The following is a 65614-nucleotide window of genomic DNA, read 5'->3' on the forward strand; positions in this document are numbered from 1 at the left end:
GTGATGATGTTGGACCTGGCCAGTCCACATGATCCAAATCTCAGTAGACGTCTTTTGGGTTGAAAACCCATGTGTTTCAACTTTCGGTTGAAAAGCCAGATGGGTTCATACTCGAGGTCATCTTGTTCGACCTAGTAGTTAATTCATTTCATACCCTCTGGTCATTCTTTTGATTCTCTTGAACAATTTCTACAACACCTTATTTTGATGTTGTGTTGAGTTTGAGCCTTGCAACTCGTGAGTTGTCATAATAGATTCCCTTGTTTGATAAGACCAAGAAAGTGTTAGTCTACCGATGTAGTATACTACCCAAACTTATGGCTTCGTATAATTGTGTCTCATTGTAATTAGTTGAGATATTAGTCTTTGTCCTATAATGATATCGACCACTCATTATGATAGAAATTCAGAGTTCAAGCTAAGACCGTAATATAGTGTTCGAGTACGAGGACTTAAGTTAATTGGTCTATGATAGTTTTAAGATAAATTCATAGGAAAGTGTTATTACATGTGATAGGTAACAAGAAATGGGTTGATGACTATTTTAGTCTTTGGAAAATAGGATACTCCGTAAATGAGCCCTAGGAATGAGGTAGGAGTAATGAACCGCCGCAAAAGGACGAGGGAACTTATTCTCAAGTAAATCTCATGTATATAAATTGGAAATTAGGAATCCAATTGATATGAGGAGAGACCCGAATCTATTCTAGATCGGAAAGTTAAAGTACTAAGGAATAAGTCGATACCTTTAGTAATAGTTCTTTGGAAGCACCATGATCAAGAAGAGGCGACGTGAGAACTCGAGTTTAGCATGAAGGAGAAATACCCAGAATTATTTCCTGTGGTACAAATTTCGTGACGAAATTTCTTTTAAAGTGGATAGTATGTCATACCCCGACTTTTAATCCCTGATTAAGGGCTTAATTATTAATAATTAGGATTCGGCATCCATTTATGATAAAAACTGGTTTGATTTATCTGATGTGATTTGATCGTTATATATGTGTTTTAATGTGCTTAGTTAAAGAAAATTTTTATAAATGTGGTGCATAAGTTATAATTGGTGAGTTAAGTGTATTTATATGAGCCACATGAATTTTAAATTATGCATGAAGTCATGAATTTTATCTAAATTTGATAGTACATGTAACACCCCGTACTTTTCCCTATGTTGTGAGATAGTGTCTTAACACTATTGAGAATACTGAGATGTCAGAGAGATTGACTGTCCTATTAAGAAAATAGGAATAATGAGTTGGAAATAGAGTCGAGAAAGAAAGAGTGAAAAACCTTGATAAAAAAAAAAAAAAAAAAAGCCGGTCGGAGAGACGTCTAGTTTGTCTGTGTTTGTCGACTGCTTTGACGTGATATTATGTGAAATTACGTGACTGATTGATTATGTGAAGTTTTGTTACGTATGTCATTGTGAGCAAGTTATTATGATTTTTATTTGATGATATTAGCACTTGGAATTTTAATTAAGTTTTCAAAGCAAGTGCAGTTTATTTTTACCGAGAAATCAAAGAATGCCGGTGAATGAAAATATTTCCAAGCATATATTTTGTTTTAAAATTATTTTTTCCTATGAGAGGAATATTATAATTGAGTGAGTGCACTAATATTAGTGCTATAATTATTTTATGTGGTCACATGAATAATTATGTATTGGTATTTTATTAATTAGTACATTTCCATAGTTTTTGTGATTTATTTTTGATCACCCTTCTCACCCTATTACTTTAATTTCCCTACCATGTGTCTAAATACCACAATTTGCCAAGTGTAGAGATTATTGAAGAGAGTGTAGAGATTAGAGAGATAGTGTAGAGATTAGAGAGAGAGAGATCAAGGCATTAATTGCCAATATTTCCTTAAGATTACAAAATCCTCTTTAAAGATCACAAGATCATTTACAATCTTGCAAAATCCTCTCTCACTACTCACTCATCATTTTCGACCAACACCTCTCTCCCTCTTTCTCTCACTTTCCTCCATTTTCCTCCATGGAAGAGACCTTCGGAGCTTCCAAAAATTTTACAAAACACCTCAATCCACTCTAAAATCTTCCATAAACACATCCTAGCTACTTATATTCAAGAGAATCATTGAAGAAAGGCTTCCAAGCTAGAGTGAGAAAATGTGAGTTTTGGTGAGAAATTTGGGTAAGTGGTCATATATTCCATAAATCTTGCTTGAATGATGTTGTATGAAGAAAGAAAATCACCTCTCCCTTGTTCTTAAAATTTTCAAAAAATGGGTCTTTACCCTTCAAAAATTTTCTTTTTCTTTCCTTGATTTGGAAAAAAAAAAAAATGAGATCTATGTGGTGTTTGTTGATGATTGATGTGTGTTGTGAAAGTATATGCTTTGAGATGTGAAAGTCGATTGAGTTTAGTTTACAAAAAAAAAAAAATTGGGAAATTGTGAGTCGATGATTTATATGATGATTGATGATTATTGAGTTAATATATATATGAATATCTTGATGATTAGCCATGAGATATAGATTTTTCTATTAGGTTAGTTTACCTAAAATTGGGATGTTGAGATCCTATGAATCAATTGATGTATTGATGATGGATTTGAGTTTATGAGATGATCTAGATGATTAATGATGGATGAGATTGAAGCTTGAGGTTGAGAGGTGAAAAATGAAAAGTGTTGGTTTGAGGAAGAAGATGACATACATGTGTATCTATATGTGATCTTGTTTTATGATGTTGATTTGTGCTAATTGGTAACCTAGGATGTTAGATCTATGATTTGATCAATAGGTTATACATGATTAGTGATATTTTCAAAAGAGTTTAGTTTAATAAAAATTAGGACTTTTTGTCTATGTGTTATTAAAGTGATTTTGGCTTAAGATATATGTATTTGAGCATGATATTAGTGTATAATTATGTTTGAGTAAGTCTTTTGTTGGCTAAGAAAATTTTTGACTTAGTTTAGTTTATATGAGTTTTTGAGTTTTCATATTTTGAGAAGTCGATGATTGATAAAATGAGGTTTAATTGCTTTATGACCATTATGTGAAAGTTTGTCATGTTTTATTAAGAGTTTTATGATGATACATGAAGTTTCGTTAGAGTTTAGTACATGATAAAAGGGAATCTATATGTGTATAATGATTTATATGATGAATGAGATCATGTTTGAATAATTGAGTAATTTTGTGCATGAAAATGAAAAGAGAATTTTAATGATGCGTTCATTGAAACGTTTTACTAGAGAATTGAGGTTATGATGTAAGAAGAGAGTCAAGATTTGAGTATGATGAGCATTATAATGTGCCTAAATGTTTGTGAGTGTTATATGTGTTTAAAATGAGCTTTGATGAGTTTTCTTGAAGGAATGTTGAGTTGAGTATTTTAAGAGTTTGAGATGAGATTTTGGTAAATTTCGTAGGCCTACTGACCTACTGTGATCGACGGTTTTTCAATGTCAAAAAGCTTTGAAATTTTAATACCAAGTCTCTACATGAGTCTTGAGAACATCGGTAAAATTTCAAGTCATTTGGACTTCGTTTACTATTTTTATAAAATACAAAACCGAAACTGCACATTACTACCGAGAGTTTCAGAGAACAGGGGAAAGAGTCATTCATTTCAGTAGCTTCCTGTGTGATATAGCTTTCCAAAATTTTATGGTATTAACCTTATTGTGTTAGCTAGATATCCACAAAATTTGAGCTCAGTTTGACAACATTTACTATTTTTCAAAAATCCAAGTTTTCGATTGCTCAAAACTGCCGAATATGGTAAACTGTAGTAAAACAGTCATATCTCCTACAATACTTCGAGTTTTTGGACTCTACTTTTTTTTATATGAAAATAGACTCGATGACCTTTCTTTTGGTATGAGTCTCGAGTCCAGGAGGTGTCGGAGTAAGAACAGGTTGGATTTTGAAGTTGAGTCAGTGTAAAAACAGAGCATGTTTTGATAATGTTTGATTGTGTTTTCTTATGTGCCTTATGTGATTGTGTTGTCTATGTGTTGAATGAGATTAGACGAGCCTTATATGAGAGATAAATCGAGACTTAGTACCATGATTTTCTTGAAACCTATCCTTGAACTTAAGGATTTGAGATGAGTGGAGAGTTTATATAAAGATGAGTAAAGAGATAGAATATGAGATAGAGCATGAGTTAAGGCTTTATGAGTATGGATTTTTAAAAGGATTAAAATGTTTTAAATCAATTCCATTTTAATGGAGTTTAAAATGCTTATTTAAGTCATTTATAAATGAATAATGAGAAATGAGTAAAGGAGTTCGTAAATAAATTCGCGGCATGAGATTTTCAATTTCCCTAGTAAACTAAGGAGATATTATGAAGGAACAAGCAATGAACGAGATTCTCACCACCGAGTCACTACAACAATTGGAGAAGGAAAAAGTTCACGCACAAACAAGATATGTACACCACCTCAAGGTGGAGGTAAAGAAAAAGGAAATGGAAGGAAAGCACTAGAACTAAACTTAAGGTATAACCCAACCCCAAGGCTAGTAGGCTCAAGTTAACAGAGTGAATGCTTTGGCTAAAGTGCCAGAAGCTACAGCAGGAATAAAGTTGGAACGCCACCACAATAGAAACTTAGAAACCTCCATTAAATAATTATTTGAAAATGAGAAAATGAGTTTACATGGCAGAAGGAGTGCCATTAATCTTTAAGTGAAAGTTACCAAGATGATGAGAAAAGTTTGATATTAGAATTCCCTAGTCAAATCTGAGAAGGTGACTTAGGACGAAGGAAACAATTAAGGTAGTTCACCACTTTACTAAGATGAAGTGGGTGAAAGAATGTTGTTAGGTCCTGAACTGGTCCAACAGATGATTGAGAAAGTCGACCACATCAAACAAAGAATCAAAGAAACTCAAGATAGACAAAAGTCTTACGCCGATAAACGCCGATCGGAATTAGAATTTAATGTTGGAGATCGAGTTCTCCTCAAAGTCTCTCCCTCAAAGGGAGTTATACGTTTTGGAAAGAGGAGCAAGTTACGACCCCGTTATATAGGACCTTTTGAGATCCTAGATAAGTTAGGCCTTTGTAGCCTATAAGTTGGCTCTGCCACCAAGCATTGTGGATGTATACAATACGTATAGCACATCGCAATTAAGAAAGCATGTGATTAAGCAAGATAAAATAGTCCTAGCCAGGACCTAAGTTGTGATGAGAAATCAGTCCAGATACTTGATCGCAAGATTCAAGTTTTACGAGGCAATAATATTGTTCTCGTCATGTAGTGGAACCATCACAGGATGGAAAAGGCCACAAAAGAAATGAATGAAACGAATGACTAGTATTACAAGATAGAATACCAGATATGCAATTCCGAGGACGGAATTTTTATAAGGAGGGAGGAATGTAATACCCCGTTTCCCTGAGTTAAATTTAGAATTTATTTTGAACTTAAGATTTAAGATGATTCACGCCGGATAAAAGAAAATGAATTTATTTTTAATTCCAACAAAAATGATTTACAAAAATATTTGTAAATTTAGTAATTAAATTTATATGCATTGAATATTTATTTAATTTAGCATTCAAGCATTTTCATGAGCTATTTATTTAAGCAAACATTGAAAGATTATTACAGTTTTCATAGTACAACCCGGAAGATTTTTTATTTTATTTTATTTTATTTTATTCCACTACTCCCACCTACTCTCCACCTTTCCTCCCACTTTCCATTCCACTACTTCCACCACCAACTTCCACTGCACCTTTCCTTCCACTTATTCCATCAACCACCGACTCCCTCACAATTTTATATCACCTAGTTATGCTTCCTTTACACCACTATACCAACTAAAACATTTTATATCAGCTAAGGGAAGCTTTAACTCTGTTTCAAACAAATCACCACAATTTATTCTCACAAGAAAAACGCAGATGGAGGGCCTTATTCACCAAATTCCCTCTTTCAAGAACAGAACTTGAACTTACAAAGTTTTTGTTGCTGCATGCTTTCACACCACAAGAAGCTTGGTTTTAAAGGACTCTCCCTCAACAGATCAACAAATCAGTATCACAAGGTTTTCTCCACACTGAATAGATCCTAGACCTTGCCTTAAATATTTATTTTCGCAACAATTGTTTTAGAACTCAGGGCCTTTCCCCAAAATTTCAACTTCACCGAGCATCAGATAGAAATGCATACATATACATATATTTAGTGCATCTTTTCGATCATAAACATACTTTACTATGAAAATAGATATGTATACATAATCTGTGCATATACATCAATGAAAGCATGATTTGTTTTAAAAATGAAAAGAAGAGTAGAAAAAAAAAAGTCTTGAAGCTTTAACTTTCTCTGTTCGAACTTGTTGTGTTGAGTCGGGAGGTGGACGGAGGCACGGCACGGCAGCGGCGCTGCTGTCGCCCGGCCACGGTGAGAGAGAGGGAGCTAGGGCTCGGGCGCCGCTCTTCGCGGTGGGATGTCGGGCCTGTTTCAGCCGAGAGAAGAGTGAAGCCGAGGGTGCATGTCTTCTGTTGGACTGGGTCAGAACTTGGCGGCGGCGGTCTGGCAGCCGCTGTTCGTCGGAGGGAGATGAGGGAGGCTGGGTTTGGCGGCGGTGGTGCCGCTGCTGCCCAGCCAAGGACGGGCAGAGAGGGAGTTTCAGAGGGTGAGCGGCGACGGCGGGGCGAAGCTACTGCCGTCGGCTGCCGAGTCAAGTCGGGGAAGAGAGCGGCTTCCGCTACTCGTTGGCGGAAGTGAGAGAGAGAGGAGGCCGCTGCACGGCGGCTCTGCCCGCTGATGTCGGGCCGAGGACGGAGAGAGAGAGGGTGAGAAGGGGCGGCGACCAGCTACTGGTCGTGGCAGCCGGAGTTCAGCGGAGGAAGGCAGAGCTCGGCGGCCATGGCTGCTACTGCTCGGCCACGGACGTTTGAGGGAGAGAAGAAGAAACGGGCGGCTGTTACCAGCCGAATAGAGAGAGATCAGATGGAGATGGGGCGATTTCCGGCAGCTGTTGTCGCCGGAGAAGCCGCGCCGCTTGTTGTGTGAGTATGTGTCTGCGCGTGAACCGAGAGAGAGAGAGGGATGGAGCCTTGGGAGAGAGAGTGTGAGATATCAGATATGTGTTTGTGTGTGTGTGCGTCTGAAGGGGGTGAAGGGGGAGAAAAGGGTGAGAGTTGGGTTAGGTTTGGGCTTGGGGTTTTGGGCTTCTATTTTGGGCCGAATTAAATCATTTGGGCCGAGTCTTTTCCTTTAGGACTAGAGTGTTGGGCTTGGGTATTGGGCTCAGTTTATTTAAATAAGTTATGGGCCGATTTTCTTTTAATTGAATCTGGGCTAATTTTATTATTCAACATGGACTCAGTTTTAATTAATAGTTGGGCCTTTATTTATTTAAAAATTTTGGGCTGTCTTCTATTAATTAAATGGACTACACTTATATTAATTAATTGGACTATTAATTAGTTTAATTAATTTATTCAAAGATTTGTTTTCATAATAATATTAAATTATTATTATGTGCATATTTTAAGTAAATTACTTATTATATGCTAAGCATGACATGAAATTGCATTTTTACTTGCAATAAAAGTATTTAATTGGTTTTAATTATAATTCCAATTTTTAAGAAAATCGAGTAAGGATATTGTTGGTGTCCTTAACTCAAGAATTTAGTTTTCAATTATTTATTTACTAAATTTTGGAAACCCGGCGTGATGAATCAAGTATGTTTAGTGCATCCACTAAGACTTTAAGTTAGTTTCACGAGACCTATTAAGAATAGAATTTCTTGTAGGCTTCGAGCATCAGAAGGATTAGTACTGCTATTCCGATTCAGAGATAAGGTTAAACGACAGGCTTTGCCTATACAGGTGGGCATTACTTTTACTATACGTATATAGAGATCCCCTGCGTGTCGTAGGCCTCTTATACGAATATATGCATGAGATGATTTTAACTGTTAATTTCAGTTTATTATTATGCCCAAATGATAAATGACTCTTATGAAATGAAAATGAAAATGTTCATGAATGAAATGAAATGTTTATGAAATGATTGACTGCCAAAATGTTTATGTTTTTATATGTATCCTATCTGTGTTGGTTCGCCAACTTTAAAGGAAATCCAATTGGGATCCTATGCTAGACAAAGGTCGCTAGCTAGGGTTAACGTGTACACTTATGGAGACCGCGAGTCGCTTGCGACCGGTCTTGGCGTCCGTGGTAAGGAGGCCTCCTTCCCGGCGCGTGACAGAAAGGAACAGATATGGATCATATGAAGGAAAATGATCGGCCGATCGACTTTATGAAAATGAAAGAAATATTTTAGTAAGCACATGTCATTTAAGAAAACCCATGTGTGTTACTGTTATGGCAGTTCAATTTATATATGTATGCATGTTGTATTTTCGGCTATGCCCACTGAGTATTTTTATACTCAGCCCTGCATGTATTTCTAAATGTGCAGGTTGAGCAACTGATGGAATGGAATGATGTTGAGCGGGTGTTCCTTTGACATTTCAAGAAATGTAACCTTGAGTATACATCTTCATATGTATATCTCACACGTTTTCCGCTGCAAAACACTTGATTAGGATAGCTCTATGATATGAAGTTGTGATACGTGTTATTGGGTAACCACCTTAATCAGTTCTCATTTATGTGTATGTTTTATAAGTATCCAAATAATCATATATGATCCTAGCATTTTATCTATGAGTGACATTTCCATATACTTTAATGTTAAGTAATTGTCCATTTCCATTTCTTATTGTTCACCCCAAGTCATAACCCCTGTTAAACCGTCATTGGGATAGTTGGGCTGTGACAGATACATAACAATTTCTTTTCAAAAACACAATCATATCATAAGCCCAATAACAAACAAATCATCCTCACAAAATTTGTTACAATTATCCCAACAAAAATCAAAACATCAAAAAGTCTTTCAATTATCCAAAACATAACAAAAACACAACATGCAAAAACACAAGATAAACGAGACAACTAATCCATCTTCCCCCTCCCCCCAAACTTATTTCACACAAAGTGGAAATAAGGATGGAGGAAAAGAGAAGGATAAGTTGGCTCGGACTCACAATGGTACGGGCACGACTACGGTGGCGGGAAGGGGCCATGGAAGGTATGGAAGTGGCGCATGTGCTCTTCATAGCGGCGCCGCTCATCATCTTGGTATTGCAAAAAGGCTTCATATTGCCTTCTTTGCTCTTCTTGGATTGCATCAAAGCGGGCCATGTTTGCGGCTTGGAAGGAGTCAAAGCGGCCCATCATCCTATCCTCAAATCCGACACCCTCTCCTGGATACGCCGGGGGTGGTTGAGGTATCTCACCACCTTGTTCAAATGCTTGCTCTTCCTCCTCGCCCTCGGGGGCTTGTTGTTGTGCATTTGCGTCTTGGAGGTGAGCAATGGTGGCGGCAAAGTGGGCGGGCTGACGCATGCCTAGGTTAGCGGCCTCCCCGGGGCCCATGATGGTGGTAAGGGCCGGATTGGGCAATGGAAAGTACACATTGCCGTTGTCGCCCTTGAGGATCCACAAAAGCCGTCTCCCGGAGGCGAGAAAGTGTTGTTGCACTAGGCAACGTCGGTCGAGGAGGATGTCACGGGAGATGGGGTCTTCTTGAATAGCCACCCCAAGATGTGTCGCTATAGGGGTGATCATGCCTCCAATGCATATTTTGCCCCCTCTTGTGTGAGCTTGAGATTCGAATTGGTCGGCCAAAAGACACCCAAGAGATAAGGAGATGTTGGTGAGGGCGCCTTGAATGAGTAAGAGCTCATTCGACCGACAAAAGCCCACGTTCTCCCGACCAAGGAAAGTGAACCCGAAGGCCCGTTGGGTAAGGCGGATAACCGGGTTGCGCAATGACGCTGCCTTTGATCGCCGGGAGTCATAGCCTGCAATCTCCTCCACGCCTCGAAAGTGACATCGTTCCCACATACGGGTGGGATTGAACTCTAACCCACCGGCGTATGCTCCTCCTTGGGGGCAACCCAAAATCTCGTCCAACTCATCAATAGTTAGCTCTCGGGGCTCATTCCCGAGTTGGAAAGAGATTCTTGATGGAGCTCCGTTGGACTTGATGAGCTGGAATGTGGAGAGGAACTCAAGAGTGAGCCCTCGGTATGCTAACCATCCCCCAGTGATTACTCGCCGCCATCCGCCTCTATCCGCCAAAGACCAAATGTCTTCGGCTATTCCCATGGCCTCGATAGTTTCCGAGCAAATATACCGGCATTGCCGGTGAGGAATGGCACAAAGTTGCTCCCAACGTTCGCGGGAGTCCGGAGTAGGAAGTCGAATCCCATAGAATTGAGGAGTGTGCCGAGTGATAGTCACCTCATCGGCGCGGGAGGTACTGGCCTTCCCCTTTCCCTTGCCCTTTGTTACACGTGGTGCCATAGCAAAAGGTGCCTACAAAACCAAGTGTGAGTCTTTATTTGACACAACAATGACAACAATAAGATACTAGAAACAATTTAACTATCAACTTAACTAAGCAATTTAGCCCGGGAAACGGGCGAATTCTTATTCTAAAAGCACATAAATAAATCACACTATCACAATGCATCTCACAACAACACATAGCATCAATATTAAGCCCACAATCACCAAAATCTCCCCCCCAAACTTAGACATTTATCTACACCCAACACAAGCAAATTCTTAAGCAAGAATGTCAATTAAGCATAAATTCACCGATTAAATTGCGAATAAATGAAAGACCCATTATCCTAGACATGCATAGAAGCAATTAAAATCATCAATTCAACAATGTAGCACAATGTAGGAAAAATCCTAATTTTGAGCCCTAATTGCATATAAACATGTAGAATGCAAAATATCACAAAATAATCGGTAAAAATCTTCTAAATCATGCTTAGAATGTAAAAATGAAGGAATGAGAGCAAGTAAAACATACCTTGTAGTTGGATTTGGAAGTGAAAGTAGAGAGGAAGAGTGTGTAATTTCGTGGGTGGTGTGAAATGAGAGTGAAAAGTGAGGAAGAAGGGTGAAAAATGGGTTAAAAACCCGAGTCAACGCAAGTCAACGCGGGGCCAGGAGGCCCGCGGTCCCGCCCGCGGCCGCGGGTGGTGACCGCGGGACATCCCTGGATCAGCGCGTTTCGCCCGCGGTCCCACCCCGCGGCCGCGGGTGGTGACCGCGGGCTCCCTGGGAGTCCTCACCTCTGAAAAATTCAATTTTTATGCGTTTTTCTCTTTTTTTTTTTTTTTTTTTTTTTTTTTAAGATAAAGGGAATTAAACTCACAAACAAAAGAAATCACACACATATAAAAAAAATATACATAGATGAATATATAATACCTATGTATATGTGTGTTTATTGAACTTGCAAAAATTAAAGATACCTTGTTGGGGTGCCTCCCAACTAGCGCTTAGTTTAACGTCGTGAGCTCGACGTCTTCATGATGGTGTCATGTCTTTGGTTCGGCGAGAATGATGACGGACACTTCCTCTCGTGGCTCGGCTCGAAAGTATGCCTTAATGCGTTGGCCATTCACCACAAAAGTGCGTCCATCGTTGCCCTTCAATTCAATAGCTCCATTGGGGGAGACCTTGCTGATGAGGAATGGGCCCGACCATTTGGACTTGAGTTTTCCCGGAAAGAGTGAAAGGCGGGAATTGAAGAGAAGGACCTCATCCCCGGGTGCAAATTCCCGTTTGTGGATCATCCTATCATGAAACCTCTTGGTCCTCTCTTTGTAGAGGCTTGAGCTTGCAAATGCCTCACTTCGAAATTCATCCAACTCATTGAGTTGAAAGACTCTAGCTTGGCCGGCCTTCTTGAAATCAAAATTGAGCTTCTTGACCGCCCAATATGCCCTGTGCTCTAACTCTACGGGGAGATGACATGACTTCCCGTATACAAGTTGGTATGGTGACATGCCAAGCGGTGTCTTGTACGCCGTTCGATATGCCCAAAGTGCGTCATCAAGCAAGAGAGACCAATCCTTCCGGCTCCCATTCACCGTCTTCTCTAGCACTTGTTTGATCTCCCGGTTTGCCAACTCGGTTTGACCATTGGCTTGGGGATGATAAGCCGTTGTCACTCTATGCTTCACCCCGTACTTTTTGAGAAGTCCTTCCATCCACTTGTTGCAAAAGTGGGATCCTCCATCGCTTATCAAGGCCCTTGGAATTCCATGCCTTGTCAAAATATTCTTTTGAAGGAACTTGATCACCACTTTGGAGTCATTGGTTTGAGTAGGAATTGCTTCCACCCATCTTGAAACATACTCCACGGCCAACAAAATGTATTGGAAGCCGAAAGACATTGGGAATGGGCCCATAAAGTCTATGCCCCATACATCAAAGAGCTCAACTTCAATCACATTGTTAAGGGGCATCTCGTGCTTCTTTGATATTCCTCCCATTCTTTGGCATTGATCACAACTCAAAATAAATGAGTGGCAATCCTTGAAAATAGTTGGCCAATAGAAGCCACTTTGAAGCACCTTAAAAGCGGTTCGGTTGGTGCCAAAGTGCCCTCCACTAGGGGAAGAATGACACTCCCTCATAATAGCTCCCCATTCCTCTTCGGGTACACACCGCCGGATGATGGTGTCGGCACATCGTCGATACAAGAACGGCTCATCCCATAAGAAGAATTTCACATCATGAAAGAATTTTTTTCTTTGGTAACGATTCAACTCGGGTGGTGGATGAATGCCGGATGCAAGATAGTTGACGTAGTCCGCATACCATGGGGTGTGGGTCTTGACTTGCAAGATTTGCTCATCGGGAAAATTATCATTGATGGGCACATCGGCATTTTCCCCTTCCACGGGATTCTCAAGTCTTGAAAGGTGATCCGCCACAACATTTTCACATCCTCTCCTATCTCGGATTTCAATATTAAACTCTTGAAGGAGGAGGATCCACCTTATCAACCTCGGCTTGGCATCTTTCTTCTCAAATAAATACCGGATGGCCGCATGGTCGGTGTGAACAATAGATTTTGTGCCAATGAGGTAGGAGCGGAATTTGTCGAAGGCATACACAACCGCCAAAAGTTCCTTTTCAGTGACGGTGTAGTTTGATTGAGCCTTATCTAGAGTCCTACTAGCGTAGTAGATGACTCTAAATAGCTTGTCTTTCTTTTGCCCCAACACGGCCCCGACGGCGATGTCGCTTGCGTCACACATGAGCTCAAACGGTTGTGACCAATCCGGTGTGATCAAGATGGGAGCACTCACTAAAGCCTTTTTGAGTTTCTCAAAGGCCACCAAACAATCTTCATCAAAGTTGAACTTTGCATCTTTTTCAAGAAGGTGACATAAGGGTTTGGTGATCTTTGAGAAATCTTGGATGAATCTTCGATAAAACCCGGCATGTCCAAGGAAGCTTCTCACGGCTTTCTCATTGGATGGTGGTGGAAGCTTCTCAATGGCCACTATCTTTGCTCGATCCACCTCCAATCCGGCTTTGGAGACCTTGTGTCCAAGCACAATTCCATCCCTAACCATAAAATGACATTTTTCCCAATTCAATACAAGGTTAGTTTCCTCACACCTTTGCAACACAATAGATAGATTATGGAGACAATGATCAAAAGAATTGCCAAAGATAGAAAAGTCATCCATAAAAACTTCCATTACATTTTCAATTAAATCATGGAAAATGGCCATCATGCATCGTTGAAAAGTAGCGGGGGCATTGCAAAGACCAAATGGAATGCGTCTATAAGCAAAAATGCCATAAGGACAAGTGAAAGCGGTCTTTTCTTGGTCCTCCGGGGCAATCATGATTTGATTATACCCGGAGTACCCATCAAGAAAACAATAAAATTCATACCCCGCCAACCTATCAAGCATTTGGTCAATAAAAGGAAGAGGAAAGTGATCTTTTCGAGTAGCTGTGTTCAACATCCTATAGTCAATACACATCCTCCATCCATTTACTAACCTAGTTGCAATTAGCTCATTATGCTCATCTTTTATGACGGTTATCCCCCCCCTTTTTAGCAACAACTTGAGTGGGACTAACCCACTCACTATCCGAAATAGCAAAAATAATTCCCGCATCTAGCAATTTGAGAACTTCTTTTCTTACTACTTCTTGCATAATAGGGTTTAACCGTCTTTGGCCTTGCCTCCTAGGTTTAAAATCATCTTCCATCAAAATCCTATGCATGCAAATGGATGGGCTAATCCCTTTTAAATCGGAAATTGACCATCCTATAGCGGACCTATACTTCCTCAAAACATTTAGCAATTGATCAAGCTCATGAGGAGAAAGGTAGGATGATACAATTACCGGATACGCCTCATCCTCACCAAGGAAGGCGTATTTCAAGTGTTCGGGGAGAGGTTTTAACTCCAAGCTGGGAGTCTTCTTCTCCACTCCTTCATCTTTCGGCTCTCCATTTCTCAAGTCCAAGAAACATGCCTCTCCTTGTGAAATTTTCTGCACAAAGTTCATTTCATTAGCCTCAATAAATAAGTTAGAAGCATTAAACTCATCATTATCAACAAAAGAAAATAGAGGGTTTAGGAGGCAAGTGTCCATTGGATTGTTGTAGATGTGGTACTCCTCCATGTTGATGCAAGACTCTATCACTTGCATCATCTTGCATTCACCAACCCTCTTTTCTTCTTCCTCCTTGTACTTGAGAGCCTTGTGGATTGAAAATGTGAAACTCTCGTCATTCACTCTAAGGGTGAGTTCGCCCTTAGCAACATCAATGAGGGCTCTCCCCGTTGCCAAGAAAGGGCGCCCCAGAATCAAAGGCACATCTTTGTCTTCCACCATGTCCAAAACAACAAAGTCCACCGGGAAAATGAAATTGTTGACTTTCACTAGGACATCTTCTACTATCCCCTTTGGATAGGAAACGGAACGATCTGCCATTTGAAGGGCAATTGTGGTTGGCTTGATGGTGCCAATCTCTAGCTTGTTGAAGATTGAGAGCGGCATCAAATTTATACTTGCTCCCAAATCACACAAAGCTTTCCCAAAACGATCATTCCCAATATCACAAGGGATTGTGAAGCTCCCGGGGTCCTTGATCTTGGTGGGGATTTTTCTTTGGAGAACGGCACTACATTCTTCGGTTAGATTGACCGTCTCATTCTCTCCCATCTTCCTCTTGTTTGATATGACCTCCTTTAGGAACTTTGCATAGGAGGGCATTTGTTTCAAAGCTTCAATAAGTGGAATGTTGATGTGCACCTTTCGAAAAATCTCAAGAAACTTGGAGAATTCATTCTCCACATTCTTCTTTTGATGTCTTTGAGGAAAAGGGATTGGTGGGCAATAAGGTGGTGGAGCCACGTACACCTCCTTCTTCTTTCCTCTATCTCCTTGTTCCTTGGAAGGGTTGCCATCTCCAACTTCAACCACAACACCACTTCTATCTTCTTCGTCGGGCATCTTGGGCTCTTCATATGTTGTCCCACTCCTTAGAGCAATGGCCTTGCAATGCTCCTTGGGATTCACGATTGTGTTGCTTGGGAATTGCCCTTGTTGGTGTTGATTGTTTATAGACTCGGCAATTTGTCCCACTTGTATCTCAAGCATTTTCAATTGCTTGGCTTGAGCCTCTAACTTCTCATCCGTTCTTGTCATGTGAGCTTGAGTCGTGGTCATGAACTTCATCAATATTTCTTCAAGGTTGAGCTTCTTCTCTTCCTTGATCATGCCATGGCTCACCGCAAATCCGGGCGGTGGTTGCAAGAAATTGTTTGGATTGCTATAGGAGAGGTTAGGGTGGCGGTTAGGTTGGAATCCTTGAGTGTATTGCCCTTGCCCTTGGTAGCCACCTTGTTGTTGGGGCCGGAAGTTCGCATAGCCTCGGTTGTTGTTGTTGTTGATGTAGTTCACATCCTCGAAGCTAGTTTGTTCTTCAACCACGGGCTCTACCCTTGACATTGATATAGCATCAATCTTGCTATTCATGGCGGTCAATTGAGCCGTCAAAAGAGCTATCGGATCCGAGCTTGTTGTAGCCGCCACCTTCTTCAAGATGATCCTCTCCGTTGGGAATTGATGGCAATTGGTGGCCAAGTTCTCTATGATGTGAGCGGCCTCCGCGTGGCTTTTCTCCAACAATGCTCCATTGGCCGATGCATTCATGTCTCTTTGCATCTCACCACTACACCCGGTGTAGAATACACAAATGATTGTGTTTTGATCTAAACCATGGTTAGGGCACTTCCTTAGCATCTCTTTGAATCTCTCCCAAGCTTCGTAGAAGGATTCTCCATCAAATTGGTGAAATTGGACTATGTCCTTCTTCATCTTCATGGTTCTACCCGGAGGGTAGAACTTGTTGAGAAACTTTTGAGCCATGTTCTCCCATGTAGTGATAGAACCACCCTCTAAAGATTGGTACCATGTCTTGGCCATGCCCCTTAGCGAAAAGGGGAAGAGTCGAAGTCGAATGGCATCCTCCGGGACTCCATTCATCTTGATGGTGCCGCATATCTCCAAGAAGTTTCCAAGATGTCCATTCGGGTCATCTTGGGAAAGACCGGCGAATTGGTTTTGTTGTACCATATTTATGAGGGCCGGCTTGAGCTCAAAATTTGTGGCGTTGATTCTCGGGGCATTCACTCCTCCTTGTTGGACAATGGGTTGGAACATATTGCTAATAGGTGGTGGTGGAGGTGTATTTCTTAGAGCTTCTTGCTCATTGATTTTCCCTTGCATGGCTTCTAATTGCATTTGAAGTTGACGGATTAAGTCGTGATTTTCCGCCATAGCTTCCTCCAACTCTCTATCTCTTCTTGTTCTTGCTTTGTTGTGTCGACAAAAAGCTTCAACCTCAAGGTTTATAGGTATAAGAGGTGCACCCTTAGATCTTGTGTTCATACACTACCTATCAACCAACAAGAACAAGAAGTCAAAACACAATCTTAAAATAGAAAACAAAAATTAAAGCAAGTAAAATGTCTAAAGTAGTTAAGCACAATGAAGCAAAATATCACAAGCAAAGAAACTAAACTAATCCCCGGCAACGGCGCCAAAAACTTGTTCGCTAATATTTTCACCACGCCGCAAGTATACGGGTAATTGTAATATATGGAAGCAAGGTCGTATCCCACAAGGATTAGTAGTTCAATCTAGTGATTATCCTAATTCATTTTACTCGACTATTTAGACTAAACGATTGAGTGATTGGTTTGATTATCTAACTAAATACTTAACAAGTGCAAAGACAAATAAAAATCAAATAAGCAAAGTGGATAAATAAGATGATTAAGGCGATTTAGGGACTAGGCATCGATAATTAAGCAAAAGACTTCAATTATAGCTCAATATTAATCTTGACAATCCTAATTATCTAGAGTGATCTCCCAACTAGTTCTAGCCCCCTCCCGGACGACTAGAACGGTAGATTACGGGTCATAATTGCCGTCCCCGGTCAACTTCTAACCTATAACTCCCAAAAGCACACAAAGATCGACATACTCTCACCCAACTCTCAACCTCCCGGTTATCGAATTGATATGTTTCAAACACCTTATCTATTGCAATTATCCTCTCCCGATTCAAAGTACAAATTAGAAATGCATAGAATGTGGCCAACAATCCATACAAGAAATAAATCAAGGGTTTGAAAAGATAATGTGCAAATGAACAAACAAGATTTATATTGAGCATAAATAATCAATCCATTACAATAATCATCTAGCCTAATCCCCAAATCAAAGAGAAATTTAGCCTAACATGTTCAAACACAATAAATCAAAGTTAAAGGTGTACATAATGAAATAGAGAGTAAGAAATGACAAATCCTATTTATGAGCTTCTTCTTCCTTCTCTTCTCTTCAATGGTCTTCAATGGTAGATGGGTGTGTTAAAGGAGGCTAGGGTTTTGTGTGTGTAGTGTTGGGGAAGATGAGTGATGGGGAAGAAGAAGAATGAGAGAAAAAAGGGGGAAAATGGGGTTTAAGGGCTGGAAAACGCGACTCCGCTCTTTTCCCGCGGTCATGGCCCGCGCCCGTGGTGCTCAAACGTGGGCAAAACTCAGGGAACCCGCGGTCCCGCCCCGCGGCCGCGGGTGGTGACCGTGGGGGGACCCGCGGTCCCAGACCGCGGTCGCGGGTGGTGACCGCGGGACACCCCTGGACTCGAGCACTTAGCCCGCGGTCCCACCCCGCGGCCGCGGGTGGTGACCGCGGGCGATACCTTCCCCACGACGCGTGACCGCGGCCGCGGCCTCTGTGCGCGGCTGACTTTGTCGGCCCCGTTCTCCCTCGTCCGAGCTCCGATTCGGGCGCCGTTCACGCTCATGGATTCCTCTCGAGACGTACTTCAATCCTATGCTCTCACAATTCTCCAATCAACTCTTGATTTGCCCTGAAAATACTCAAAAACTATACTAAGCAATCAAAACTTCATAAATACTCAAAATTGGGATACAAACACATATATGCAATCAATTCATGGGGAAAAATGACAACAATTCGTGTGATATTGAGGTATGAAATCCATGTTTGTCAGAGAGGGAGATGAATTAGAAATTAGGTTTTCAAAGTTATTCTATTTTTTTTTAATTTTTAATATATCTAATATTATAAATAAAATAAATATAAAAAATAAATGATATATTTTGAATTAAATCGGATCCACGGGTCGGATCTGGGTCGGATCCGGATCTCAAATGTTAAGATCCAGATCCAGATCCGTTTTAGAAAATGAGATCCAGATCCGGATCCAGATCCGCGGATCCAAAAAATTGAGATCCAGATCCGTAAAATTGGATCTGGATCCACGGATCTGGACCGGGTCCAGGATCCATTGCCATCCCTACCTCTAAGGTTTTGATAGTCTACAAAAGCTTGGCTCCTGTTTGGGACAAGGTCTTGGCTTGTGAGATGAGGTGTATCTTAGTATGCTTGTTCAAGTGTCATTTCAATTGTTGAAGTCTCATTTGAACTATTGTAGTGTCATTTGAATTGTTGAAGTGTCGATTGAATTATTAAAGCATCATTTGAATTATTGTAGTATCATTTTGAAATGACACAAAAATATTTGAAATAACACTATAACATTACAAACGACACTTTAACATTTCACAAGAAACTATAAAATATAAAATGACACTACTATATTTCAAATAACACTATAACATTTCAAATGACATTACTCCAACATGAAAATGACACTACAAGATTTCAAAAGACACTTTAACATTTCAAAAGACATTATAACATTTGAAATGACACTTTAAGATTTAGAATCACACTTAAACATTTCCAATGACACTACAAGATTTCAAAAGACACTTTAACATTTCAAAAGACACTATAACATTTTGAAATCTTGTAGTGTCATTTGAATATCATAGTGTTATTTCGAAATCTTGTAGTGTAATTTGAAATATTATAATGTCATTTGAAATGTTGTAGTTTCATTTGAAATTACACTATATCATTTGAAATGTCTTGAAAACTTCTAGTGTCATTTCAAATGTCGCAGTGTCATTTGAAATGTCATAGTGTCATTTGTATGTCATAGTATCATTTTGAAATCTTGTAGTGTCATAGTGTCATTTGAAATTTTGTAGTGTCATTTGAAATATCATAATGTCACTTGAAAACTTGTAGTGTCATTTGAAATTTTGTAGTGTCATTTGAAATCTTGTAATATCATTTGTTTGTCGGAGTAGTGTCATTTAAAATGTCAATGCGGCATTCGAAATCTTGTAGTATCATTTGAAACGTTATAGTGTCATTTGGAGTAGTATCATTTGAAATGTCAATGTGGAATCGAAATCTTGTAGTGTCATTGGAAATATTATAGTGTCATTTGAAATCTTGTAGTGTCATTTAAAATATTAAAGTGACATTTGAAATCTTGTAGTGTCATTTTAGAATATATTAAAAGTGTTATTTAAATATAAATATAATATCATTTTTTAATGCATATAGTGTTATAGTTTCATTTGAATGAAAAGTGTCATTTCAAATGTCGGAGTAGTGTCATATCAAATCTTATTATGTTATTTGAAATTTTATAGTGTCATTTGAAATGTCAAAGCGTTTTTCTAAATCTTGTAGTGTCATTTAAAATATTATAGTGTCATTTGAAATCTTGTAGTGTCATTTTGATATGTTATAGTGTCCTTTGAAATCTTGTAGTGTCATTTCAATTGTTGAAGTTTTATTTGAAATGTCAGTGTCATTTGAAATCTTGTAGTGTCCTTTGAAATGTCATAGTGTCATTTGAAATGTCATAGTATTATTTGAAATCTCGTAGTGTCATTCAATTTTTGAAGTTTCATTTGAAATGTCATAGTGTCATTTGAAATCTTGTAGTGTCATTTGAATTGTTGAAGTGTCATTTGAAATGGAATAATGTCATTTGAAATGTCATAGTGTCATTTAAAATCTTGTAGTATCATTTGAAATCTTCTAGTGTCATTTAAATTGTTGAAGTGTCATTTGAAATGGCATAGTGTCATTTGAAATCTTGTAGTGTCTTTGAAATCTTGTAGTGTCATTCGAAATATCATAGTGTCATTTAAAATCTTGTAGTGTCATTTGAATGTCATAGTGCTATTTTTAAATCTTGTAGTGTCATTTGAAATGTTATAGTGTAATTTTGAATTGTTATAATGTCATTTGAAATGTCATAGTGTCATTTGAAATGTCATAGCGTCATTCGAAGTGTCTTTGAAATGTCATAGTAACATTTGAAATCTTATAGTGTCATTTTAATTGTTAAAGTTTCATTTGAAATCTCGTAGTGTCATTTAAAATCTTGTAGTGTCATTTGAACTGTCATAGTGTCATTTGATAGTGTCATAATGTTTAGGGTTTAGGGTTTAGGGTTTAGTATAGTGTCATTTACATGTAAGTGTCATTTGAAATATTGTAGAACAAATGATACTATTTTTCTTACTAAATGAAACCTTTAATATAGAACAAATGATACTATTTTTCTTACTAAATGAAACCTTTAATATAGAACAAATGATATTATTTTTCAAACTAAATGAAACCTTTAATATTGAACGAAGAAAAGAGCGAAACTTTTAATATCATTAAGCGAAACTTTTAATATCATTTATTAGTGATACTACTTTTCTTACTAAATGAAACCTTTAAATATAGAACAAATGATACTATTTTTCTTACTAAATGAAACCTTTAATATAGAACAAATGATACTATTTGTTCAAACTAAAATAAAAAAATAATTAAAAATTTGAAACGAAAAGAAAAAAGAAGAACAAGAAAAAAGAAACTACATACTTAAAAGAAACTAAAAGTATTAAAAGAAATAAACTATAGAAAAAAGAAAAAAAAACCTGCAAGTATAAAAGAAAGAAAGAAACTACATACTTAAAAGAAAGAAACTACAAGTATTAAAAGAAAGAAACTACAAGTATTAAAAGAAAGAAACTACAAGTATTATTTCAATAAAGAAATTGCATACTTAAAAGAAAGAAACTACATACTTAAAAGAAAGAAACTACAAAAAAAAACTACATACTTAAAAGAAAGAAACTACAAGTATTATTTTAATAAAGAAATTACATATTTAAAATAAAGAAACTACATACTTAAAAGAAAGAAACTACAAGTATTATTTTAATAAAAAAATTACATATTTAAAAGAAAAAAACTACAAAAAAAACTATATTTAAAAGAAAGAAACTACAAAAAAAGAAAGAAACTACAAAAAAAAAAAAAACAAAAACTACAAGTATTACTTTAATAAACTACAAAAAAAAAGCTACAAGTATTATTTTAATAAAGAAATTACATACTTAAAAGAAAGAAACTACATACTTAAAAGAAAGAAACTACAAGTATTATTTTGAAACTACAAAAAAAAAGAAACTATATACTTAAAAGAAATAACAAAATAAATGAAACTATATACTTAAAAGAAAGAAACTACAAGTATTAAAAGAAATAACAAAATAAATGAAACTATATACTTAAAAGAAAGAAACTACAAGTATTAAAAGAAATAACAAAATAAATGAAATGAAGCCCAAAATTTCGCTCCTAGTGGGTTTCGAACCCAGGTCTAGCTTGCATAAGCTGTGGAGCCTAAACCAACTAAGCTAAGGGCTCTCTTGATATTCAATGCTTTAATAGTTTTATATAATACTCCCTCCGTCCGCCAAGATTATGGCAATTTGTTTGGGCACGGGATTTAATAAAATTAGTGATGATTTTGATGTAGTGGAGAAAGGGTCCCACCACTTTATGAGATGAGTGGTTGAGATTGAATTTTGAGTGATTTTTTTGTAAATAAAGAGTGCTAGTAAGGATAAAATATTAAAGACGATGGTGAGACCATTGCCATAAAAGGAAAGTGACATAATCTTGGCGGACGCCCGATATAGTAATTGTGACATAATCTTGGCAGACAGAGGGAGTATATTAAAATCGGTTATAATTTTTTTTTTAATATTTAAGGTGGAGCCGGATCCGGGTCGGGTCGTGACCCAGACCCGCGCTCACACCATGCGCGCAAAAATAAAGCGCTCACGTAAGTCTCTCTCTATAAATTATTGCTGTTCATATTTTTCGATCATCTATTCAATCTTCTATACAGTTATGGATTAGAATTTCATTTTTTCTTTATTTTCACAATTTGATTTTTTTTTTATCTGTTCAAAGTAGAGTTTTCTAGCTTACACATCCATGATACATGTATTTCACACATTGAATAACAACAACAAAAATTACTAGCGGAAGCAAATGCCAAAATAAAAAAAAAGCACTTACAACTCATACATGATATGGACGAATTTAAATTTAGTATTAACAATGAGTTTGATTATATGTTTTCTTACTATCTATTTGTCAGGTTCATCTGAACATTATTACGTACCAAATAGTAGTTATGATATAACTCCATATGTTGGAAAGAAGTTTAGTTCGCTGGAGGATGGAATAGAGTTTTATGAGGACTATGCGTTGGCTACTGGGTTCAAAACCAGACTTGGGCCCAAAAAATATTCAGCTGATGGTGTACTTATATGGAGATATATTTATTGCAGTAGTGAGGGTGTTAAAAATGTGAAAGATGACAACAATCCTACCAACAGTGAAGCAACAACTAAAAGGCGTCGAGTGTCCAAGAGAGTGTCATGCATGGCTCGTTTGGTGTTTAAGTATAATCCAGGTGAAGGATATGTCGTAAACAAATTTATCGATCGCCATACTCATACTTTGGTTTCTGACCCCAATAAACATTTTATAAAGGCTAATAGGAAGTTGGATTTTACGCATAAGAATTTTATAATGAATTGTGCTAAAGCTAATATTGGCCCAATGAAGTCATATAAGCTCTTCAAAGAAACTGTTGGGGGTTACTCTAATGTAGGTTGCACTCGTGTTGACTTCAAGAATTATTCGCGTGATTTGCGAGCGTACGTCGAAGGCGTGGATGCCCAATTGATGTTGGATAAACTTTTCAAGAAGCGTGAGTTCTACTCAGCGTTTACATTTGACTATTGTGTTGATGAACATGATAAGTTGAGCCGTCTATTTTGGGCTGACCCTATTGCAAGGAAGAATTATTTTTTGTTCGGCGAGGCTGTATCTTTTGATGCAACATACTCAACTAATCGGTATGTTCAAATCATATACTACATTAATTCTTTAGCTATGTTGAATGCACATTATTTTTATTCACATTTCATTTCTTTTTGTTGATATTTCATGCGCACTATAAATATTAGCTTGGTTTTTTTTTTTTTATAGTTCACTTTCTTGGTTGTTATGGTTGTTAAGTTTGCTTCCAACGTACAAACTATATTTTGATAAAATCATAATTGTTTTATTCATCATTAGTATCTGCTTTATTGCATATATTTAGTTGCCTCTGTTTCGACAATGGCAAAAACACGTGACCATAAAATGGAATACACTTAAATAAGCACTCCATCATATTAAAATAAGCACATATCTAACCATAAAAAAGCATGTTAAATTTTTTTATTAAAATTCAATCTCGTCCAACATACATATTATGTTTTGATAAAATCATACTCCATCATTAGTATCTTCTTTATTGCATATTTTTAAGTTGCGAAGGTTCTAGTGTTCTCTCTTGTTAATATTTTTTGTTTTACTTTGGTCAAGGTACAATATGGTTTTTGCTCCGTTCACCGGTAAGAACAATCACGGCAAGATAGTAACATTTGGTGCGGGGTTGCTAACTCGAGAAGATTCACAATCTTATGCGTGGTTGTTTGAAAAGTTTAAGTTGTGTATGGGTACTGCTCCGAAGATGTTGATCACTGACCAAGATCCAGCTATAAAGATTGCAGTTGAACAGGTGCTTCCTGAAACACGACATCGTTTTTGTATGTGGCACATCATGAAGAAATTACCAGACAAGACTCCTCATCGTTTGAAAAAAGATAACACATTTCGCTCAAAGATCAACAATGTGGTTTGGTCAGAATCTATTGAGCCAATAGAATTCAAAAAGAAATGGGAGGATATAATGAATGAGTATGATCCCATAGGTCCAAATTGGTTCACGACCATGTTTGAGAATCGACAGTTTTGGATTCCAGCATATTTTAGGGATATTCCAATGAGTGGGTAATTTAGGACTACCTCAGTTTCTGAAAGTGTCAACAGTTTTTTTAGCAAGCATAGTAACCCGAGTTCTAATCTGGCACAATTCTTTATGCATTTTGAGAGTGCGTTGGACGAACAACGACATTCACATGACCAAATGAGCCACAATGATGATTCTTGGAACCCAAAGTTGGATACTCCATTGTTGATTGAGAAACATGCTGCTACTATTTACACAAATCGATTTTTCTTGAAGTGCAAAAGGAGATTTGTTCTGCCTGTTGAGTATTGACCCTCGTCGTCGTTGTTGAAGGCTTCCATCTCCGGGGCAGCAAAGCAGCGGCAACACAGCGGCGGAACAGCAGCAGGGACGGCGGCGGCAGGGGCAGCAGCAGCGGCGGCTGTCCTCCGGCAACAACGCAGCAGCAACAGCGGCGCAGCAACGAGGTAGCAGCAGCCTCGACAACCTGCAAGGAAAAACACACAAAGAGAGGAACAAGGGGCGTCGATCTTCTCGGCTCAGGTACAGCTCTCTTCCTCTCGATCACGCACACACTAAGCCACGAAGAATCACAAAGGGGACGTTGCTCTCGCCGGCACCACAATCGGCCAACAAGCCTTACACCTTCACCGGTAGCACCTCCACACAAAGGAAGAACACTAAGCAATTTTCGTCTACTCTACAGCCACAGACCAAGGGCTCTTTAAATAGCCTACCATAGAAGGATCTAGAGAAGGAAGGTGAAGAGGTTCATGGGGGAGAAGAAGCGCAGGGGTCACAGCCCCAAAAGGGCACTAATTTTCGACTGGAAGGGGGAAATGGGAGGGCTGCCAAAATAAGGAGGATAGGGCATGGGCTTGTTGGGCCAAAATTGGGCCAACTAACAACATCTCCACCTTTGGCCCAATCACGGTATTGTGTGCATCAAAGAGGAAGCTGTACCATAATCATCATCGCCGAGCCCCCTGTTAAATCACAAAGAAATAACAGGGAAACACAAGACCACAAAGGTCAACGGGTAAACTAACCAAGTCAATTCCTGCAAAACACAAACAAGAGAAAGACAGCCACCAAGCACGAAGCACACTAACACAAAGTTAGTCTAGCACAAAGGGCCACAAAGAGCTAGCACAGATCACAAAGTACACATGATCATGAAGATAACATGCGACACAAACGGTCATCACAAAGTAAAACTCACAAAGCCACATAGACACAAAGCTACTAATCAATCACAAAGACACTAAGCCACAAAGACTCACATAGTCATTAAGGCACTAACCACCGAAGTCTCACAAAGCCACAAAGCCTAAACAATCACAAAGAACAACACTAAGGCATTAAGAAAGAGCTCCACCTTAGAACACATCACTATTGGTTTCATTACCAATTACATTAGCATGCTCTACATCTTGTTTTTTCTTAGGGTGAGGACAATCCTTAATATAGTGACCAGTTTCACCACAGTTATAGCACTTCCTAGGCTTATATCTATGATTAGACTTATCATTAAATCTCTTTTCACCCCTAACATGCATGACTTTGTCCGGTTCTTGAACACAAATATTAGAATTTAAATCTAATTCCTTATTCTTTAAAGCACTCACAACAGTGTCAAGCGTCACATTATCTCTACCATACTTAATAGCAGATTTAACATCACTGTAAGAGTCAGGAATAGCATTTAAAAGAGCATACGGAGCATACTCATCAATATGTTTATCACCCGTCAGTTTTATATCTTGAACTAACTTAGTGAATTCATCAACATTTTCATCAATTTTCTTATTCAAATCAAGTTTGAAACGGAAAAACCTTTCAATCAAAAATATCTTAGACGACAACGAGGTTCCAGTGTACAACTCCTCTAACTTAGACCATAGTTCTTTAGCAGAAGTCATTCTCCCTACTTTTCTAAGAACACACTCAGACAAGTTGAGAACAATAGCAGACAAGGCAAGACGATTCAATTGAGTTTTCTTTTTCTCATCAACATCTTCATCATACGAATCATCAATTACTTGATAAACATTTTGTTGAATTAAAATACATTCCATTTTCTGCTGCCAAAAACCGAAGTCCGTTTTACCATTAAAAGGAGCTAAACCATAATTTGCCAAAGAAGACATCGCAACACGAAGCAAATAATCACAAAGACTCACAAAGATTGACAACCACAGAGTTTACAGCGGAAGTAAAAATAAGAGACCAAAAACACTATTCACGTGAATAGTAACAGCGAAAAAAAAAATTAAATCAGAAAACAGAATTCGACACACGAATCCTAGAAATCTACCAGCAGATAAGCACCAAGCCTAAACTGCACCAGATGGCAGCAACTAGAAATTGAAAAACAAGAGAGGTTTAAGCCGCTTTACCAGAGCGGGATCCTAAGGTCAGGACCCCGACTTACCAATGCGACGACGAGGTCAACCGTGGCTCTGATACCACTGTTGAGTATTGACCCTCGTCGTCGTTGTTGAAGGCTTCCTTCTCCGGGGCAGCAAAGCAGCGGCAACACAGCGGCGGAACAGCAGCAGGGACGGCGGCGGCAGGGGCAGCAGCAGCGGCGGCTGTCCTCCGGCAACAACGCAGCAGCAACAGCGGCGCAGCAACGAGGTAGCAGCAGCCTCGACAACCTGCAAGGAAAAACACACAAAGAGAGGAACAAGGGGCGTCGATCTTCTCGGCTCAGGTACAGCTCTCTTCCTCTCGATCACGCACACACTAAGCCACGAAGAATCACAAAGGGGACGTTGCTCTCGCCGGCACCACAATCGGCCAACAAGCCTTACACCTTCACCGGTAGCACCTCCACACAAAGGAAGAACACTAAGCAATTTTCGTCTACTCTACAGCCACAGACCAAGGGCTCTTTAAATAGCCTACCATAGAAGGATCTAGAGAAGGAAGGTGAAGAGGTTCATGGGGGAGAAGAAGCGCAGGGGTCACAGCCCCAAAAGGGCACTAATTTTCGACTGGAAGGGGGAAATGGGAGGGCTGCCAAAATAAGGAGGATAGGGCATGGGCTTGTTGGGCCAAAATTGGGCCAACTAACAACACTGCCCTTTATGACTATCGTATTGTCACCATTACGACTGGTGAAGTTGTCTCCTTATATGAGGTTTCCGATATTGATCAAGAGGTTTTCAACGTTAGCTACAATGGGGAAGATAAAATAGCTACGTGTGGTTGTAAAAATTTTGAAAAGATCGGCTTACTGTGTCGTCATATATTTGTCGTATACATTAACCTCAAGATTGAATGCATTCCTGAGAAAAATGTGGTGAGTCGATGGACTAAATATGCTCCCAAGATAATTCTTCAGGAAGTTGACAGTACAATAGATGCTCAATGTTCTCGTATGGAAGACAACAAGTATCTTATGAATCAACTGCACTCAGAGTTCTTTGAGACTGTAGGTTTGGTTGAAGGCGATACAGATCAAATGAACATATTTTTGCGTGGTTTGCGTGATTTGAAACAGATGCTTGCACAACAAAACCAGTCCGATGTTGCTAGCGATCAGCAGTTGTTTGATCGGTATTACGGCTATTCTTTGCCGAAGGAAGTTTCAGTGTTGCCTCCAGATCCAGTGAAAAATAAAGGAAGTGGAAGTAGATTAAAATCGAGAAAAGAGAAGGAGCAACAACTTAAGAACAAACCTCTCAGAAGGTGTAGCAAATGTCGTCAAATGCGCCACCATGATGCTAGGAATTGCGATGAGGTATCGACAACCTGGCTTAGAGCAAACTCATGACCCACCATATTTTAGGGATCATAGTTGTCCCTTCGTTTCCTATATGTTTGGTATAAATTATATGCTTGCTTCTGATGATGGGTATTATTTTTGAAGTTTTGTTTTTTTCCCTTTTTTCGAATGCTTCAGCAAAACCATTAATAAAGCACATTTCTTTTTTTTCTTTGCTGGTATGTCACCTATATAGGTTGAATGTTTGCAAATTTATTTGGTTATTATTGGTTAGTCTTAAAATGCTTTTTCTTTCATAAGGTTGATGCTCGACTAGAACGGGTTTTCCCGAGCCTCTTATACTGTCACATTTTTCCTTTGTGCTTTTCGTCGAACAGGTGGAGTGCGGTGTTGGGTTGCTTAGTGTTTCTTTTGGATAGCTTCGTTGAATACTTGGTCAATTTTCATATATGGAGATTGGTAGTTAAGGACAATAAGAAATTGAAATCTATGTAAAAAATACATCATATATCAACGTAATCTCTTTGTATTGGAGATATGAAAAAATACTACTCCTATTACACTAATGTGCACAATTGCTAATTACCTAATTCGTAATTGTTTATTTCATCACAATTTAATGTTAAATATTGTATAATCATCTAGATTTTAATTATTAATATTTGTAAATTCTATAATAAGATTCTACTTACGTATTTATGCAAATCCAATATGCTCTTCTATGGTTATGCAGCCATTTGAGCTCTCTATCTCTCAAGAACTTGTAGTTTTTTTTTAAAAAAAATTATAGTGCTATGGCAACCCGATTAATTTTTTCAATTGTGAATTCTTTTTAATCTTTTATTTTTCTTAAATTCAACTCAAATATATTCACTTAATTTTTTTTGTTATTATTATAAAAATAATAATTCAGTTGCTATCAATTTTATTAAAATAATAATTTATTAAGTTGCTCGTAATTTTCACAAGGTGCAAATGCTAATTTGGATACATAATGATTTATTAAGTTGCTATTTGGCGAATTTTAAAGTTGCTTATTGCTAGTAACTATATATATTTATATTCATCTAAATGCTAATTATCTGATTTTTTTTTTAAATTGCTAATTACCTGTTTTTTAATTGCTAATTGCATCACAATGAAGTGTTAAACCCACGGATGAAATTGTAGTGAACTAGTAGACATAAGAGTGCCAACTCTGTTGCTCCTCCGGTGAATTTAGATAGTCAAACCCACAGGTGAGATTGCCCTCCCTGTTTTCCTTCCTCGCTGTTATGTCTATCAGCCGACTTCACGATTAGCTACTAGTTTATACGTTTTGTTATTAGTTTCGGGTATTTATGCTGTTAGTAAATCAAATTTATTTCGGTTACTGACTTCAATCCTTGCTGCTTTTGATAATAATGTTGAATGTGGATATGCATGAGAATAATATCCAAATTATTGCCAATGGAGGAACGGTCAGAGGTTGTTTGTGTGCAGACTAAAGTTAGGGAAATGCTGCAGCAGCGGGTCTGGCAACTACCAGATAAAATTTTCATTTAAGTGTTTCATCGAACATGTTGGGGGCAACTACCCAACTAATTGAATTTGGAATCAACGAGTGAATAAAATTCACCACTTCAAAACATAAATATTCAATCCTCCAAATTCGGAGCTCATCAAAGTCTAAAGCAAATAAGCATAACAAATTTAAAAACAAATAAAGTTTCACTATAACATATTTCATGTTTTTAGACTCAATTTCCTAAGTAATATTTTCTCCATGTTGATCGGTCCAAGTTCATTGGTAAGTCTGCAATATTTCTCAGCCTCAGAAAGAATATTATCTTTCAAGAGATTGCTACTTGCACCAACAATTGCTGCACAATACTTCACTCTCATGTATCGCATTTGCTGCTTGCTATTTCTTTTCATGCCCGTTATCCATTTGCCTGAATACTCCCCCTTAAAAGTTTCCATGTGACGCATAACATATATTCCACAGTCAGTGTCGTTTTCGGGGTCCACCCATGGGAGGTCCAACATATCTATGCTGGCCTTTTTAAGCTTCTGAACTCTTTTTGAATGACCATTTTTCTCCATGAAATCAACAAACATGTTTCTCTACATATTATATTAGAAGAGTTTAAGTCATTAGCACATGACCACAATCAGAAAACACTAAAATAAGCACTTAATCATGATAAAATAAGCACCTAACTAACCATAAAAAACATGTCAACCAAATTTATTAAAATCCAATCTCCTCAAAAATATAAAACAAACAAGAAAATATTATATTTTAAATAGGCAATGAGTATTGAACAATACATTAAAAATCCTTAATTAATAATTCCATCCATGGAAACATTTTAAAACAAGTTAATTAATAGTTCTGATAGCTTACCAACATAGACGGGACGCTGCCATAAAGTGCTATAGTGATGTGTTCAGTCCATGCGACGACATTGTCTATTGTAGGAACCATATTTTGATATACGGTTCGTGTGCCCACGATCCATTTCGGATATCTAACAAGTACATACAAAAACCATAATCCTACAAGGTAGTAAAAGAAGTATACCTGCGAAACGAGAAGTGATCGACTCCAGAGTTGATCTTCCGAATTGTTCCCACGGCAAGATTCGACGTTGGATGGCAACGATCTTCGAATCCTATCTCAACTCCAATGAACAAACACTCTCAATCTCTTTCTTTCTCAATTTCTCTCTTTCTCAAAATTATGTCTAATTGCTACGTGATTGTTCATTCTTAAGAATGATATCACATATTATTCTTATCTTTTACTTTTGATTAAAAATAGCAAAAGATAAGAATAATAGCAATTATTATGTTTGCCATTTTACTTTTGATTAAAATAGCAAAAGATAAGAATAATAGCAATTATTATGTTTGCCATTTTACTTTTGATTAAAATAGCAAAAGATAATAATAATAACAATTATTATGTTTGCCATTTTACTTTTAATTAAAATAGCAAAAGATAATAATAATAGCAATTATTAATGAGAAAGAATCTAGAGATAATGAATTGTTTGTCCACTTGAGATTTAAGCCTTAATTTGGGCCAATCGGGGATCTACTAGCTCGAATAAAGTTTGGCCTCCCAGTGCTCGATTTTTCTTATTCAGCCCAGAATATAAATCGAGACACTAGTATTAATTTATTCCACTAGAAAATTAATACTGAATTACCTCTTTATTCTTTAGGTGAGTCGGGGCTAGTATTAGACTTAATTAATCTCCGTGTTTAAGATATCGAATATCCATTAATTAATTAATTCCTCTGACGATCAATTAATTAATTAATTAGTCGTTTAATTATAAACGACATCTCGAGTGCTACCACTTAAACTTATTATCGTATCGGAACTAATTCCACCTGCAGGGTTTAATACGATAAACTAATTAAGTTCCTCAAGAGGATATTATCATCCTGTTATCAGCAGGACACGGATCCTTATTGCAATATAATCGCATATCAAATAATAATTGTTATCACCCAAAGTATCGAGTATCTTGAACTTCAACAGAGTTCTCACCCTTGATAAATCAAAGTAATAATCAATTAATTATTTACACCGATTAATTCAATTAAGGTTAAATTATTTAAGTCACCGAGATCTTGATTCTTAATTAGTCAGAATATAAGAATTCATCTCACTGTGATCCTGTTCAATACACGAAGGTACTAGCATAAATAAATAGCCAAGACAAACTATTTATCCATTTATGCTACAATCTAAACCAGCAACTCGTCCATAGTTGCCTCGATTGTGAACTCAATTTATATCTCAACTTTTTTCAATTATATGATCTTCTGTGATCTACAACACACCATATAATCTATAGTATGAGATAAATTGGACTATAATAGGATTATGCAATAACAATAATTCAGATAGGAAAATAGTAGTGAATAAGGTATCAATATATACAAGCATAAAAGCGTTGCTTTAAGTATATAACCCTTCAATTCTCCCACTTATACTAAAGCAAACTTTTAGTATACAACGTGACTAATAAACTGATAATATCCTCTAGCTATCCACTCGCTTGTAAATCTCTATTACAAATTCTCCCACTTATACTAAAGTTTAGTTTAGTATCGGGAGGTCACGAACTCCAAGGTCTTCAACATGCTTGTTGAACACCGCACCAGGAACACTCTTCGTGAAGGGATCAGCAAGATTATCAACTCCCGCAATATGTAGTAATGCAACATCACCATGCTTGACCACTGACCGAATGTAATGATACTTGCCATCAATGTATTTCATGGATTGATGACATCTTGAATCCTTGCTATTCGCAATAGCAGCCTCGTTATCACAATAAATTGTGATGCACTTCGGCAAACTAGGAATCACATCAATCTCAGTTAGGAAGTTCCTGAGCCATACAGCCTCTTTAGCAGCTTCACAAGCAGCTACATACTCAGCTTCCATGGTGGATAGTGAATTGCATTTCTGCTTTACACTTCTCCACACAATGGCTCCACCTCCAAACATAAACACATAGCCGATAGTAGACCGCCTCTTGTCCTTATCACCTTGATAATCGGCGTCTACATACCCTACTGGTGTCAGATCATGAGACTGGTAAACTAGCGCATACTCCTTAGTCCGTTTAAGATACTTGAGCATGTGCTTTACAGCAGTCCAATGAGCTTGACCTGGATTCGCTTGATATCTAGCCACAATGCCAACGGCAAAACAGATATCAGGCCTGGTACACTGCATCGCATACATGAGACTTCCTACAGCCGAAGCATAAGGAACTGTCTTCATGCTCGCTATTTGCTCAGGTGTTGTGGGACACAAAGCTTTAGATAGCGGAACACCATGTCTGAAAGGTAGAAAACCTTTCTTAGCATTCTGCATGCTGAACCGTGCCAAAACAGTGTCAATGTAGGATGCTTGAGACAAACTCAACATTCTCTTAGATCGGTCACGACCAATCTTTATTCCGAGAATATATGCTGCCTCTCCCAGATCCTTCATTTCAAACTGTTGGGATAACCAATCCTTAATGTCAGACAATACATTCACATTATCACTAATGAGAAGTATGTCATCCACATAGAGTATAAGGAAAACCAAACTCCCATCGATACAGACCCTATAAACGCAGCTATCGTTGACACACTGCTCAAAACCATAAGTTTTGACCACGTCATCAAAACGTTTATTCCAAGATCGTGAAGCTTGCTTAAGTCCATAAATAGACTTCTTAAGCTTCCAAACTAGATGCTCTTCACCTTTCTTGATGAACCCTTCTGGTTGTAGCATATAGATATCTCTATCTTCTTCAAGATACCCATTCAAGAATGCGGTCTTGACATCCATTTGCCATACCTCAAGGTTCATATGGGCTGCCATGGACAAGAGAAATCGGATAGACTTAAGCATGGCTACTGGCGAAAAAGTTATCTCACAATCGATACCAGGTCGTTGAGTATAACCTTTCGCCACCAGTCTCGCTTTGAAGGCCGTAACCTTCCCATCCGGTCCTCTCTTGCGTTTGTATACCCATTTGCTACCAATGGCCTTTCGACCCTCAGGTAGCAAACATTTCTCGTATACATCCATGGCAGTTATGGATTCAAATTCTGAAACCATACATGCCTCCCACTCAAGAGCATCCGGATCTGCTAGTGCTTCGGAGTAAGTCCAGGGATCTTCTTCGATAAGCCCATCGTCAATTGAATCTTTAGATTTATTGACAAATGCATATCGACTGGGCAGTTTGCCCTTTGATTCCCTCTCACTTCGACGTGGCTCTATTTCAGATTCGGTATCGACATTCTGTGCTTTTTCTGATGAGACCTGCGGTACTACATCTTGCACAATTGGCTGAATTGGCTGACTTGTCGTGCCAATTTCTTTGACCTCTCCGAATATAATTTTACTCTTACTTTTATGGTTATTTATGTAGTCCTCTTCCAAGAATCTTGCGTTAGTGCTAATAACGACTTTTTGATCTTTAGGACAATAAAAATAACCCCCTTTCGTTCCTCTAGGATATCCTATAAACAACTTTACTTCAGTTCTAGAGCTCAACTTATCGGCATCCTTGTTCAGCACGTGTGCTGGACTGCCCCAAACCCGGATGTGGTTAAGAGAAGGCTTGCGCCCTGACCACAGCTCGGACGGGGTCTTAGCAACCGACTTAGAAGGCACTAAGTTTAGAATGTAACCAGCTGTTTCTAAGGCATATCCCCAAAACGAAATGGGTAAAGTAGCAAAACTCATCATCGATCTAACCATCTCAAGAAGAGTTCTATTTCTTCTCTCTGCCACACCATTCTGTTGGGGTGTACCCGGTGTAGTCAACTGAGATGTAATCCCAGATTCTAACAAGTATGCTCTAAACTCGTTACTGAGGTATTCGCCACCGCGGTCAGATCGCAATGACTTGATACTTTTACCTTGTCGCTTTTCTACTTCCGCCTTGAATATTTGAAACTTGTCAAAGCATTCAGACTTGTAGCGCAGCAAGTAAATGTACCCGTACCTTGAGTAATTGTCAATGAAAGTGACAAAATACTCGTACCCTCCATGAGCTTGAGTGGACATAGGTCCGCACAAGTCAGAATGAACCAGTTCCAACACTTCTTTGGCCCTATACCCCTTGGCCTTGAAAGGCCGAGTCGTCATCTTTCCTTCTAGACAGGATTCGCAGACTGGGATTGGTTCTACTTGAAGAGACTCCAAGATACCATCGGAAACCAGTCTTTGGATCCTCCTTAGATTGATGTGACCCAATCGTAGGTGCCAAAGAAGAGTTTGGTTCTCTAGAGAAGAAGCTTTTCTCTTCTTTTGGTTTGTAGTCAAAGTAAAAGCAGATGAAGAATAATCAAATGGACATGTAAAAGTATAAAGAGAATCAACCGCACTTCTAAATAAAACTTGACCATCTTTAATGAATACTGCACTGTCTTCTAAAAGAACAGAATATCCATACTTTCGTAATTGAATGGTAGAAATCAAGTTTTTCCGAAAACCCGGAACATAGAGTACATCTCTTAAAACCAAAACATGTTCATCAATTAATAAATTCACATCTCCAATTGAAACAACGGGTAAGCTTGCTTCATTTCCCATGGAGAGTGCTAGCTCGCCTTTACTAAGCTCCCTTGTCCGCAGGAACCCCTGCAAGGTGTAACAAACATGGTCAGTTGCACCCGAGTCAACAACCCATTGATGGGAAGATCTCGAAACTGAATATGTTTCCGTTACTAGAGCAATAGAAATACCTTGAGCTTTCTTCATCAAGGGACAGTCGGATTTCCAATGTCCAGTTTTCTGACACTTGAAGCACTTGCCTTTCCCTTTTGGCTTTTTAACGCCTCCGGTCGGGCCTAGCTTCTTCTTGCTCCCACCTTTTTCTTGGCCTTTCTTGCCATGGGGCCCTTTCTTCTTCCTACCTTTCGGTGGAAAACTGGGTCCTGTGGCAGTGGCCAAAGCCTGTGGACTCTTTCCCATGACCCCTCGGCCGCTACCAACTCATTAAGTAGTTCATTTAGAGTGAACTTTTTCTTGCCCATTACGGCATTGAGTCGGAAGTTTTCGTAGGATTTGGGCAGAGTGTGGAGAACCATGTCTACCTTAATGGCATCCTCGATTCCTCCACCGAGCACGTCCAGCTCATTGAAATGATTAATCATTCCAAGCACGTGCTCGCGCACAGACGAACCTTCCGTCATCTTTGAAGACATGAGTTTCCTCATGAGTTCAAAACGGACTGATCGGTCTGATTCCCCAAAGAGCTCCTCGAGGTTCCTTATAATTGCAGCTGCAGTCTCCAACGACTGATGTTGCAGCTGCAACGCAGAAGACATAGTGGTCATAATATAAGCTTTCGCCATATTATTCGCCCTATGCCACCGCTTATGGGCCTCCCTTTGCTCTTCGGAAGACCGAGTAGTAAGGTTCGCGGGAGCAGGAGTAGTAAGCACAAACTTATACTCCTCCGCGTCTAGGACAAATCCCAGATTGCGCTTCCATTCCGAAAAATTCGGACCAGTAAGCGGCTTAGCAGATAAAACATTCAAAAGCGGGGTAATAGTCATATCTGAAATATTAAACAAACAAATGCAAATAAGAAAACACGTTATTGCATAAAGATTCGTAGCAATAATATTGTAACCTTTTGATAAAACAATATTATTGAAACCTCCGTTAGCCCAATCGAATTACACGCAAGCCACGTTCGTGTGGACGTTTACGCGCTTTTCGTTTGACCAGACACCCAGTCTTTGGTCTCATTCCATTTTCAACTTATCCTTATGAAAAAATGGGACCAATAAACGGACCTTGTCTAGACCACGCAATTTCAAGAAGGGACTCCGTTGGGGAGTTGTACTTGAAATAAACGCCTAAGCTATGACCACAGTTTAGTCAACTTTATGACTATCTTTTATTTTAACCCCTTCTAGAATAATCCATGAAAGACTAACCCGTGCAAGCCACGTTCGTGTGGACGTTTACACGAGAAGCTCCCACTATTCTCAAGGTTAAAATAATTAATTTTAATCATTTCTAGAATAATTCGCAGAAATTAATACATGCAAGTCACGATAGTGTGAACGTTTACATGCAAAAACTCCCACTTATTCACAAGATTAAATTTTTTTTTTTTAATTTAGAAGTTTAACCGACAAAAGCTGCAAATTAATAACGAGTGCAAGCCACGTTCGTGTGGACGTTTACACCAATTATCAATTTACTTTGTCTTAAACCAACTGTGGAGGTCTATATCAATTTTATTTAAAAAATTGAATTATCCGCTTAGTCTTTTACTTCAAAAGGTTTACAGGTTAAATCACGTTGACACGGAAAACCTAAGCATGCATTTCTATAACACATGTAATAAAACATGCTCGCTTGAAATTCTAAAACATGCTTAGAGAAAATGTGATAACACCTAGCATGATATACTATGCGCATTTAAAACCACATAAAAAATATCATGCTATTAAAACACCTTAACGGTGATTAAATTCCACGACATAAAAGAAACCCGACAAAAAAATTGTCGTCTTATCGTGGAAACCTGGAACCTGTTCTTCCCTGCCTATTTTATTACAAATGAATAAAATAAGGGAAATTAAATTCTAATCTATTACATAATAGATTTCTTCGTCTTTTGGCAAGTCTCGTCGTCCGCGAAACACTCCATCCATTAAGTAGCCCAAATTAAATAAAAGATCCCAAATTAATTAAATCAAAGAGGCTCAAATTAATTAAATAAAAGAGCCCAAATTAATAAGCTCAAATTAATTTAATTAAATAGGCCCAACTTAATTTAATTAAATAGGTCCAATATATTTAATTTAAGATGCCCAAAAGAGAGCCCAATGGAATTAAATCATAGAAGTCCAAAAGATAGGCCCAATTCGTCAAACTGTCGCTGAACAGGTCAGCCAACTTCAACGCTCCGTTTGACCCCTCAAACGAACTCCAATCGTATTTTATGCAGAAATACGACTTTTTCGTCTTTGAAAGAGCTTTCCGTGGCCACTTGTTTCACCTCAATCGGACTTCTGTAGATGAAGTTATATCTGTTCTTCGGAGACTGCCAGAACTTGATTTCCTGCGAGAGGCACGGCGGCACCGGCTGAATTCCGGCACCGGGCGACCAGCGGGAGCCCGGAATTTCTGTGCTTCTCCATTTTGCATTCTATCACCCTCTGTTCTTGATTTCTATTGTTCTCCAATAGATAAACCAACAAAGAAAAAAAATACAAATGGAAATCCTAATCTAATCACGCATAGCTTGTCGTGATTTTAAGATTACAGGCCAAGATCGACAAATCAAATAAATGATCCACGATAAGACGACGAACAATATACAAAACCTGCATATTGATATAGCAAAGTTCTACCAAGATCTAATGGTTTTACTACTCATTAATCCGATAGAGCCGAAATGTCCGGACCTTGGCTCTGATACCAATTGTAGGAACCATATTTTGATATACGGTTCGTGTGCCCACGATCCATTTCGGATATCTAACAAGTACATACAAAAACCATAATCCTACAAGGTAGTAAAAGAAGTATACCTGCGAAACGAGAAGTGATCGACTCCAGAGTTGATCTTCCGAATTGTTCCCACGGCAAGATTCGACGTTGGATGGCAACGATCTTCGAATCCTATCTCAACTCCAATGAACAAACACTCTCAATCTCTTTCTTTCTCAATTTCTCTCTTTCTCAAAATTATGTCTAATTGCTACGTGATTGTTCATTCTTAAGAATGATATCACATCTTATCTTTTACTTTTGATTAAAAATAGCAAAAGATAAGAATAATAGCAATTATTATGTTTGCCATTTTACTTTTGATTAAAATAGCAAAAGATAAGAATAATAGCAATTATTATGTTTGCCATTTTACTTTTGATTAAAATAGCAAAAGATAATAATAATAATAGCAATTATTATGTTTGCCATTTTACTTTTAATTAAAATAGCAAAAGATAATAATAATAGCAATTATTAATGAGAAAGAATCTAGAGATAATGAATTGTTTGTCCACTTGAGATTTAAGCCTTAATTTGGGCCAATCGGGGATCTACTAGCTCGAATAAAGTTTGGCCTCCCAGTGCTCGATTTTTCTTATTCAGCCCAGAATATAAATCGAGACACTAGTATTAATTTATTCCACTAGAAAATTAATACTGAATTACCTCTTTATTCTTTAGGTGAGTCGGGGCTAGTATTAGACTTAATTAATCTCCGTGTTTAAGATATCGAATATCCATTAATTAATTAATTCCTCTGACGATCAATTAATTAATTAATTAGTCGTTTAATTATAAACGACATCTCGAGTGCTACCACTTAAACTTATTATCGTATCGGAACTAATTCCACCTGCAGGGTTTAATACGATAAACTTATTAAGTTCCTCAAGAGGATATTATCATCCTGTTATCAGCAGGACACGGATCCTTATTGCAATATAATCGCATATCAAATAATAATTGTTATCACCCAAAGTATCGAGTATCTTGAACTTCAACAGAGTTCTCACCCTTGATAAATCAAAGTAATAATCAATTAATTATTTACACCGATTAATTCAATTAAGGTTAAATTATTTAAGTCACCGAGATCTTGATTCTTAATTAGTCAGAATATAAGAATTCATCTCACTGTGATCCTGTTCAATACACGAAGGTACTAGCATAAATAAATAGCCAAGACAAACTATTTATCCATTTATGCTACAATCTAAACCAGCAACTCGTCCATAGTTGCCTCGATTGTGAACTCAATTTATATCTCACCTTTTTCCAATTATATGATCTTCTGTGATCTACAACACACCATATAATCTATAGTTAGAGATAAATTGGACTATAATAGGATTATGCAATAACAATAATTCAGATAGGAAAATAGTAGTGAATAAGGTATCAATATATACAAGCATAAAAGCGTTGCTTTAAGTATATAACCCTTCAATTCTCCCACTTATACTAAAGCAAACTTTTAGTATACAACGTGACTAATAAACTGATAATATCCTCTAGCTATCCACTCGCTTGTAAATCTCTATTACAAATTCTCCCACTTATACTAAAGTTTAGTTTAGTATCGGGAGGTCACGAACTCCAAGGTCTTCAACATGCTTGTTGAACACCGCACCAGGAACACTCTTCGTGAAGGGATCAGCAAGATTATCAACTCCCGCAATATGTAGTAATGCAACATCACCATGCTTGACCACTGACCGAATGTAATGATACTTGCCATCAATGTGTTTCATGGATTGATGACATCTTGAATCCTTGCTATTCGCAATAGCAGCCTCGTTATCACAATAAATTGTGATGCACTTCGGCAAACTAGGAATCACATCAATCTCAGTTAGGAAGTTCCTGAGCCATACAGCCTCTTTAGCAGCTTCACAAGCAGCTACATACTCAGCTTCCATGGTGGATAGTGAATTGCATTTCTGCTTTACACTTCTCCACACAATGGCTCCACCTCCAAACATAAACACATAGCCAGTAGTAGACCGCCTCTTGTCCTTATCACCTTGATAATCGGCATCTACATACCCTACTGGTGTCAGATCATGAGACTGGTAAACTAGCGCATACTCCTTAGTCCGTAAATATATTTTTTTTAAATAACGACCGAAATTTTATTTTTAACGACCGAATTTTCGGTCGTTAAAAATTAATAAAAAAAATAATTTTTTTTTTCGAAAAAAATAATTTTTTTTATATATATATCTTTGTATCCCACAAGTATTTTTAGTGTATTTCTAATGTATTTTGACCTTAATTGCATACCATTTGACGAACTTCCCAGTAGGTCACCCATCTTACTTGTGCTCTAAGTCAAGCACGCTTAACCTTGAAGTTTCTTTCGAGTAGTCACCAGTACAGAACACTAGTATTATTGATATATATAGTACCTATTAATTCATTTAAACTCTAATTCAATATAAAATATCATTAATCATTCATAACCTTATAATATGTCGAGATAATAACTAAGATTTGTGGTGTCGGCGAAACATTGACGATAAATATACGATTGAATTTAAAATAATAAAAAATTAATATTATCGTAATTAACAAAATATATATGAGTATGAAAAATAACAATCAAATATACAACAAAATCAATATTAAATCAAATAATCAATATTAATAAAATTAATATTTGAAAAATAATATTATTATTTTAAAATAATAAAATTATTAATATTTTGAAAATAATGAATCTAATAATTTAGAAAATCTAATAAGTCTAATAATTTATTATAATAAATCTAATAATTTATTATTATTTGCAAATAATATCACATTTTTATTAATAATCAATATTATCAATTTTTTTAGAATAATACTATGAAAATAACAATCATTTTTAAAATATTCTCTATTATTTGAAAATAATAATTAAATAGAAATTAATAAAAAATAATTAAATATTTATATATATATATATATATAATCAAAAAATAAAATAAAAATAAAAACGAAATTTAAAAATTTTAAAAATTGAAAAAATAATATTAACGACCGATTATTCGGTCGTTAATAAAATAAATAAATAAATAAATTAATTAAAATAAATAAAAAATAAATAAAAAAATAAAAAATAAATAAAAATAATTTTAACTAAATTCGGTCTTTAAAAAAAATAATTAAAAAATATTTTTTTATTTTAAAAAATATTAAAAAAATTTAAAAAAAAATTAAAAAAATTTAAAAAAATTAAAAAAATAATATTAAGGACCGAATTATTCGGTCGTTAAAAAAATTTAATTTTTTTTTTAAAAAAAATACTCCCTCCGTCCCGGCCAAGGCGCTACATTTGCTTTTCGGCACGGGATTTAAGGAGCCGTAGATTAATGTTTTAAGTGTGTAATAATAAAGTGATAAAGTAGGAGAGAGAAAGTAATAAAGTGATAAAGTAAGAAAGAGAAGGTAATAAAGTGATAAAAGTAGGAGAGAGAAGGTAATAAAGAAATACTTAATTAATGTTAATTAAGTGTTTAAAATTCCTTATTTTTGCCAAATATAGAAATGTAGCATCTTCGTTGGGACGGCCCAAAAAGGAATATGTAGCATCTTGGGCGGGACGGAGGGAGTAATTTTTTTTAAAAAATAATATATTTTTTAAAAAAATAAAAAAAATAAATATTAACGACCGAATTTTCGGTCGTTAAAATTAAAAAATAATTAAAATATAAAAGAATAATTTTTACGACCGAAAATTCGGTCGTTAAGAAAAATAAAATATTAAAATATAAAAAAATAATTAGCGACCGAATTTTCGATCGTTAAAAAATAAAAAATAAAATCGGTCGTTAAACGGTCGTAAATCGGTCGTTAAGGCCGCAAAATTAACGACCGAAAATTTCGATCGTTAATTTCGGTCGCTAAACGCGTGTTTTCTTGTAGTGAATCGTGTGCAGCTACATGAAAATTAATATTATTACATAACTTTCAGCACAAATCTTCATATTCCCACCATACAATATAGAAATTTTACAATTCACTAGTCTTACGGTTGGATCTGTTGTGGTGAAGAATCTATGAGGTGAATTAGGTGACCTTAGCATTTCATTGTGATTTTGAATTGTGCTCCACACGTCAATCACAGCACTACTGATAAATAGATCTGGCCTCAGTGTCAATAATTCTCTTCGTCGAAGTTCAACTCTGTTGTCGAAGAACACCACTTCTTCACTATTTGTAAAGAAAACAATATTCAATTAGTATGGCCACAATATATAGAGACATAAAGTTAGATCACAAAAAATAACAGTACATGTGGCATCCTTGGCGTGCAACATGTAAAAATCCTTATCATTCTTTGTCAGGCGCTCAGATGAGTTGACGGTTCTACTGCAAAATGGTGACAAAAACTTTGCACCCTTCTTAATGGTTTTCTTGTCTCTGCGAACCATTTGGTGTTTAAATGCTTCTATGGGAAACTGCATGAAAACGTTAGTATTCTATAAAGAGCATTAAAATTTGATAAAACTAGCATATAAGATTCATATAAAAAAGATGAAATGTAACTAAATCTGCATATTTGTGAATGAATTCATAATATCTTATTTTGGAACTTGTATGATACATACCTTTTCCACATTGCAACCTTCATTTAACAGACACTCTGTTTGTGCCTCTTGTTCGTCAATGCCGAAAATATTTTTCTATACAAATGACCATAAAAAAATTAGTTATCCATAACACTAAAATGTTTTAATTAACATAGTTTAGTATAACATATTTAAATATATATATATACACAACCATTCGCCGTGGTGATTTCTTTTGACTTTGAGTTTGAACAACACCTTCACCAAATTCACAACGATTATTGGCGTCAACTGTAGGAACCATATTTTGATATACGGTTCGTGTGCCCACGATCCATTTCGGATATCTAACAAGTACATACAAAAACCATAATCCTACAAGGTAGTAAAAGAAGTATACCTGCGAAATGAGAAGTGATCGACTCCAGAGTTGATCTTCCGAATTGTTCCCACGGCAAGATTCGACGTTGGATGGCAACGATCTTCGAATCCTATCTCAACTCCAATGAACAAACACTCTCAATCTCTTTCTTTCTCAATTTCTCTCTTTCTCAAATTTTTTCTACAATTGCTACGTGATTCTTCATTCTTAAGAATGATATCACATACTTTTCTTTTCTTTTACTTTTGATTAAAATAGCAAAAGATAAGAATAATAGCAATTATTATGTTTGCCATTTATTTATTTCACTTTTGGCAAAGTGATATCTTTAGCAATTATTTATGAGAAAGAATCTAGAGATAATGAATTGTTTGCCCACTTGAGATTTAAGCCTTAATTTGGGCCAATCGGGGATCTACTAGCTCGAATAAAGTTTGGCCTCCCAGTGCTCGATTTTTCTTATTCAGCCCAGAATATAAATCGAGACACTAGTATTAATTTATTCCACTAGAAAATTAATACTGAATTACCTCTTTATTCTTTAGGTGAGTCGGGGCTAGTATTAGACTTAATTAATCTCCGTGTTTAAGATATCGAATATCCATTAATTAATTAATTCCTCTGACGGTCAATTAATTAATTAATTAGTCGTTTAATTATAAACGACATCTCGAGTGCTACCACTTAAACTTATTATCGTATCGGAACTAATTCCACCTGCAGGGTTTAATACGATAAACTTATTAAGTTCCTCGAGAGGATATTATCATCCTGTTATTAGCAGGACACAGATCCTTATTGCAATATAATCGCATGTCAAATAATAATTGCTATCACCCAAAGTATCGAGTATATTGAGCTTCAAGAGAACTCTCACCCATGATAAATCAAAGCAATAGTCAATCTATTATTCACACCGATTAATCCAACTAAGGTTAAGACTATTTAAGTCGCCGAGATCTTGATTCTTAATTAGTCAGAATATAAGAATTCATCTCACTGTGATCCTGTTCAATACACGAAGGTACTAGCAAAAATAAATAGCCAAGACAAACTATTTATCCATTTATGCTACAATCTAAACCAGCAACTCGTCCATAGTTGCCTCGATTGTGAACTCAATTTATATCTCAACTTTTTCCAATTATATGATCTTCTGTGATCTACAACACACCATATAATCTATAGTATGAGATAAATTGGACTATAATAGGATTATGCAATAACAATAATTCAGATAGGAAAATAGTAGTGAATAAGGTATCAATATATTCAAGCATAAAAGTGTTGCTTTAAGTATATAACCCTTCAATTCTCCCACTTATACTAAAGCAAACTTTTAGTATACAACGTGACTAATAAACTGATAATATCCTCTAGCTATCCACTCCCTTGTAAATCTCTATTACAAATTCTCCCACTTATACTAAAGTTTAGTTTAGTATCGGGAGGTCACGAACTCCAAGGTCTTCAACATGCTTGTTGAACACCGCACCAGGAAGACTCTTCGTGAAGGGATCAGCAAGATTATCAACTCCCGCAATATGCATCAAAGCTACATCGCCATGTTTGACCACAGACCGAATGTAATGATACTTGCCATCAATGTGTTTCATGGATTGATGACATCTTGAATCCTTGCTATTCGCAATAGCAGCCTCGTTATCACAATAAATTGTGATGCACTTCGGCAAACTAGGAATCACATCAATCTCAGTTAGGAAGTTCCTGAGCCATACAGCCTCTTTAGCAGCTTCACAAGCAGCTACATACTCAGCTTCCATGGTGGATAGTGAATTGCAATATTTCTGCTTTACACTTCTCCACACAATGGCTCCACCCCCAAACATAAACACATAGCCAGTAGTAGACCGCCTCTTGTCCTTATCACCTTGATAATCGGCGTCTACATACCCTACCGGTGTCAGATCATCAGACTGGTAAACTAGCGCATACTCCTTAGTCCGTTTAAGGTACTTGAGTATGTGCTTTACAGCAGTCCAATGAGCTTGACCTGGATTCGCCTGATATCTTGCTGCAATGCCAACGGCAAAACAGATATCAGGCCTGGTACACTGCATCGCATACATGAGACTTCCTACAGCCGAAGCATAAGGAACTGTCTTCATGCTCGCTATTTGCTCAGGTGTTGAGGGGACACAAAGCTTTAGATAGCGGAACACCATGTCTGAAAGGTAGAAAACCTTTCTTAGCATTCTGCATGCTGAACCGTGCTAAAACAGTGTCAATGTAGGATGCTTGAGACAAACTCAACATTCTCTTAGATCGGTCACGACCAATCTTTATTCCGAGAATATATGCTGCCTCTCCCAGATCCTTCATTTCAAACTGTTGGGATAACCACTCCTTAATGCCAGACAATACATTCACATTATCACTAATGAGAAGTATGTCATCCACATAGAGTATAAGGAAAACCAAACTCCCATCGATACAGACCCTATAAACGCAGCTATCGTTGACACACTGCTCAAAACCATAAGTTTTGACCACGTCATCAAAACGTTTATTCCAAGATCGTGAAGCTTGCTTAAGTCCATAAATAGACTTCTTAAGCTTCCAAACTAGATGCTCTTCACCTTTCTTGATGAACCCTTCTGGTTGTAGCATATAGATATCTCTATCTTCTTCAAGATACCCATTCAAGAATGCGGTCTTGATATCCATTTGCCATACCTCAAGGTTTATATGGGCTGCCATGGACAAGAGAAATCGGATAGACTTAAGCATGGCTACTGGCGAAAAAGTTTCCTCAAAATCGATACCAGGTCGTTGAGTATAACCTTTCGCCACCAGTCTCGCTTTGAAGGCCGTAACCTTCCCATCCGGTCCTCTCTTGCGTTTGTATACCCATTTGCTACCAATGGCCTTTCGACCCTCATGTAGCAAACATTTCTCGTATACATCCATGGCAGTTATGGATTCAAATTCTGAAACCATACATGCCTCCCACTTAAGAGCATCCGGATCTGCTAGTGCTTCGGAGTAAGTCCAGGGATCTGCTTCGATAAGCCCATCGTCAATTGAATCTTTCGATTTATTGACAAATGCATATCGACTGGGCAGTTTGCCCTTTGATTCCCTCTCACTTCGACGTGGCACTATTTCAGATTCGGTATCGACATTCTGTGCTTTTTCTGATGAGACCTGCGGTACTACATCTTGCACAATTGGCTGACTTGTCGTGCCAATTTCTTTGACCTCTCCGAATATAATTTTACTCTTACTTTTATGGTTATTTATGTAGTCCTCTTCCAAGAATCTTGCGTTAGTGCTAATAACGACTTTTTGATCTTTAGGACAATAAAAATAACCCCCTTTCGTTTCTCTAGGATATCCTATAAACAACTTTACTTCAGTTCTAGAGCTCAACTTATCGGCATCCTTGTTCAGCACGTGTGCTGGACTGCCCCAAACCCGGATGTGGTTAAGAGAAGGCTTGCGCCCTGACCACAGCTCGGACGGGGTCTTAGCAACCGACTTAGAAGGCACTAAGTTTAGAATGTAACCAGCTGTTTCTAAGGCATATCCCCAAAACGAAATGGGTAAAGTAGCAAAACTCATCATCGATCTAACCATCTCAAGAAGAGTTCTATTTCTTCTCTCTGCCACACCATTCTGTTGGGGTGTACCCGGTGTAGTCAACTGAGATGTAATCCCAGATTCTAACAAGTATGCTCTAAACTCGTTACTGAGGTATTCGCCACCGCGGTCAGATCGCAATGACTTGATACTTTTACCTTGTCGCTTTTCTACTTCCGCCTTGAATATTTGAAACTTGTCAAAGCATTCAGACTTGTAGCGCAACAAGTAAATGTACCCGTACCTTGAGTAATTGTCAATGAAAGTGACAAAGTACTCGTACCCTCCATGAGCTTGAGTGGACATAGGTCCGCACAAGTCAGAATGAACCAGTTCCAACACTTCTTTGGCCCTATACCCCTTGGCCTTGAAAGGCCGAGTCGTCATCTTTCCTTCTAGGACAGGATTCGCAGACTGGGATTGGTTCCTACTTGAAGAGACTCCAAGATTACCATCGGAAACCAGTCTTTGGATCCTCCTTAGATTGATGTGACCCAATCGTAGGTGCCAAAGAAGAGTTTGGTTCTCTTAGAGAAGAAGCTTTTCTCTTCTTTTGGTTTGTAGTCAAAGTAAAAGCAGATGAAGAATAATCAAATGGACATGTAAAAGTATAAAGAGAATCACCTGCACTTCTAAATAAAACTTGACCATCTTTAATGAATACTGCACTGTCTTCTAAAAGAACAGAATATCCATACTTTCGTAATTGAATGGTAGAAATCAAGTTTTTCCGAAAACTCGGAACATAGAGTACATCTCTTAAAACCAAAACATGTTCATCAATTAATAAATTCACATCTCCAATTGAAACAACGGTAAGCTTGCTTCATTTCCCATGGAGAGTGCTAGCTCGCCTTTACTAAGCTCCCTTGTCCGCAGGAACCCCTGCAAGGTGTAACAAACATGGTCAGTTGCACCCGAGTCAACAACCCATTGATGGGAAGATCTCGAAACTGAATATGTTTCCGTTACTAGAGCAATAGAAATACCTTGAGCTTTCTTCATCAAGGGACAGTCGGATTTCCAATGTCCAGTTTTCTGACACTTGAAGCACTTGCCTTTCCCTTTTGGCTTTTTAACGCCTCCGGTCGGGCCTAGCTTCTTCTTGCTCCCACCTTTTTCTTGGCCTTTTCTTGCCATGGGGCCCTTTCTTCTTCCTACCTTTCGGTGGAAAACTGGGTCCTGTGGCAGTGGCCAAAGCCTGTGGACTCTTTCCCATGACCCCTCGGCCGCTACCAACTCATTAAGTAGTTCATTTAGAGTGAACTTTTTCTTGCCCATTACGGCATTGAGTCGGAAGTTTTCGTAGGATTTGGGCAGAGTGTGGAGAACCATGTCTACCTTAATGGCATCCTCGATTCCTCCACCGAGCACGTCCAGCTCATTGAAATGATTAATCATTCCAAGCACGTGCTCGCGCACAGACGAACCTCCGTCATCTTTGAAGACATGAGTTTCCTCATGAGTTCAAAACGGACTGATCGGTCTGATTCCCCAAAGAGCTCCTCGAGGTTCCTTATAATTGCAGCTGCAGTCTCCAACGACTGATGTTGCAGCTGCAACGCAGAAGACATAGTGGTCATAATATAAGCTTTCGCCATATTATTCGCCCTATGCCACCGCTTATGGGCCTCCCTTTGCTCTTCGGAAGACCGAGTAGTAAGGTTCGCGGGAGCAGGAGTAGTAAGCACAAACTTATACTCCTCCGCGTCTAGGACAAATCCCAGATTGCGCTTCCATTCCGAAAAATTCGGACCAGTAAGCGGCTTAGCAGATAAAACATTCAAAAGCGGGGTAATAGTCATATCTGAAATATTAAACAAACAAATGCAAATAAGAAAACACGTTATTGCATAAAGATTCGTAGCAATAATATTGTAACCTTTTGATAAAACAATATTATTGAAACCTCCGTTAGCCCAATCGAATTACACGCAAGCCACGTTCGTGTGGACGTTTACGCGCTTTTCGTTTGACCAGACACCCAGTCTTTGGTCTCATTCCATTTTCAACTTATCCTTATGAAAAAATGGGACCAATAAACGGACCTTGTCTAGACCACGCAATTTCAAGAAGGGACTCCGTTGGGGAGTTGTACTTGAAATAAACGCCTAAGCTATGACCACAGTTTAGTCAACTTTATGACTATCTTTTATTTTAACCCCTTCTAGAATAATCCATGAAAGACTAACCCGTGCAAGCCACGTTCGTGTGGACGTTTACACGAGAAGCTCCCACTATTCTCAAGGTTAAAATAATTAATTTTAATCATTTCTAGAATAATTCGCAGAAATTAATACATGCAAGTCACGATAGTGTGAACGTTTACATGCAAAAACTCCCACTTATTCACAAGATTAAATTTTTTTTTTTAATTTAGAAGTTTAACCGACAAAAAGCTGCAAATTAATAACGAGTGCAAGCCACGTTCGTGTGGACGTTTACACCAATTATCAATTTACTTTGTCTTAAACCAACTGTGGAGGTCTATATCAATTTATTTAAAAATTGAATTATCCGCTTAGTCTTTTACTTCAAAAGGTTTACAGGTTAAATCACGTTGGACACGGAAAACCTAAGCATGCATTTCTATAACACATGTAATAAAACATGCTCGCTTGAAATTCTAAAACATGCTTAGAGAAAATGTGATAACACCTAGCATGATATACTATGCGCATTTAAAACCACATAAAAAATATCATGCTATTAAAACACCTTAACGGTGATTAAATTCCACGACATAAAAGAAACCCGACAAAAAAATTGTCGTCTTATCGTGGAAACCTGGAACCTGTTCTTCCCTGCCTATTTTATTACAAATGAATAAAATAAGGGAAATTAAATTCTAATCTATTACATAATAGATTTCTTCGTCTTTTGGCAAGTCTCGTCGTCCGCGAAACACTCCATCCATTAAGTAGCCCAAATTAAATAAAAGATCCCAAATTAATTAAATCAAAGAGGCTCAAATTAATTAAATAAAAGAGCCCAAATTAATAAGCTCAAATTAATTTAATTAAATAGGCCCAACTTAATTTAATTAAATAGGTCCAATATATTTAATTTAAGATGCCCAAAAGAGAGCCCAATGGAATTAAATCATAGAAGTCCAAAAGATAGGCCCAATTCGTCAAACTGTCGCTGAACAGGTCAGCCAACTTCAACGCTCCGTTTGACCCCTCAAACGAACTCCAATCGTATTTTATGCAGAAATACGACTTTTTCGTCTTTGAAAGAGCTTTCCGTGGCCACTTGTTTCACCTCAATCGGACTTCTGTAGATGAAGTTATATCTGTTCTTCGGAGACTGCCAGAACTTGATTTCCTGCGAGAGGCACGGCGGCACCGGCTGAATTCCGGCACCGGGCGACCAGCGGGAGCCCGGAATTTCTGTGCTTCTCCATTTTGCATTCTATCACCCTCTGTTCTTGATTTCTATTGTTCTCCAATAGATAAACCAACAAAGAAAAAAAATACAAATGGAAATCCTAATCTAATCACGCATAGCTTGTCGTGATTTTAAGATTACAGGCCAAGATCGACAAATCAAATAAATGATCCACGATAAGACGACGAACAATATACAAAACCTGCATATTGATATAGCAAAGTTCTACCAAGATCTAATGGTTTTACTACTCATTAATCCGATAGAGCCGAAATGTCCGGACCTTGGCTCTGATACCAATTGTAGGAACCATATTTTGATATACGGTTCGTGTGCCCACGATCCATTTCGGATATCTAACAAGTACATACAAAAACCATAATCCTACAAGGTAGTAAAAGAAGTATACCTGCGAAACGAGAAGTGATCGACTCCAGAGTTGATCTTCCGAATTGTTCCCACGGCAAGATTCGACGTTGGATGGCAACGATCTTCGAATCCTATCTCAACTCCAATGAACAAACACTCTCAATCTCTTTCTTTCTCAATTTCTCTCTTTCTCAAAATTATGTCTAATTGCTACGTGATTGTTCATTCTTAAGAATGATATCACATCTTATCTTTTACTTTTGATTAAAAATAGCAAAAGATAAGAATAATAGCAATTATTATGTTTGCCATTTTACTTTTGATTAAAATAGCAAAAGATAAGAATAATAGCAATTATTATGTTTGCCATTTTACTTTTGATTAAAATAGCAAAAGATAATAATAATAATAGCAATTATTATGTTTGCCATTTTACTTTTAATTAAAATAGCAAAAGATAATAATAATAGCAATTATTAATGAGAAAGAATCTAGAGATAATGAATTGTTTGTCCACTTGAGATTTAAGCCTTAATTTGGGCCAATCGGGGATCTACTAGCTCGAATAAAGTTTGGCCTCCCAGTGCTCGATTTTTCTTATTCAGCCCAGAATATAAATCGAGACACTAGTATTAATTTATTCCACTAGAAAATTAATACTGAATTACCTCTTTATTCTTTAGGTGAGTCGGGGCTAGTATTAGACTTAATTAATCTCCGTGTTTAAGATATCGAATATCCATTAATTAATTAATTCCTCTGACGATCAATTAATTAATTAATTAGTCGTTTAATTATAAACGACATCTCGAGTGCTACCACTTAAACTTATTATCGTATCGGAACTAATTCCACCTGCAGGGTTTAATACGATAAACTTATTAAGTTCCTCAAGAGGATATTATCATCCTGTTATCAGCAGGACACGGATCCTTATTGCAATATAATCGCATATCAAATAATAATTGTTATCACCCAAAGTATCGAGTATCTTGAACTTCAACAGAGTTCTCACCCTTGATAAATCAAAGTAATAATCAATTAATTATTTACACCGATTAATTCAATTAAGGTTAAATTATTTAAGTCACCGAGATCTTGATTCTTAATTAGTCAGAATATAAGAATTCATCTCACTGTGATCCTGTTCAATACACGAAGGTACTAGCATAAATAAATAGCCAAGACAAACTATTTATCCATTTATGCTACAATCTAAACCAGCAACTCGTCCATAGTTGCCTCGATTGTGAACTCAATTTATATCTCACCTTTTTCCAATTATATGATCTTCTGTGATCTACAACACACCATATAATCTATAGTTAGAGATAAATTGGACTATAATAGGATTATGCAATAACAATAATTCAGATAGGAAAATAGTAGTGAATAAGGTATCAATATATACAAGCATAAAAGCGTTGCTTTAAGTATATAACCCTTCAATTCTCCCACTTATACTAAAGCAACTTTTAGTATACAACGTGACTAATAAACTGATAATATCCTCTAGCTATCCACTCGCTTGTAAATCTCTATTACAAATTCTCCCACTTATACTAAAGTTTAGTTTAGTATCGGGAGGTCACGAACTCCAAGGTCTTCAACATGCTTGTTGAACACCGCACCAGGAACACTCTTCGTGAAGGGATCAGCAAGATTATCAACTCCCGCAATATGTAGTAATGCAACATCACCATGCTTGACCACTGACCGAATGTAATGATACTTGCCATCAATGTGTTTCATGGATTGATGACATCTTGAATCCTTGCTATTCGCAATAGCAGCCTCGTTATCACAATAAATTGTGATGCACTTCGGCAAACTAGGAATCACATCAATCTCAGTTAGGAAGTTCCTGAGCCATACAGCCTCTTTAGCAGCTTCACAAGCAGCTACATACTCAGCTTCCATGGTGGATAGTGAATTGCATTTCTGCTTTACACTTCTCCACACAATGGCTCCACCTCCAAACATAAACACATAGCCAGTAGTAGACCGCCTCTTGTCCTTATCACCTTGATAATCGGCATCTACATACCCTACTGGTGTCAGATCATGAGACTGGTAAACTAGCGCATACTCCTTAGTCCGTAAATATATTTTTTTTAAATAACGACCGAAATTTTATTTTTAACGACCGAATTTTCGGTCGTTAAAAATTAATAAAAAAAATAATTTTTTTTTTTCGAAAAAAATAATTTTTTTTATATATATATCTTTGTATCCCACAAGTATTTTTAGTGTATTTCTAATGTATTTTGACCTTAATTGCATACCATTTGACGAACTTCCCAGTAGGTCACCCATCTTACTTGTGCTCTAAGTCAAGCACGCTTAACCTTGAAGTTTCTTTCGAGTAGTCACCAGTACAGAACACTAGTATTATTGATATATATAGTACCTATTAATTCATTTAAACTCTAATTCAATATAAAATATCATTAATCATTCATAACCTTATAATATGTCGAGATAATAACTAAGATTTGTGGTGTCGGCGAAACATTGACGATAAATATACGATTGAATTTAAAATAATAAAAAATTAATATTATCGTAATTAACAAAATATATATGAGTATGAAAAATAACAATCAAATATACAACAAAATCAATATTAAATCAAATAATCAATATTAATAAAATTAATATTTGAAAAATAATATTATTATTTTAAAATAATAAAATTATTAATATTTTGAAAATAATGAATCTAATAATTTAGAAAATCTAATAAGTCTAATAATTTATTATAATAAATCTAATAATTTATTATTATTTGCAAATAATATCACATTTTTATTAATAATCAATATTATCTATTTTTTTAGAATAATATTATGAAAATAACAATCATTTTTAAAATATTCTCTATTATTTGAAAATAATAATTAAATAGAAATTAATAAAAAAATAATTAAATATTTATATATATATATATATATAATCAAAAAATAAAAATAAAAATAAAAACGAAATTTAAAAATTTTAAAAATTGAAAAAATAATATTAACGACCGATTATTCGGTCGTTAATAAAATAAATAAATAAATAAATTAATTAAAATAAATAAAAAATAAATAAAAAAATAAAAAATAAATAAAAATAATTTTAACTAAATTCGGTCTTTAAAAAAAATAATTAAAAAATATTTTTTTATTTTAAAAAATATTAAAAAAATTTAAAAAAAAATTAAAAAAATTTAAAAAAATTAAAAAAATAATATTAAGGACCGAATTATTCGGTCGTTAAAAAATTTAATTTTTTTTTTAAAAAAAATACTCCCTCCGTCCCGGCCAAGGCGCTACATTTGCTTTTCGGCACGGGATTTAAGGAGCCGTAGATTAATGTTTTAAGTGTGTAATAATAAAGTGATAAAGTAGGAGAGAGAAAGTAATAAAGTGATAAAGTAAGAAAGAGAAGGTAATAAAGTGATAAAAGTAGGAGAGAGAAGGTAATAAAGAAATACTTAATTAATGTTAATTAAGTGTTTAAAATTCCTTATTTTTGCCAAATATAGAAATGTAGCATCTTCGTTGGGACGGCCCAAAAAGGAATATGTAGCATCTTGGGCGGGACGGAGGGAGTAATTTTTTTTAAAAAATAATATATTTTTTAAAAAAATAAAAAAAATAAATATTAACGACCGAATTTTCGGTCGTTAAAATTAAAAATAATTAAAATATAAAAGAATAATTTTTACGACCGAAAATTCGGTCGTTAAGAAAAATAAAATATTAAAATATAAAAAAATAATTAGCGACCGAATTTTCGATCGTTAAAAAATAAAAAATAAAATCGGTCGTTAAACGGTCGTAAATCGGTCGTTAAGGCCGCAAAATTAACGACCGAAAATTTCGATCGTTAATTTCGGTCGCTAAACGCGTGTTTTCTTGTAGTGAATCGTGTGCAGCTACATGAAAATTAATATTATTACATAACTTTCAGCACAAATCTTCATATTCCCACCATACAATATAGAAATTTTACAATTCACTAGTCTTACGGTTGGATCTGTTGTGGTGAAGAATCTATGAGGTGAATTAGGTGACCTTAGCATTTCATTGTGATTTTGAATTGTGCTCCACACGTCAATCACAGCACTACTGATAAATAGATCTGGCCTCAGTGTCAATAATTCTCTTCGTCGAAGTTCAACTCTGTTGTCGAAGAACACCACTTCTTCACTATTTGTAAAGAAAACAATATTCAATTAGTATGGCCACAATATATAGAGACATAAAGTTAGATCACAAAAAATAACAGTACATGTGGCATCCTTGGCGTGCAACATGTAAAAATCCTTATCATTCTTTGTCAGGCGCTCAGATGAGTTGACGGTTCTACTGCAAAATGGTGACAAAAACTTTGCACCCTTCTTAATGGTTTTCTTGTCTCTGCGAACCATTTGGTGTTTAAATGCTTCTATGGGAAACTGCATGAAAACGTTAGTATTCTATAAAGAGCATTAAAATTTGATAAAACTAGCATATAAGATTCATATAAAAAAGATGAAATGTAACTAAATCTGCATATTTGTGAATGAATTCATAATATCTTATTTTGGAACTTGTATGATACATACCTTTTCCACATTGCAACCTTCATTTAACAGACACTCTGTTTGTGCCTCTTGTTCGTCAATGCCGAAAATATTTTTCTATACAAATGACCATAAAAAAATTAGTTATCCATAAACACTAAAATGTTTTAATTAACATAGTTTAGTATAACATATTTAAATATATATATATACACAACCATTCGCCGTGGTGATTTCTTTTGACTTTGAGTTTGAACAACACCTTCACCAAATTCACAACGATTATTGGCGTCAACTGTAGGAACCATATTTTGATATACGGTTCGTGTGCCCACGATCCATTTCGGATATCTAACAAGTACATACAAAAACCATAATCCTACAAGGTAGTAAAAGAAGTATACCTGCGAAATGAGAAGTGATCGACTCCAGAGTTGATCTTCCGAATTGTTCCCACGGCAAGATTCGACGTTGGATGGCAACGATCTTCGAATCCTATCTCAACTCCAATGAACAAACACTCTCAATCTCTTTCTTTCTCAATTTCTCTCTTTCTCAAATTTTTTCTACAATTGCTACGTGATTCTTCATTCTTAAGAATGATATCACATACTTTTCTTTTCTTTTACTTTTGATTAAAATAGCAAAAGATAAGAATAATAGCAATTATTATGTTTGCCATTTATTTATTTCACTTTTGGCAAAGTGATATCTTTAGCAATTATTTATGAGAAAGAATCTAGAGATAATGAATTGTTTGCCCACTTGAGATTTAAGCCTTAATTTGGGCCAATCGGGGATCTACTAGCTCGAATAAAGTTTGGCCTCCCAGTGCTCGATTTTTCTTATTCAGCCCAGAATATAAATCGAGACACTAGTATTAATTTATTCCACTAGAAAATTAATACTGAATTACCTCTTTATTCTTTAGGTGAGTCGGGGCTAGTATTAGACTTAATTAATCTCCGTGTTTAAGATATCGAATATCCATTAATTAATTAATTCCTCTGACGGTCAATTAATTAATTAATTAGTCGTTTAATTATAAACGACATCTCGAGTGCTACCACTTAAACTTATTATCGTATCGGAACTAATTCCACCTGCAGGGTTTAATACGATAAACTTATTAAGTTCCTCGAGAGGATATTATCATCCTGTTATTAGCAGGACACAGATCCTTATTGCAATATAATCGCATGTCAAATAATAATTGCTATCACCCAAAGTATCGAGTATATTGAGCTTCAAGAGAACTCTCACCCATGATAAATCAAAGCAATAGTCAATCTATTATTCACACCGATTAATCCAACTAAGGTTAAGACTATTTAAGTCGCCGAGATCTTGATTCTTAATTAGTCAGAATATAAGAATTCATCTCACTGTGATCCTGTTCAATACACGAAGGTACTAGCAAAAATAAATAGCCAAGACAAACTATTTATCCATTTATGCTACAATCTAAACCAGCAACTCGTCCATAGTTGCCTCGATTGTGAACTCAATTTATATCTCAACTTTTTCCAATTATATGATCTTCTGTGATCTACAACACACCATATAATCTATAGTATGAGATAAATTGGACTATAATAGGATTATGCAATAACAATAATTCAGATAGGAAAATAGTAGTGAATAAGGTATCAATATATTCAAGCATAAAAGTGTTGCTTTAAGTATATAACCCTTCAATTCTCCCACTTATACTAAAGCAAACTTTTAGTATACAACGTGACTAATAAACTGATAATATCCTCTAGCTATCCACTCCCTTGTAAATCTCTATTACAAATTCTCCCACTTATACTAAAGTTTAGTTTAGTATCGGGAGGTCACGAACTCCAAGGTCTTCAACATGCTTGTTGAACACCGCACCAGGAAGACTCTTCGTGAAGGGATCAGCAAGATTATCAACTCCCGCAATATGCATCAAAGCTACATCGCCATGTTTGACCACAGACCGAATGTAATGATACTTGCCATCAATGTGTTTCATGGATTGATGACATCTTGAATCCTTGCTATTCGCAATAGCAGCCTCGTTATCACAATAAATTGTGATGCACTTCGGCAAACTAGGAATCACATCAATCTCAGTTAGGAAGTTCCTGAGCCATACAGCCTCTTTAGCAGCTTCACAAGCAGCTACATACTCAGCTTCCATGGTGGATAGTGAATTGCAATATTTCTGCTTTACACTTCTCCACACAATGGCTCCACCCCCAAACATAAACACATAGCCAGTAGTAGACCGCCTCTTGTCCTTATCACCTTGATAATCGGCGTCTACATACCCTACCGGTGTCAGATCATCAGACTGGTAAACTAGCGCATACTCCTTAGTCCGTTTAAGGTACTTGAGTATGTGCTTTACAGCAGTCCAATGAGCTTGACCTGGATTCGCCTGATATCTTGCTGCAATGCCAACGGCAAAACAGATATCAGGCCTGGTACACTGCATCGCATACATGAGACTTCCTACAGCCGAAGCATAAGGAACTGTCTTCATGCTCGCTATTTGCTCAGGTGTTGAGGGACACAAAGCTTTAGATAGCGGAACACCATGTCTGAAAGGTAGAAAACCTTTCTTAGCATTCTGCATGCTGAACCGTGCTAAAACAGTGTCAATGTAGGATGCTTGAGACAAACTCAACATTCTCTTAGATCGGTCACGACCAATCTTTATTCCGAGAATATATGCTGCCTCTCCCAGATCCTTCATTTCAAACTGTTGGGATAACCACTCCTTAATGCCAGACAATACATTCACATTATCACTAATGAGAAGTATGTCATCCACATAGAGTATAAGGAAAACCAAACTCCCATCGATACAGACCCTATAAACGCAGCTATCGTTGACACACTGCTCAAAACCATAAGTTTTGACCACGTCATCAAAACGTTTATTCCAAGATCGTGAAGCTTGCTTAAGTCCATAAATAGACTTCTTAAGCTTCCAAACTAGATGCTCTTCACCTTTCTTGATGAACCCTTCTGGTTGTAGCATATAGATATCTCTATCTTCTTCAAGATACCCATTCAAGAATGCGGTCTTGATATCCATTTGCCATACCTCAAGGTTTATATGGGCTGCCATGGACAAGAGAAATCGGATAGACTTAAGCATGGCTACTGGCGAAAAAGTTTCCTCAAAATCGATACCAGGTCGTTGAGTATAACCTTTCGCCACCAGTCTCGCTTTGAAGGCCGTAACCTTCCCATCCGGTCCTCTCTTGCGTTTGTATACCCATTTGCTACCAATGGCCTTTCGACCCTCATGTAGCAAACATTTCTCGTATACATCCATGGCAGTTATGGATTCAAATTCTGAAACCATACATGCCTCCCACTTAAGAGCATCCGGATCTGCTAGTGCTTCGGAGTAAGTCCAGGGATCTGCTTCGATAAGCCCATCGTCAATTGAATCTTTCGATTTATTGACAAATGCATATCGACTGGGCAGTTTGCCCTTTGATTCCCTCTCACTTCGACGTGGCACTATTTCAGATTCGGTATCGACATTCTGTGCTTTTTCTGATGAGACCTGCGGTACTACATCTTGCACAATTGGCTGACTTGTCGTGCCAATTTCTTTGACCTCTCCGAATATAATTTTACTCTTACTTTTATGGTTATTTATGTAGTCCTCTTCCAAGAATCTTGCGTTAGTGCTAATAACGACTTTTTGATCTTTAGGACAATAAAAATAACCCCCTTTCGTTTCTCTAGGATATCCTATAAACAACTTTACTTCAGTTCTAGAGCTCAACTTATCGGCATCCTTGTTCAGCACGTGTGCTGGACTGCCCCAAACCCGGATGTGGTTAAGAGAAGGCTTGCGCCCTGACCACAGCTCGGACGGGGTCTTAGCAACCGACTTAGAAGGCACTTAGTTTAGAATGTAACCAGCTGTTTCTAAGGCATATCCCCAAAACGAAATGGGTAAAGTAGCAAAACTCATCATCGATCTAACCATCTCAAGAAGAGTTATATTTCTTCTCTCTGCCACACCATTCTGTTGGGGTGTACCCGGTGTAGTCAACTGAGATGTAATCCCAGATTCTAACAAGTATGCTCTAAACTCGTTACTGAGGTATTCGCCACCGCGGTCAGATCGCAATGACTTGATACTTTTACCTTGTCGCTTTTCTACTTCCGCCTTGAATATTTGAAACTTGTCAAAGCATTCAGACTTGTAGCGCAACAAGTAAATGTACCCGTACCTTGAGTAATCGTCAATGAAAGTGACAAAGTACTCGTACCCTCCACGAGCTTGAGTGGACATAGGTCCGCACAAGTCAGAATGAACCAGTTCCAACACTTCTTTGGCCCTATACCCCTTGGCCTTGAAAGGCCGAGTCGTCATCTTTCCTTCTAGGCAGGATTCGCAGACTGGGATTGGTCCTACTTGAAGAGACTCCAAGATACCATCGGAAACCAGTCTTTGGATCCTCCTTAGATTGATGTGACCCAATCGTAGGTGCCAAAGAAGAGTTTGGTTCTCTTGAGAAGAAGCTTTTCTCTTCTTTTGGTTTGTAGTCAAAGTAAAAGCAGATGAAGAATAATCAAATGGACATGTAAAAGTATAAAGAGAATCAGCTGCACTTCTAAATAAAACTTGACCATCTTTAATGAATACTGCACTGTCTTCTAAAAGAACAGAATATCCATACTTTCGTAATTGAATGGTAGAAATCAAGTTTTTCCGAAAACTCGGAACATAGAGTACATCTCTTAAAACCAAAACATGTTCATCAATTAATAAATTCACATCTCCAATTGAAACAATGGGTAAGCTTGCTTCATTTCCCATGGAGAGTGCTAGCTCGCCTTTACTAAGCTCCCTTGTCCGCAGGAACCCCTGCAAGGTGTAACAAACATGGTCAGTTGCACCCGAGTCAACAACCCATTGATGGGAAGATCTCGAAACTGAATATGTTTCCGTTACTAGAGCAATAGAAATACCTTGAGCTTTCTTCATCAAGGGACAGTCGGATTTCCAATGTCCTACTTGTTGACACTTGAAGCATTTCCCTTTCCCCTTTGGCTTGCCAACGCCTCCGGTCGGGCCTAGCTTCTTCTTGCTCCCACCTTTTTCTTGGCCTTTCTTGCCATGGGGCCCTTTCTTCTTCCTACCAATCGGAGGAAAACTGGGTCCTGTGGCAGTGGCCAAAGCCTGTGGACTATTTCCCATGACCCCCTCGGCCGCTACCAACTCATTAAGCAGTTCATTCAGAGTGAACTTTTTCTTGCCCATTACGGCATTGAGTCGGAAGTTTTCGTAGGATTTGGGCAGAGTGTGGAGAACCATGTCTACCTTAGTAGCATCCTCGATTCCTCCACCGAGCACATCCAGCTCATTGAAATGATTAATCATTCCAAGCACGTGCTCGCGCACAGACGAACCTTCCGTCATCTTTGAAGACATGAGTTTCCTCATGAGTTCAAAACGGACTGATCGGTCTGATTCCCCAAAGAGCTCCTCGAGGTTCCTTATAATTGCAGCCGCAGTCTCCAACGACTGATGTTGCAGCTGCAACGCAGAAGACATAGTGGTCATAATATAAGCTTTCGCCATATTATTCGCCCTATGCCACCGCTTATGGGCCTCCCTTTGCTCTTCGGAAGACCGAGTAGTAAGGTTCACGGGAGCGGGAGTAGTAAGCACAAACTTATACTCCTCCGCGTCTAGGACAAATCCCAGATTGCGCTTCCATTCTGAAAAATTCGGACCAGTAAGCGGCTTAGCAGATAAAACATTCAAAAGCGGGGTAATAGTCATATCTGAAATATTAAACAAACAAATGCAAATAAGAAAACACGTTATTGCATAAAGATTCGTAGCAATAATATTGTAACCTTTTGATAAAACAATATTATTGAAACCTCCGTTAGCCCAATCGAATTACACGCAAGCCACGTTCGTGTGGACGTTTACGTTCTCTTCGTTTGACCAGACACCCAGTCTTTGGTCTCATTCCATTTTCAACTTATCCTTATGAAAAAATGGGACCAATAAACGGACCTTGTCTAGACCACGCAATTTCAAGAAGGGACTCCGTTGGGGAGTTGTACTTGAAATAAACGCCTAAGCTATGACCACAGTTTAGTCAACTTTATGACTATCTTTTATTTTAACCCCTTCTAGAATAATCCATGAAAGACTAACCCGTGCAAGCCACGTTCGTGTGGACGTTTACACGAGAAGCTCCCACTATTCTCAAGGTTAAAATAATTAATTTTAATCATTTCTAGAATAATTCGCAGAAATTAATACATGCAAGTCACGATAGTGTGAACGTTTACATGCAAAAACTCCCACTTATTCACAAGATTAAAATATTTTTTTAATTTAGAAGTTTAACCGACAAAAGCTGCAAATTAATAACGAGTGCAAGCCACGTTCGTGTGGACGTTTACACCAATTATCAATTTACTTTGTCTTAAACCAACTGTGGAGGTCTATATCAATTTTATTTAAAAAATTGAATTATCCGCTTAGTCTTTTACTTCGAAAGGTTTACAGGTTAAATCACGTTGACACGGAAAACCTAAGCATGCATTTCTATAACACATGTAATAAAACATGCTCGCTTGAAATTTTAAAACATGCTTAGAGAAAACGTGATAACACCTAGCATGATATACTATGCGCATTTAAAACCACAAAAAAAAATATCATGCTTCTAAAAACACCTTAACGGTGATTAAATTCCACGACATAAAAGAAACCCGACAAAAAAAATTGTCGTCTTATCGTGGAAACCTGGAACCTGTTCTTCCCTGCCTATTTTATTACAAATGAATAAAATAAGGGAAATTAAATTCTAATCTATTACATAATAGATTTCTTCGTCTTTTGGCAAGTCTCGTCGTCCGCGAAACACTCCATCCATTAAGTAGCCCAAATTAAATAAAAGATCCCAAATTAATTAAATCAAAGAGTCTAAAATTAATTAAATAAAAGAGCCCAAATTAATTTCTGTGCTTCTCCATTTTGCATTCTATCACCCTCTGTTCTTGATTTCTATTGTTCTCCAATAGATAAACCAACAAAGAAAAAAAATACAAATGGAAATCCTAATCTAATCACGCATAGCTTGTCGTGATTTTAAGATTACAGGCCAAGATCGACAAATCAAATAAATGATCCACGATAAGACGACGAACAATATACAAAACCTGCATATTGATATAGCAAAGTTCTACCAAGATCTAATGGTTTTACTACTCATTAATCCGATAGAGCCGAAATGTCCGGACCTTGGCTCTGATACCAATTGTAGGAACCATATTTTGATATACGGTTCGTGTGCCCACGATCCATTTCGGATATCTAACAAGTACATACAAAAACCATAATCCTACAAGGTAGTAAAAGAAGTATACCTGCGAAATGAGAAGTGATCGACTCCAGAGTTGATCTTCCGAATTGTTCCCACGGCAAGATTCGACGTTGGATGGCAACGATCTTCGAATCCTATCTCAACTCCAATGAACAAACACTCTCAATCTCTTTCTTTCTCAATTTCTCTCTTTCTCAAATTTTTTCTACAATTGCTACGTGATTCTTCATTCTTAAGAATGATATCACATACTTTTCTTTTCTTTTACTTTTGATTAAAATAGCAAAAGATAAGAATAATAGCAATTATTATGTTTGCCATTTATTTATTTCACTTTTGGCAAAGTGATATCTTTAGCAATTATTTATGAGAAAGAATCTAGAGATAATGAATTGTTTGCCCACTTGAGATTTAAGCCTTAATTTGGGCCAATCGGGGATCTACTAGCTCGAATAAAGTTTGGCCAATCGGGGATCTACTAGCTCGAATAAAGTTTGGCCTCCCAGTGCTCGATTTTTCTTATTCAGCCCAGAATATAAATCGAGACACTAGTATTAATTTATTCCACTAGAAAATTAATACTGAATTACCTCTTTATTCTTTAGGTGAGTCGGGGCTAGTATTAGACTTAATTAATCTCCGTGTTTAAGATATCGAATATCCATTAATTAATTAATTCATTTGACGGTCAATTAATTAATTAATTAGTCGTTTAATTATAAACGACATCTCGAGTGCTACCACTTAAACTTATTATCGTATCGGAACTAATTCCACCTGCAGGGTTTAATACGATAAACTTATTAAGTTCCTCGAGAGGATATTATCATCTTGTTATTAGCAGGACACAGATCCTTATTGCAATATAATCGCATGTCAAATAATAATTGCTATCACCCAAAGTATCGAGTATATTGAGCTTCAAGAGAACTCTCACCCATGATAAATCAAAGCAATAGTCAATCTATTATTCACACCGATTAATCCAACTAAGGTTAAGACTATTTAAGTCGCCGAGATCTTGATTCTTAATTAGTCAGAATATAAGAATTTATCTCACTGTGATCCTGTTCAATACACGAAGGTACTAGCAAAAATAAATAGCCAAGACAAACTATTTATCCATTTATGCTACAATCTAAACCAGCAACTCGTCCATAGTTGCCTCGATTGTGAACTCAATTTATATCTCAACTTTTTCCAATTATATGATCTTCTGTGATCTACAACACACCATATAATCTATAGTATGAGATAAATTGGACTATAATAGGATTATGCAATAACAATAATTCAGATAGGAAAATAGTAGTGAATAAGGTATCAATATATACAAGCATAAAAGTGTTGCTTTAAGTATATAACCCTTCATCAACAGCAACATCCTACAATATCCGTCAATAATGTTAATTACTAATAGAACAAAAAGATGAACCAATTTCACACTAGGTGATGATTAATACCTCATATGTGTGATTTTGAACTATGTCCTTGTGTAAAGACACATCGCTCGGCAATTCATCTATGTCTCTTAATACATCTCGAACATCATCCCACCCATACTGGGTCAATCCTAAACTAAAGCTTGGGACATCGTCCACTTTTCTCACAAAATCATTCTTTTTTATCAATGCATGCATTCTCAATCTCTTCAATTATTTTAATCGTCTCTGGGTTCCCCCAAAATTCATCTTCAGCCTGCGTGTTAAAATATTGTGACAATACTTGATTGCCACCGGAGGTTGATGTCTTTGCTTTGCACCCAATAAGGGTATTTGTGACTTCCACCATTCTTCTCAAATTTTCTTCCTCCAACAACCGTGGTATTGCGTTCTCAACTAGTTCCATCAAGTCTGTCATTGCATCAGCCAACTTTCTTGCCTTTGAAACGAAATTGTCGGCAAACGATTGAATTTCGATCTCTTTGAATTGCAACTTCTCTTTTCCATTATCTAGCTTTGTGATATCGTTGGTATAGCAAGTGTGTTTACCAAATGCTGTAAAATTGTGCAATGGCTTCTCAATGGGTTCGCATGGTAACCACAACCAAATCCACCATACTTTAGTTCCAAGTTTTGTCTCTCTCTGAGCGTTGTATATGTTCAATTCACAACAGTAGGAAACTCCCTTGGAACCTTCCGACCACAGACAACAACCCTGTCAACGTAAAATGCCTTCGATATTTTAATGGCATGATACAAGAATAGTAGTGAGATACCGAGCTATATAAAAGCATGATACAAAAATCAATCAATATATAGAAACACAAATTAATATGTAAAACAATTAGATATTAAAAAATAAGCATTTAACATTAAGTAAAAAAAGCATGAAATGCAAGCAACTAATTCCAAAAATTAAAATCATGACGTATATATAAGTATACAAAAGGAGATGACCAATTATTAAAACAAGCAATAAAATTACAAGAAAAAAGCAATTAACAGACATATAATAAGCAATACTCATGTCACAAGTGGTGCTCTAACGAGTTCGCACCACTTGTTTGATGTTTTTGGTACTCCTAGTACCACCCCAGTTTTTTAATGAATTTTTTATTGATAAAAAAAAAATACTCATGTCACAATAAATAATTTTTTTTAGCATGATATAACAATTATTTGACACATACCGTTAAAAAAATATTTGGACCAGCAAAATGGTTGTTCTGATTCTTTGACCAACGAATCCTGTGATCTACCAGACACCTAAATACAAATTCACACCAATCCCACTCAACCAATTGAGAAACATCTTCAAAACATCGCATTATTTGAGGTGTAACATAGCCATTCAACCCATTTTCTATGAGACAGATAGTCAATAAAATCATAAATTGGCGTCGAAACCAGATACCGCCATCAATGTGCCGAAGAGCTTCATTGGACACATCTACTGGTAGAATTTTATGCTCCTTGCCCGGGAAAAACTTCTTCCACTCGTTCAAAAGCTCATGATGTTCTTGTTTCTTTTTCTTCTTTATAATACGTTTCCCTTTTGGAAATCCAAAAACACAATAAACATCATTATGTTCGATGTGTAATTTTCTCCCATCCTAAAGACTTATTTCACAAGTAATTGGATTAAAATTGTTGAGAAGCCAATAGCCAAGCATTGATGGAACTTCTTTTACTCTCAATGAAAGTATG

The 65614-nt window shown here is 37.0% G+C and overlaps 3 protein-coding genes, 2 long non-coding RNA genes and 1 other non-coding gene across 6 annotated transcripts; 4 read left to right on the forward strand and 2 right to left on the reverse strand.

Annotated features, from left to right (window-relative positions):
• Positions 1-6518: 6518 nt before the first annotated feature.
• LOC130989100 (uncharacterized) lies at positions 6519-8673 on the forward strand. Its single transcript, XR_009090469.1, has 2 exons — positions 6519-8298; positions 8438-8673. It is a non-coding gene; the product is annotated as an uncharacterized LOC130989100 (long non-coding RNA).
• A 7474-nt stretch (positions 8674-16147) lies between these two features.
• Positions 16148-16254, forward strand: LOC130991051 (small nucleolar RNA R71). The gene has a single exon (XR_009091015.1). It is a non-coding gene; the product is annotated as a small nucleolar RNA R71 (small nucleolar RNA).
• Positions 16255-22442: 6188 nt separating this feature from the next.
• Positions 22443-24540, forward strand: LOC130990769 (protein FAR1-RELATED SEQUENCE 5-like). The gene is made up of 3 exons (XM_057915001.1): positions 22443-22467; positions 22789-23554; positions 24069-24540. Exons 1-3 carry the CDS (start codon positions 22443-22445, stop codon positions 24538-24540), a joined length of 1263 nt encoding a protein of 420 aa, XP_057770984.1.
• A 2901-nt stretch (positions 24541-27441) lies between these two features.
• Positions 27442-28276, forward strand: LOC130990770 (uncharacterized). The gene is made up of 2 exons (XM_057915002.1): positions 27442-27463; positions 27624-28276. Exons 1-2 carry the CDS (start codon positions 27442-27444, stop codon positions 28274-28276), a joined length of 675 nt encoding a protein of 224 aa, XP_057770985.1.
• Positions 28277-29729: 1453 nt separating this feature from the next.
• LOC130989101 (uncharacterized) lies at positions 29730-31085 on the reverse strand. Its single transcript, XM_057913061.1, has 2 exons — positions 30618-31085; positions 29730-30334 (listed from the first exon to the last, which is right to left on the reverse strand). Exons 1-2 carry the CDS (start codon positions 30696-30698, stop codon positions 29954-29956), a joined length of 462 nt encoding a protein of 153 aa, XP_057769044.1. The 5' UTR covers positions 30699-31085; the 3' UTR covers positions 29730-29953.
• Positions 31086-35128: 4043 nt separating this feature from the next.
• On the reverse strand, positions 35129-35707 carry LOC130989102 (uncharacterized). Its single transcript, XR_009090470.1, has 2 exons — positions 35489-35707; positions 35129-35384 (listed from the first exon to the last, which is right to left on the reverse strand). It is a non-coding gene; the product is annotated as an uncharacterized LOC130989102 (long non-coding RNA).
• Between the last annotated feature and the right edge of the window lie 29907 nt (positions 35708-65614).

Source organism: Salvia miltiorrhiza, chromosome 6 (assembly GCF_028751815.1).
Source record: "Salvia miltiorrhiza cultivar Shanhuang (shh) chromosome 6, IMPLAD_Smil_shh, whole genome shotgun sequence".
Classification (NCBI taxonomy): domain Eukaryota; kingdom Viridiplantae; phylum Streptophyta; class Magnoliopsida; order Lamiales; family Lamiaceae; genus Salvia; species Salvia miltiorrhiza.

Excerpts from the sequence above, each read along its gene's own strand:
- LOC130990769 (XM_057915001.1), top strand. The coding sequence starts at position 22,443 with ATGCGCGCAAAAATAAAGCGCTCAC. Across the intron at positions 22,468-22,788 it reads CGCAAAAATAAAGCGCTCAC|GTTCATCTGAACATTATTAC; the intron begins GTAAGTCTCTCT and ends TCTATTTGTCAG. Across the intron at positions 23,555-24,068 it reads GCAACATACTCAACTAATCG|GTACAATATGGTTTTTGCTC; the intron begins GTATGTTCAAAT and ends ACTTTGGTCAAG.
- LOC130989101 (XM_057913061.1), bottom strand. The coding sequence starts at position 30,698 with ATGGTTCCTACAATAGACAATGTCGTCGCATGGACTGAACACATCACT. Across the intron at positions 30,335-30,617 it reads GCAGCGTCCCGTCTATGTTG|AGAAACATGTTTGTTGATTT; the intron begins GTAAGCTATCAG and ends TATAATATGTAG.
- LOC130990770 (XM_057915002.1), top strand. The coding sequence starts at position 27,442 with ATGGGGGAGAAGAAGCGCAGGG. Across the intron at positions 27,464-27,623 it reads GGGGGAGAAGAAGCGCAGGG|TTGTCTCCTTATATGAGGTT; the intron begins GTCACAGCCCCA and ends CGACTGGTGAAG.